Source organism: Ornithorhynchus anatinus, chromosome 5 (assembly GCF_004115215.2).
Source record: "Ornithorhynchus anatinus isolate Pmale09 chromosome 5, mOrnAna1.pri.v4, whole genome shotgun sequence".
NCBI lineage: Eukaryota > Metazoa > Chordata > Mammalia > Monotremata > Ornithorhynchidae > Ornithorhynchus > Ornithorhynchus anatinus.
Genome location: NC_041732.1, coordinates 11939117 through 11990177, shown reverse-complemented (window position 1 = coordinate 11990177; position 51061 = coordinate 11939117). Strand labels below are relative to the sequence as shown.

General features: G+C 45.9%; 1 protein-coding gene across 1 annotated transcript; it reads left to right on the top strand.

Moving 5' to 3' along the window:
- The first annotated feature begins 14786 nt into the window (after positions 1 to 14786).
- TSPAN3 (tetraspanin 3) lies at positions 14787 to 50398 on the top strand. The gene is made up of 7 exons (XM_029065916.1): positions 14787 to 15024; positions 34203 to 34394; positions 34616 to 34690; positions 37261 to 37362; positions 37894 to 38046; positions 38684 to 38767; positions 49391 to 50398. Exons 1-7 carry the CDS (start codon positions 14962 to 14964, stop codon positions 49481 to 49483), a joined length of 762 nt encoding a protein of 253 aa, XP_028921749.1. The 5' UTR covers positions 14787 to 14961; the 3' UTR covers positions 49484 to 50398.
- Positions 50399 to 51061: the final 663 nt, after the last annotated feature.

Below are 51061 nucleotides of genomic sequence, written 5' to 3'. Positions count from 1 at the left end.
TTTGCCTCAGGAGCTCTCTGCTTGCCACCAGGACCTCGGAAGGGGCAGAAGAAAGGGGAACGGGTTGGACCCAACTGAACGCCCATCCTGAAAGTGGGCAGAGCTGCTGGGGTTAGGGTCGGTGCCATTCTGGGTGGTGGGTAGAGGTGAAGGTGGAGCCCAGTTGCACACTGCCTCTGCCCACCCCCACCCCCTACACACCCCTCAGCCAATCGATCGATCAATTCTATTTATTGAGCGCCTACTGTGTGCAGAGCACTGTAATCATAGTAATAGTAATGGTATTTGTTAAGCACTTACTATGTGTCAAGCACTCTGCTGGCGTTTTGCCGAATAAGCGCTCAATACATATGTTTAAAGAATTGTTATTATGGTATTTGTTAAGCGCTTAACTATGTGCCACGCACTCTACTAAGCGCTGGGGTGGATACAAGCAGATCGGGTTGGACCCAGTCCTGTCCCACGTGGGGTTCACAGTCTCAATCCCCATTTTACAGATGAGGCCCAGAGAAGTGAAGTGACTGGCCCAAAGTAACTCAGCTGACAAGTGGCGGAGCCGGAATTAGAACCCATGACCTTTAACTCCCAAGCCCGGTCTCTTTCCACTGAGCCACGCTGCTTCTCATAATAAATATGTGCTTGGTACAGTATGAGGGAAGCAATATGGGCTAATAATGTTGGTATTTGTTAAGCGCTTACTCTGTGCCGAGCACTGTTCTAAGCGCTGGGGTAGGCCCAGGGGAATCAAGTTGTCCCACGTGGGGCTCACAGTCTTAATCCCCATTTTACAGATGAGGTAACTGAGGGACAGAGAAGTGAAGTGACTTGCCCACAGTCACACAGTTGACAAGTGGCAGAGCCGGGATTCGAACTCATGACCTCTGACTCCAAAGCCCGGGCTCTTTCCACCGAGCCACCTGGATAGGGCACGAGACTGGGAGTTAAGAACCTGCATTCTTACCCTGGCTCCGCCACTTGTATGCTGGGTGACCTTGGGCAAGTCACTTGACTTCTCTGGGCCTCAATTACCTCATCTATAAAATGGGGATTAAGGCTGAGAACCCCTTGTCTAAGTCACAGTCCCTGTGTCCGACCTGATTAGCGTGAAACTGCTGCAGCTCTTAGTACAGTGTCTGGCACATAGTAAGTGCTTAACAAATGCCCATTAATTAAAAAAAAAAAAACACGAAAGAGGAAACAGTATCACCTGATGATGGGCCTGGGCCTGGAAGTCAAGAGGACCTGGGTTCTTAACCCAGCTCCGCCACTTGTCTGCTCTATGACCTTGGGCAAGGCATTTACAGTGTAGCTTTGTGAAAAGAGCCCGGGTTCTAATTCCGCTTCTGCCCCTTGTCAGCTGTGTGACCTTGGGCAAGTCACTTAACTTCTCTGGGCCTCTGTTCCTTCAACTGTAAAATGGGCATGAGGTCTGTGAGCCCTACGTGGGACACCCTGATTGCCTTGTATCTACCCCAGCACTTAGAACAGTGTTTTGCTCATAGTAAGTGCTTTAAAAATGCCATCATTATTTTTTTATCTTCTCCGTACCTCAGTTGCCTCATTTGTAAAATGGGGATTAAGACCGTGAGCCTCAAGTGGGACATGGACTGTGTGAAACCTGATTAATTTGTACCTACCGAAGCATTCAGTACAGTGGCCGGAACACAATAGGCACTTGATAAACACCATTTTAAAAAAAAAATAAGCCACCGAAAGGACACCCATATCGTGTCAAGCTCGTAGGCCATTTCGTGCACGCCGGCTTGTGGAAAGCTGCCCGGCAAGCCCCCAGAACAAGCAGTTAACTGGATCAGGCCTGCCTGCTGCTTAATGGCCAGAGAACTACACGCTCATTTTTCAGGTAGCCGGTGATCTCTGTTGCATCTGAGCCCGGTGACCCGAGCCCGCAAAGTCGGTTTCATTCCCGGAGCCGAGGCCACCGATGTGTGAATTCGATCTGCATGTTTGACAGCTCGTAGGGGCCGGGAGAGACCTTACTCCCTTACCTCCATCAGGCTCCATTTTGAGCTCCTGAGATCGTGCGTGTCACAATTATTCATTCATTCATTCGATCATATTTATTGAGCACTTACTGCGTGCAGCGCACTGTACTAAGCGCTTGGAAAGTACAATTCGGCAACAGATAGAGACGATCCCTACCCAATAAAGGGCTCACGGTCTAGAAGGGGGGAGGCAGATGACATAACAAAACAAGTAGACAGGCATCTGTAGCATCAAAACAGGTAAGTAGAATTATAGATATATACACATCGTTAAGAAATAGAATAAATATGTACAAATATACACAAGTGCTGTGGGGCGGGGAGGGGGGTAGAGCAGAGGGAGGGCGTAGGGGCGATGGGGAGGGGAGGCAGAGGAAAAGGGGGCTCAGTCTGGAAAGGCCTCCCGGAGGAGGTGAGCTTTCATTAGGGCTTTGAAGTGGGGAAGAGAGCTAGTTTGGCGGATGTGAGGAGGGAGGGCGTTCCAAGTCAGGGGTAGGATGCGGGCCAGGGGTCGACGGTGGGGCAGGAGAGAACGAGGCACAGTGAGGAGGTGAGCGGCGGAGGAGCGGAGCGTGCAAGCTGGACTGTAGAAGGAGAGAAGGGAGGTGAGGTAGGAGGGGGCAAGGTGATGGTGAGCTTTGAAGCCAAGAGTGAGGAGTTTTTGCTTGGTACGGAGGTTGATAGGCAACACCTGGAGATTTTTGAGGAGGGGACTGACATGCCCAGAGCCTTTCTGTAGAAAGAGAATCCAGGCAGCAGACTGAAGAGGGGAGAGGCAGGAGGTTTGAATGCGGGGTCTCGTGATGATGTCGGACAACCCGTCTGGCAGAAATCCATCCCAAACCACCCGAATCTAACAAGACTGTAAGCCCCATGTAGAACGGGGACTATGTTCAAACCGATTTGTTTCCCCGGTACTTAGTACAGTGCCAGGCACGTAGTAAGCGCTTAACAAATACCACAATCATTGTCATCATCATTATTAGATCACTTTTCCTGGTCAACCCCTGCCCATCCCCACCCACTTACTCCAGAGCTATTGCGTCCCCCTCCTGGGTCCCCGGGAACGCGGGCGCTGCTTCTGAGCCGCGGAACTCAGCTGCCGGAGCCGAGCCAACGGGAGGCTGAAAAATAAATAGAATAAAATACCAGACACAGAGACGTAGCAAATTATTTCTGGGACCCGGGCAAGTTTCCCCAGTGACAGTCCCGCTTTATATAATCGGTAGAGAAATCCCAGTTTAGCACTCCCCTCTAGATTGTAAACTCATTGTGAGCAGGGAATGTGTCTGTTTATTGATCTATCGTACTCTCCCAACTGCTTCTAGTACAGTGCTCTGCACACAGTAAGCGCTTGATAGCTTCCCAGACTAAGCCCTACTTTTCCTCAGCTCCCCTTCCCTTCCGTGTCACCACTACTCGCTCCCTTTGCACTTCCCCCCATCCCCACCCCATAGCATTTATGTACCTAGGTGTATGTCTATAATTCTATTTATTTTATTGATGCCTGTTTACTTGTATTGATGCCTGTCTCCCCCTGGCTAGACTGTGAGCCCATTGTCAGGAGGGATTGCCTCTCTTTATTTTTGTATCGTACTTTCCAAGAATTTAATACTGTGCTCTGCACCCAGTAAGCGCTCAATGATTAAATGAATGAATGAATATGATTGAATGAGTTTCCGGGCCAGAGGACCAACCAGCTGGAAACTCGACTGGTATAAGATAATTATAATGGTATTTGTTAAGCGCTTACTACGTGCAGGGCACTGTTCTAAGCTCTGGATAGATACAAGGTAATCAGGTTGGACACAGCCCCTGATCCACATGGGGCTCATTCTTCATCCCCGTTTTCCAGATGAGGGAACTGAGGTCCAGAGAAGTGAAGTGACCGGCACAAGGTCACACAGCAGACAAGTGGCGGAGCGGGGATTAGAACCCAGGTCCTTCTGATCCCCGGATCTGTCCTCTATCCACTAGGTCGTGCTGCTTCTCTAAAACCAGATGAATGGTCACTACCCTTCCACCTGCACCCCCCTCTCTCCTCCTTTCTGACACAGGTCCCACCCCTTTAGTGACTTCTGAGGCAGTGAATACCCAAAAAGCAGAGAACAGGAGGTTCCTTTACCAACTGTCTGCAAACCATACCGTGCCTTGTCTCTCTCTCACTCTCTCTTTCTCCATTTCTCTCCCCTTTTGTGTGGGTCACTCCCCCTCCTCTCTCTCTCCCATCCGAGGTGTCTCTCTCCTTCTCTGTCTCTCACCTCCTGACTCTCTCTAATAATAATAATAGTGATGTCCGTTAAGCGCTTAATCTCTGCCAGGCCCTGTAGTAAGTGCTGGGGTAGATACGAGACAATCAGGTCAGACACATCCCTGTCCCACATGAGGCTCGCAGTCTAGGTCATTTTACAGATAAGAAAAATGAGGCCTAGAGAAGTGAAGTGACTCGCCCAAGGTCACACAGCAGGCAAGTGACAGAGCCATGATAGCTCAGGTCCTCTTACTCCCAGGTCCATGCTCTTTCCCTTTGGCGACATAGCTTATTTATACTTCTCTCTCTCTCTCTATAAGGACATCTACAGCGAAGTATATCACTAAAAACATGAACATATATATATATATATATGTGTGTGTGTGTGTGTGTGCAATTATTTTAGTGCTATTCTTAGCTATAGATATCCTTAAATATAGAGAGGTATGTATACTTAGAGATATCTACACTCATACATACATCTGAGGCTGTCGCCATTCCTATAAATAATGCAGCTTTCTCCCATCAGCTGCAGCTGTCCCCATCATGCCAAACATTCTGACCATCATTTTGGCCTCCAGGATATTCGGTTTTTAGTGACCCGGTTTTCGGGGCCCCTACACCAGCCCTCCATCCCCCATTTCGAGTAGGCTACATTCTCATTCCCCCTCCCCAGAGAACCCCCACCTGATGGTCTGCCTGCCTCATACTCAGAGCTCCTTCCTCTCAAGACTGCATCCCTGGGCTGTGCACTTCCCCCCCCAGGTGCATTGTGATTTTTATAATTTTGCCCTTGATCTTGCCCTCTTGAGGCCAAAGGGAATGAGCAATTGATGAAGAGGGCTGGAAAAATTATTTTAATGAAAGGTGAAGACCTTAAACAGTGAAGTCGTAATTTTCCTAGAGTAATTTGGGCTTGGGTTGGTAGTAACAGAAATCGTATTTATTAAGCATTTATTTTGAGTCAGGTGCTGTACTAAGCCACGGGAAGGAATACACAGGTGGGAATTAGACACGGTCTCTATCCCTTGTGGAGCTCCCAAACTAACCCGGTCTCTATCCCTCGGGGAGTTCACAAACTAATAATAATAATAATTGTGATACTTGTTAAGCACTTACTATGTGCCAGACACTGTACTAGTAAAGCAGCATGGCTCAGTGGAAAGAGCCTGGGCTTCGGAGGCAGAGGTCATGAGTTTGACTCCCGGCTCTGCCACTTGTCAGCTGTGTGACTGTGGGCGAGTCACTTCACTTCTCTGGGCCTCAGTTACCTCATCTGTAAATGGGGATTAACTGTGAGCCTCACGGGGGATGACCTGATTGCCCTGTATCTCCCCCAGCGCTTAGAACAGTGCTCTGCACATAGTAAGCACTTAACAACTACCAACATGATTGTTATTATTATTGTTATTACTAAGCACTGGCGTAGATACAAGATATTCATGTTGAACGCGGTCCCTGTCCCACAGAGGGCTCATCCCCAATTTACAGATGATGTAACTGAGGCCCAGAGAAGTTAAGTTAAACCCAAAGTCATCCAGCAAACAAGTGGAGAAGTCTGGATTAGAACCCAGGTCCCTTGACTCCCAAGCCCGTGCTCTTTCCACTAGGCCATGCTGCTTTTCACAGACTCACAGGAATAAAGGAGAGTAAAAATGATGTTTACAGGCCCCGGGTCCTGCGGTAAGGTGTGCCTTCCCTCGACATGTGGTTGGAAAGCTGCTAGGGAATTAGGAAAGGCTTGTCTGACAGACTGAACCTGTTTGGATGGTGAATGCCACCCTGTTGGAAGAAAGAGTGCATGTGCAAGGGATGTTAGACAGGAAAGAATATGGCAGCGTGAGATCTACCAAAACACAACCCCAGTGTTCAAGGAGCGCTCGGGGCACGTTATAAATGTATTGCTCTTTCATTCATTCATTCAGTCGTATTTATGGAGCACTTACTGTGTGCAAAGCAAACTTCGAAGGCTCATTTTTGACTGTCAGACATTCTTTTGAGCTTTATCCAGTGTGATTACTGTGCCCGTCAAGTCTGCTATACTATATTCTCCCAAGTGCTCTGTTCATTGCAAGCACTCAATAAATTCCGCTGATGGACCGGGTCATTCAATCATATTTATTGAGTACCCTTGGAAAGCAGCACGGCCTGGGAGTCAGAGGATGAGGGTTCTACTCCCGGCTCTGCCACTTGTCTGCTGTGTGACTTTGGGAAGTCGCTTAACTTCTCTGTGCCTCATTTCCCTCATCTGGAAAATGGGGATGAAGACTATGAGCCCCCTGTGGGACAGGGACGGTGTCCAACCTGATTACCTTGTATCTACCTCAGAGCTTAGAACAGTACTTGGCATATAGCAAGCACTTAACAAACACCATATTTATTATTAATATTATTACAATACAACAATAAGCAAACACATCCCCTGCCCACAATGAGCTGTTGCGATTGAAGTCGCGGACACCTTAATCCCCGTGTCCCGTAAGTCTTTGACCTTGTCTCTTTCCTATTGCCGAATCCTGCTGGTTTTCCCAGCACATCAGCCATTTCCGCACCGTTCTTTCCACCCAAACTGCTATCTCCCTGACCACTTCACTTCTCTGCCTCACTTACCTCATCTGTAAAATGGAGATTGAGACTGGGAGCCCAGTGAGGGACTTGGACTGTGTCCAACTTGATTTGCTTGTATCCACTCCGGTGCTTAGTACAGTGCCTGGCACGTAGCGAGCCCTTAAATACCATCATCGTCATCATCAGCGTGAGAAGCAGCATGGTGTAGTGGATAGAGCAATGGCCTGGGAGTCAGAAGGTCATGGGTTCTAATTCCGGCTCTGCCGCCTGTCTGCTGAGTGGCCTTGAGCAAGTCACTTCACTTCTCTATGCCTCAGTTACTTAATCTGTAAAATGGGGAGTAAGACTGTGTCCAACCCCATTTGCTCGTATCCACCCCAGCGCTAGTGCCTGGCACCTATTAAATGTTTAACAAATACCCAAACTATTAGCTACCACTTCTATACTGATGACTTCCATATCTACCTTTCCAGCCTCAGTGACCTCCCTAAACCCTTTCTTAGACCAAATCATCAGTGGCTCACATGACCTATATTTTCCATGTTCTTCTTTTCCAAAATTATGTTGAACCCCTTGGCCAAGGGCTCTCTCTTTAAATGGAATTTCATTTTTTTCATAGTATTTGTTAAGCATTTACTATGTACCGGGCACTGTACTAAGCACTAGGATAGATACAAGCTAATCAGGATGGACAGAGTACGTATCCCATGAGGGGCTCACAGTCCTAATCCTCATTTTTCAGTTGAGATAACTGAGGCACAGGGAAGATAAGTGTCTTGCCCTAGGTCACCCAGCAGACATGTCGTGGAGCTGGGATTAGAATCCAGGTCCTCTGACACGCAGGCCTTTGCTCTTTCCACTAGGCCTCGCTGCTTCTCTTAAGAAGTCAGTAAAGTCTTCAGTTGAGCTCCTTATCTAAAACACCCATTCCCCCTTAGCACAGGATATCGCCCTCTCTTCTAAATCCTCAACTTTCTCTTTTGAAAACAGAATCTCAGAGGGACCTAAAATCTTACCACAATTCTTACCCTCTTCCCTTTCCTCTAAATTAACCTGGGGAATTTTTTCCCCTCAATCTGCCTTTGCCCTGATCTCGACTTGTTCATTTTTAATCTCTCTCTGGGCACCCCGGCACCCCATCTTACCCTCTCCTTTCTGTTTGCTGTTGCCCCTCCTGTAAATCTGTAGCCTGAACTTTATTTCCTTGCTGTACTTTCTTAACTCTCCCATAACGCTGGTGGTATTTCTTTATGCCTACGCAGTCAATCCATCAATGATATTTACTGAGTGCTTAGTATGTGTAAAACACTGTACTAAGCACTTGGTAGAGTACAATATAACAGAATTAGCAGACACATTCTCTGCCCATAATAAGCTTACAGTTTAGAGGGGGAGACAGACATGAATATGAATATGAATTCTCCCGCCTCCTCGGATCTTTGTAGTTTGTATGGATAATTTTCCCTGCTCCCCGATGATCCTGTTAATGCTTCCTTATGTTACCTCACTTTGTCCCTACTCCTTCCGGCCTTACGTTATTTTATTCAGGGTCTTCTATTGATCCTGATCCTGGAGAAGGGGGAGCAGGCCCTCACCCCCTTTCACCTCCCTACCGTCCCCTTCCCCTTCCTACCCTAAGCACAGGGTCTATATATTCCTCTTGGCACATAGTAACAGCTTAACAAATACCATAATCATTATATTCACTGTCTTATCACATCCAACTTCTCCTCTTCCACTGAAGCCAGAATAAGAGGACACAGACTCACATTGTAGCTTGAAGAATTTGGGTTCACTTATTTTTAATGGCATTTATTATACACTTTCTCTGTGCCAAGCACCGTCTTAAGCATTGGAGTAGATTTGGGATAATTAGATTGGAAACTCTCCCTGCCCCACATGGGGCTTGCCGTCAAAAATGTTAAACTTCATGACCAGAAAGAGCACAGACCCGGGAGCCAGAGAACCTGGGTCCTAATCTCTGCTCTGTCGCCTGCCTCCGTTTGACTTTGGGCAAGTTACTTAACTGCTAACTGCCTCAGTTTCCTCATTTATAAAATGGAGATTCAACACCTGTTCTCCCTCCTACTTAGACTGTGAACCCCGTTAGGGACCGGAACCGTGCCTGGCCTGATCGGCTTTTATCTAACCCAGCGCTTAGTATAGTGCTTGGCACATAGTCGGCACTTAACAAATACTATGATTATAACCAGATGCTAGATTTCCAAGAAACAAGTGGCATCTCTTTCTCTGGGATGTGTTAGGGGTTGTCATGCCTGGAAGCAGGTGGATGAATGAGATGATTCTGACATTTCCCTCAGTCCCAGGATTCGGATGCTTTGACAATGAACACTGAAAATACACTGAAACATCCCACATGGGGCTGACAGTCCTAATCCCCATTTTACGCATGAGGTAACTGAGGCACAGAGAAGTTCAGTGGCTTGCCCAGTGTCACAGAGGAGACAAGTGGCAGAGACGAGATTAGAACCCAGGTCCTTTACACTCCCAGGCCCGTGCTCTGTCTTCAGTTGCTTGAAGTTCTGAGCATGACAAAGATTAAACATTTTGAGAGCGGCAACCCTGTTGGCTCTGGCTTCCAGACTGGACACCTTGTTTTCACGGGAGCTTTCTGTCCTGTCCTGGTGGGTGTTGGGAGGAAGGAAGGAGGCTCCCGGGGCCCAGTCACTTGCAGCCTGTTCCTCAAGCTCGGGGTCTATTAGGTGACAAATAAACGATACCGAATCCCATCCTGAAATCGAGCGTCGGGGATCAGTGCTGGTCAGAATTTCCCTCACTGATTAATTTGTTTTCGGTGTCTGGAGGAGACAAATGAGACTCAGCTAGAGACACGAGAAGATGAGACCCTCGGGTCACCTCAGACAGAGACCTACGGACAAAAATACGGTGGGGAAGAGACCAAGGCTGGGGAAAGGAAAGCCCATAAGCGGTCCCTGTTTTGTCAGCAATTTTGGTCCTGGGCCGGTCCCCCTTTCCTCTGCCCTCTGAAGAGAGAGAAGGAAGAAGAGACGGCAGGGAGGGGGCAGGGAGAAGGAGAGATGACCTTTCTTCCCTCCGGACTTGGTTGCAATTGCTTAGATTGCTATTTGAAGAGGCGCCTTTGTTCTTTACTGCTAAAGCTCGGCATCAAATCTCATCTGGCCATCTGAACAACGTGCTATTTAGTCACCATCCCCTTTAATATCCCTGCTGTCTTTCTAGGGAGGAAAGACGAGCATTATTTTTTATGACAAAACATAAAAACTTCCGTAACGCCCCAGTGATGCACCCTGCTCTGTCCTGACAAGTACATATGTAATTTAGAATGTGAGAATTATGCCGTCTTGGACCGTCAGCCCCAAAAGAGTAGGGATTGTGTTGGGAGTTTCTTGAGAACGAGGCACAGGAAATATTAATCAGTCGATCAGTGGTATTTATTAAGCACTCTCTGTGTGCAGAGTACTGTACTAAGTGCTTGGGAGAATACCATTCAACAGCGTCGGTAGACAAGTTCCCTGCCTACAGCTAGCAGCGGGGAAGCAGTATAACCTATTGGAAAGAGCACGGGCCCGGGAGTCAGAGGACCTGGGTTCTAAACCCGGCTCTGCAACTTGTTTGCTGTGTGACCTGGGGCAAGTCACTTCACTTCTCTGTGCTTCAGTCACCTCAACAGTAAAAGGGGGATTAAGACTGTGAGCCCCATGTGGGACGGGGACTGTGTCCAGCCTGATTATCTTGCATTTACCCCAATACTTCGCTTCTCAGGATCGCACCCGGAGGTTTTCCACTCCTCTACCGGTCTCGGCTACGGGGAAAGAGGATCAAGCAGAGGCCTACCCATTCTATTCCTAGCTTGGGCGGTGGCTAGCGAGTGGAAGACCATCTGCTACAAGTCAAAACTTTACATGCTGGGCAGCAGTGGCGTGGGAGAGAGCCGAGGGCAGATGCTCAGGCTTTCTGTGCGGGAGAAGGCCATGGTAAACCACGTCTGCATTTTTACTAAGAAAACTCTATGGATACACTACCAGGAAGATTGCAGATAGAGGTGCACTCTATCTGTTGCCAAATTGTACATTCCAAGGGCTTAGTTCAGTGCTCTGCACATAGTAAGCACTCAGTAAAAAATACTACTAAATGAAAGGTGGGGCTTTCTGGGAGAGATGTGTCCATCGAGTCGCTATGGGTCGGAAGCGACTCGACAGCATAAGGCAAGGCAAGACCCCAGTGCTTAGTACGGTGCCTGGCACATAGTAAGGGCTTAACAAATACCAATATATATATATACTTTTTTTTAAAAAGGCTTAGATGAGGGGGAGACAGACATGAATATAAAGAAACGACATCATCCCAACCACTTTCCTGTGGGTAGGGTGGCGCACAGGGGTGAGCCCTGATTGAGAGTTAGGGAAGATGGGTGGTGAGAAATGGCCCCACTGAAGAGGGTGTTCCCCCTCTTCATGCCCAGGGGACACAGCAAAATTTGGCAGTGACCCGTCCTAGGCCGTTGGCATTCATTCACTAATATTTACTGAGCGCTTACTATGTGCAGAACACTGTACTAAGTGCTTGGAATGAACAATTCGGCAACAGATAGAGACAATCCCTGCCCCAAAACAGGTTCGCAGTGCTGGCATGAGCAGCATGGGGCGGGAGGGACCGTGGAAGGGGTCGAACTGGTTGGGAGTTCAGTCGGTGGGAGAGGGTTTGGCGGTGGAAAACAGTGGTAAAGCCCAGCTCCCTCCACTGAAGCCAGGGTGGGTTGGACAGGACCAGCCCTGGGGTGTCTCATTTCGGATGACAGCACTGTGCCCTTCTTTCTCTTCTTCCCTCCCTCCCTGTGCACCAAGCCCCAGAGAGCTGCCCCGACGGGACATGGAGAAGATAGGACCAGGCTCACAAGCAATAGTATTTAGCGAGCATTCACCCTGGGCAGAACACTGTACTGAGCGCTCAGGAGAGTGCATAGTTAGTAGATATGCTCCCTCGGGTCAAGGAGTCGACAGCCTAGCAGGGAAGACGAGCACTAACATAAATTACAGGTAGGAGGAAGTAATAAATAAATAATAAACAACGTTGGCATTTGCTAAGCGCTTTACTATATGCAGAGCACTGTTCTAAGCACTGGGGTAGATACAGAGTCATCAGGTTGTCCCACGTGAGGCTCACTGTCTTCATCCCCATTTTGCAGATGAGGTAACAGAGGCACAGAGAAGTGAAGTGACTTGCCCACAGTCACACAGCTGACAGGTGGCAGAGCCGGGATTCGAACCCATGACCTCTGACTCCCAAGCCCGGGCTCTTTCCACTGAGCCACGCTGAATAAAGAGATATGTATATAGCTAAGTGCTGCAGAAAGGGGTGAATTCTCAAGTGCTTAGGTGAAGTGGAAGGGCCAAAGTGGCAGTTGAGAGGGGGGAAAGGATGGGGAAATGAAGAATTAATAATAAGAACTGTGGCATTTGGAAGGTACTTAGGATGGCCCAGGTGGTGTACTAAGCACAGGGATAGTTACAAAATAATCGGATTGGATTCATTCTCTGCTGTCCCTCAAAAGGGTCTGACATTCTCCATAGCGAAAGCTCATCGTGGGCCAGGAATATGTCCGTTTATTGTTATATTGCTCTCTCCCAAGCGCTTAGTGCAAGTGCTCTGCACACAGTAAATGCTCAATAATTCTGATTGAATGGAGAGGGAGGAAAGTATTTTATGCTCATTTTTCAGATAAGGAAACTGAGGCACAGAGAAGTTGAGTTGCCCTAGGTCACTTACATAGGAGGCAAGTGGCTAAACTGGGATGGAACCCATGTCTCTTGACACCCCATCCTGTGCTCTTCCCACTAGGGAAAGTAATCACGAAAGGTCTCCTGGAGGAGGTGTGATCGTCGCCTTAAAGATGGGGAACAAATGCCACAGTTATTATTATGCAGATTGAAAGGGGACAGAGTACCAACTCATTGTGGGCAGGGATTGTTTCTCTTTATTGCAGTCTTGTACTTTCCAAGCGCTTAGTACAGTGCTCTGCACACAATAAGTGCTCAGTAAATATCATTGAATGAATGAATGAATGAGTCAGAGGACCTGGGTTCCAATCTGCCACTTCTCTGCTGTGTTACCTTGGGTGAGTCACTTAATTTCAACACCTGTTCTCCCTCCTATGTAGACTGTGAGCCCCATGTGAGACTTGATTATCTTGTAATAATAATAATAATGGCATTTATTAAGTGCTTACTATGTGCCAAGCACTGCTCTAAGCACTGGGGTAAATACAAGATGATCAGGTTGTCCCATGTGGGGCTTACAGTCTTTAATCCCCATTTTACAGCTGGGGTCACTGAGGCACAGAGAAGTTAAGTGACTTGCCCAAAGTCACACAGCAGACAGGTGACAGAGTCGGCATTAGAACCCACGTCCTCTGCCTCCCAAGCCCCGGCTCTTTTCACTAAGCCACTCTGCTGAATGGATGGATGGATGAATGAATGTGTAAGTAGTCTTGGGAGGACATGAATGAATGAATGAATGAATAAATAAGTAGTTCCGGGGTGCAGGAATGAATGAATAAAAAATAAGTAGTTGGTGGCGCAGGAATACATGAATAAATAAGTAAATAAGTAGTTCCGGGGTGCAGAAATGAATGAATGAATAAATAAATAAATAAGTAGTTGGGGGTGCAGGAATGAATGAATACATAAATGAATGAATGAATGAATGAATAAATAAATAAATAAATAAATAAACAAGTAGTTGGGGGTGCAGGAGTGAATAAATAAGTAGTTCGGGGGGAGGGGTGCAGAATGAATGAATGAATAATTCCGGGAGTGCAGGGATGAATGGATTAATTAATAAATAAATGAATGAATAGACCAATCAATCAATCAATAAGTAAATAGTTCTGGGGGGCGCAGAAATGAATGAGTGAATGAATGAATAGTTCCCCGGGAGTGCAGGAACGAATGAATGAATAAGTAGTTCCAGGGCACCTGAATGAATGAGTAGTTCCGAGGGCGCAGGAATGAATGAATTAATTAATGAATGAATAAGTTCTGGGGGCTCTCAGGAATAAATAAATGAATGAATGAGTGAATAAGTTCCGGGTGGCGCAGGAATGAATGAATGGATGAATGAAGCGTGGCTCAGTGGCAAGAGCCCGGGCTTTGGAGTCAGAGATCATGGGTTCGAATTCCGGCTCTGCCACTTGTCAGCTGTGTGACTGTGGGCAAGTCACTTTACTTCTCTGGGCCTCAGTTCCCTTATCTGTCAAATGGGGATTAACTGGGAGCCTCACGTGGGACAACCTGATTCCCCTGTATCTCCCCCAACGCTTAGAACCGTGCTCTGCACATAGTAAGCGCTTAACAAATACCAACATTATTATTATTAATGAATGAATAAGTAGTTCCGGGGGTGCAGGGACGGATGGATGGATGGATGGATGGATGGATGGATGGATGGATGGATGGATGGATGGATGGATGGATGGATGGATGGATGGATGGATGGATGAATAAGTAGTTCCGGGGGTGCAGGAATGAATGGATGAATGGATGAATGAGTGAATAAGTAGTTCCGGGGCCGCAGGAATGAATGGATGAATGGATGGATGAATGAATGAATGAATAAGTAGTTCCGGGGGCGCAGGAATGGATGGATGGATGAATGAATGAATAAGTAGTTCCGGGGGCGCAGGAATGGATGGATGGATGAATGAATGAATAAGTAGTTCCGGGGGCCCAGGAATGAATGGATGAATGGATGAATGAACGAATGAATAAGTAGTTCCGGGGGCGCAGGGAGATGAGCGAGCTGTTGTGTGTGTGGCGGCCCGGGGCGGAGGCGGAGCGGTGCTGCTGCAGCGGGCGCGGACCCTTTAAGGAGCGCCGCGGCCGCCGCCATCTTGTCCGCGCGCCCTGGTCACGTGCCGGGGGCGGCGGCCGCAGCCGAGGGGGCGGGGAAGGAAGGAGGGAGGAAGAAAGAAGGAAGGAAAGAAAGAAAGAAAGAAAGAAAGAAAGAAAGAAAGAAAGAAAGAAAGAAAGAAAGAAAGGCCCCCAGGCAGGACCGGCAGCAACAGGAGGAGGAGCCGCCGCCGCCGCCGCCGCCGCCGCCGCCGCCATTTCACCCCGCGCCGCCGCCGCCGCCGCCGCCATGGGCCAGTGCGGCATCACCTCGTCCAAGACGGTGCTGGTTTTCCTCAACCTCATCTTCTGGGTGAGGCCCCCTTTCCCCGCAGAACCGGGGCCACGGCCCAAACCCTCTGCCTTGCAAAAGAACTTGAATATTAATAATCATGCTGGTATTTGTTAAGCGCTCACCAGGTGCCGAGCACTGTTCCGAGCGCCGGGGGGGGGGGGAGGCACACGACCCACGCAAGGTCATCAGGTTGTCATGCGTTCAATAGTATTTATTGGAGCGCTGGACCGAGCGCTTGGAACGGACAGATGGGTAACAGAGAGAGACGGTCCCTGCATCGTCCCACTTGGGGCTCCCGGTCTTCATCCCCATTTTCCCGATGAGGACACTGAGGCCCAGGGAAGGGACCGGCCCAAGGTCACACAGCTGACAGGCGGCGGGGTCGGGATTGGAACCCACCACCTCTGACTCCCCCAAGCCCGGGCTCTTAATCCCCCGGTCGGGGATTTTCACGCCAGGCCAATTAATGATGATGATGATCATCATCATCATCATCATAACGAGGGGATCTGCTAAGTACTGTTCTAAGCGCTGGGGCGGATACAAGGTCATCAGGTTGGTCCACTCGGGGCTCACAGCCATTTACAGATTTTACATTTTACAGATGAGGGAACTGAGGCCCAGTGAAGCGACTTGCCCAAAGTCACCCAGACAAGTGGTGGAGCTGGGATTAGAACCCACGACCTCTGACTCCCCCAAGCCTGGGCTCTTAATCCCCCGGTCGGGGATTTTCACGCCAGGCCAATTAACGATGATGATGATCATCATCATCATCATAACGAGGGGATCTGCTAAGCGCTGGGCGGATACAAGGTCATCGGGTTGGTCCACTCAGGGCTCACAGCCTTCACGCCCCCCCCCCATTTTACAGATGAGGGAACTGAGGCCCGGTGAAGCGACTTGCCCAAAGTCACCCAGACAAGTGGCGGAGCTGGGATTAGAACCCACGACCTCTGACTCGCCCAAGCCCTGGCTCTTAATTCCCCATCCGGGCCTCCACTTTGCACGCCAGGCCAGTTGATCATCATCATCATAATAATAATGAGAGTATTTGTTAAGCATTGTTCTAAGCGCTGGGGCGGATACAAGGTCATCAGGTTGGTCCACTCGGGGCTCACAGCCTTCACCCCCCCACTTTAATAATAATAATGTTGGTATTTGTTAAGCGCTTACTATGTGCAGAGCACTGTTCTAAACGCTGGGGTAGATACAGGGTAATCAGGTTTGTCCCATGTGAGGCTCACAGTTGGTCCCCATTTTACAGATGAGGGAACTGAGACCCACTGAAGTGACTTGCCCAGAGTCACCCAGACAAGTGGCAGAGCCGGGATTAGAACCCACGACCCCTGACTCCCAAGCCCGGGCTCTTCCCGCTAGGATTAGGCCCTTACTATGCCCTGAGCGCCGGGGTAGATACCATAAAATAGCATCAGACCCAGCCCCCTGACCCACATGGGGTTCCTAGTACAGCAATTTATTGTATCCCCCTTATTAACAGATGAGGAAACTGAGGTACGGAATAGTTAATAAGAATAATAGTAATTATGGTGTTTAAGCATTTAATACACTGCTGTGCATACAGCGCTCAATAAATGTGACACTGAATATTAGGTAGCAGACACTGTACTAAGCGCTGGGGTGGATACAAGCAAATGGGGTTGGACACAATCCCTGTCCCACCTGGGGCTCCCAGCCTCCATCTTCATTTTCCAGATGAGGAAACTGAGGCGCAGATTGGACACAGTCCCTGACCCACCTGGAGCTCCCAGCCTCAATCCTCATTTTCCAAATGAGGAAACTGAGGCGCAGAGAAGTGAAGTGACTTGCTCAAGGTCACACAGGCCCATGGGGGATTCAGGATGAGAACCCAGGTCCTTCTGACTTGCCCCAGGTCACAAGGCAGGTGAGATTAGAACCCAGGTCTCCTGACTCCCAGAGATGTGCTGCTTCCACCAGACCACGGTGTCCTTGAAGATTTTGACAGCCTTCTCGTGACATCCGGGTTGTATCGGGATTTGGGGGAAAAATCTGCCAAGACAGAGCGAAACGAACATTGTCACGGTTTTACTTCTAGATTGCTAGGATTTGGAAAATACGTGTCTGAGACTGGTTAAAAAAAAGATGCAGTCTAAAACCCCGTTCGGTGCTGTGGACGCCAATGATCTTGTACACGATTTGGGCCTCCAAATACCCTCTCTCTGAAGTGAGGGGAAGGGCAGACTGTAAATGCAGGCTTGGCAAAACGGTGTGAGGCATTGCGAATCTGGTTCCTTCATAGAACAGATATTAAGTCCTGTGATTCATAGGCAGTCGGGTTTTGAAATTGGTCAACTAGGAATGGGTGGAAGAGAGTAGAAGAGTTTCTTTTGGATGTTGAAGTGGGAAAAACCTGGTAGCCGTAAATTTCCACCCTTGCTCTGAGGATTCCGTGTTCTGATTGCACTTTCCAGAGGTTCTGATCCTAAAACTGTCAATTAATGGTGAAAATCTGGCTACAGTGGACCATTTATTCTTTGGTTTTAGAAAAAAGGATGAACCAAGTGACACGAAGAATTGTCCGCTTGCAAAAAAAAAAAAGATTTCACTCGTATATTTTGGAAGCAATAGAGGTGACTCTGAACTTCAGATGCCCTCTTCAAAGTGATGCCGAGATTAAGATGATACCAACATAGGAAAACAGCTCTTATCTCGATTAGTTAGGGTAATAGAGCTCTTAAAAATCTGTGTTTAGTAAGTTGAACATCCTGATGCAAATGTGAAACTTGCCATCACATGAGTCAATCAACATAACAAAACCAAGGTGATCTAGGCATGATATGAGGTGGTTAGTGTAGGGAATAGCTGTTACAGATGGGTAGGCTGGAGTTGGATTACAGTACTGCAAAATTTAGAGTACAATACTGACCCTTCAAGGATCTGAAGAGACTAATAGTGTTTTGCAGAATAAATGGCATTGCCAGTCTATTTGTGTAGGCTTATATCGTCTTAGTTTCCAGTATTAAAGCTTGCACTTGCAGCGTGGCTCAGTGGAAAGAGCCTGGGCTTCCGAGTCAGAGGTCCCGGTCCGCCGCTTTGTCAGCTGTGTGACTCTGGGCGAGTCACTTAACTTCTCTGTGCCTCAGTTACCTCATCTGTAAAATGGGGATTAACTGTGAGCCTCACGTGGGACAACCTGATTACCCTTGTATCTACCCCAGCGCTTAGAACAGTGCTCTGCACATAGTAAGCGCTTAACAAATACCAACATTATTATTATCACTAGCATGTAAATACTGACTTGCCCTGCCTCGTTTTCATAGAAAACCAAAAAGCCACCATTCTTTGCCTTTGCCTCGTTGTTTGGAAATAGAGATGAGATGTAAAAGGGGATATTTTTCTGAAATGTGTATTCTTGGCCTACGGCAAAGGCAGGTGTACATCTGATTGAGCAATGCAGAATCACAACTTATCAGATAAGAACCACTGATCTGAAGATAAGTGCTTAATTGCTTTGGCAACATTTAAGCCACACCTTTTTATGGACCATGGTTCATTTAACACTTTTTTTTGTAAACTCTGACTTGTAAATAGTTTTTGTGTGTATCTCTTATAAGATTACAAAGTAATTTTTAAAACAACTTCACATTTTCTGAAATGTAGGTTTTTGAGCACACGTTAAACCTTAGTTTTTCCTGTAAACTGTAACTCTATAGGATGTTTCCCATATTTATCTTTGAATATTTGCCCAACTCATTTGGAGCAATTATAATCTTTGATATTGTCTGGTCAAAGTGGCACAATTAATGAAACAAAGAGGGGAAACTTTTTAAAGTCCCTTTCCTCAAAAACACTTTGTCACCCACAGTATATAGTTAAGAGAGAGATAATAAAAGCACTTGTCCTAGAAGACATTGAGAAGTAAGTGAAAGACAACTTTTTCGAGTAACAGGACTCCCTGACCCAAGCCAAGTAAACTTGGTTGAATGGGCTTCGTTTCTCACGCTAGGATCTAAAATGCCAGATAGCATTCCTGAGAAGTTGTGGTTGGGAATTGTAGCAGTCAATCAATGCTGTTTATTGAATGCTTATTGAGTGCAGAGCACTGTACTGAGTATTTGGGGAAGTACAGTGGTTCCTTTCTCTACCTTCGCTCTGAACTGCACCTATGTAGCGATTCTTATCTCTCCAATCCCAACAGCAAATCTAGCAGTAAATGCCTCTTTTCAGAAAAAGTCATTTCAAAAGAACAAGGGGCTTGTTATCAATGGGAATAAAAGCCTTTTGTGACTTGGCTCCTGAGAATCAACAGTCAGAGAACCCAAGGTTGATATTCTTTGCCATCTTCATTAGCCAGGACCAGGGAACGTTCACTACAGGAAATAACTCCAAACATAGACAGTCCTCCGGTAACGTGGATAGACAAAATCACGGGTTACCCACAAACCTCATCTTGTTTAACCGATAGTTTCAACCTCCTCCACCAACTAACCTTTTACCATAGAAGAAAAAGATGGATTCATTTGAGTTTCACCTTCTCTCCCTTTCCGCTGAAGGTGGTAAGGAGCAGAGGTCCCATGGCCAGGAAACAGGAAAGGGGTATAAACTACAAATTGGATAGCCCTCATCTGCCCCTGAAGAAGCACTTGGGAGAGTACCGTACCAAGGAGTTGGTAGATACATTCCCTGCCCACAAGGAGCTTTCAGGTCTAGCGGGCTGCGTGGCTCAGTGGAAAGAGCCAGGGCTTGGGAGTCAGAGGTCATGAGTTCGAATCCCGGCCCTGCCGCTTGTCAGCTGTGTGACTTTGAGCAAGTCACTTCACTTCTCTGGGCCTCAGTTCCCTCATCTGTAAAATGGGGATGAAGACTGTGAGCCCCACGTGGGACAACCTGATCACCTTGTATCCCCCCTGTGCTTAGAACAGTGCTTGGCACATAGTAAGCGCTTAACAAATACCACCATTATTATTATTAAGTTAGGTCACAGTAGTGCAGACTGAGGCCCAAAGAAAGATAGCTGCTGGAAAATTCACTATCCTGCCCATGGGGTCCACGTTCTTCAAGTGTGGTGAGTGAAAGAAAGCTCACTAGAGGAGGGTTGTGTCGAGGAAAATTACTACATTTTGGCTTCCAGAATAATAATAATAATAACGTTGGTATTTGTTAAGCGCTTACTATGTGCTGAGCACTGTTCTAAGCGCTGGGGTAGACACAGGGGAATCAGGTTGTCCCACGTGGGGCACACAGTCTTAATCCCCATTTTACAGATGAGGTAACTGAGGCACCGAGAAGTTAGGTGACTTGCCCACAGTCACACAGCTGACAAGTGGCCGAGCCGGGATTTGAACTCATGACCTCTGACTCCAAAGCCCGAGCTCTTTCCACTGAGCCACGCTGCTTCTCAGAATAAACCCAAAGCTCAAATGGGGATCTCAGATCCAGAACTCCTTTACCGTTGATATGGGAGAAGAAGCCCAAGATAGCCTTTTGCTTGCCTGATGGATTATCGGACTCCCACTCTAGGCGGTAAGCTCGTGGTGGGCAGGAACCGTGACTCTTGTATTTTATATTGTGCTCTCATAAGCGCTTAATACGTTGCTCTATACAAAGTAAGCACTCAGAAAATACCATTGATTAAACCCTATACTCACATCAGGTGTGTGTAAAAGCATCTTCCTACAACAGGTGAGCACACTGGAGGATTATAAATAAGGAAATCTTGAACAACAACTTCCATTTAGATCATGAAATGCCCTGCAAAGAGTAAACCAGATAATCTTGTCTTAATAATACTGATATTTCTCTTGGAGGGAGTATCTGTTGACTTTCGAGGAGAGCCTCTGTAACACTCTGTCTTCTTGACCACTATAATAATCACTCTAAACCAATGTTAGATTCTCCTGGACCTAGATCTGCCTTAAATCTCCACAGCCGCTTCTACTTTCCAGGTTTCCTTGGATTTACTAGTTAAGATATTAAACACGACACAAAGGTAGTCTTTAAAAAGTTAAGTACATCCATGTATCGCCCTGATATTCCACCCCCAGCTCAGTGCAGCATAAGGCAATAAGGTCTTAATTTATTCTTCTTCTGAATGAGTCGAATGATATGTTTTAGGTGAACTAACTTTTCCCTCCATCTGACAATGTCTTCAGTTGCTTTTCTCCTCCTCTCTGAGTCACCTCGAAGTTGACTCCAGGGGAGTCAGTGATGGTATTGGTGTCCTGCTGATACTGTCTGGGGAATTTGCTTTTTAGCCGTCATAAACAGTAGAAGAAGAAAAAAACATAAAGTGGCAACTGTTTAATTTTTTTTTTTTAAGGTACAGTAATCGTGGTTAACTTTGTCTCGGCACAGCAACTAAAAGATAGCCTGCTTTCAATAACATGTTACGTGGGTGGAAAAGATACGCTAGGAAGTCCTGTGAAGTTAATATTTGTGTCCTAATTTGGATTTGCTTAGTATCTTCAGTGAGCGTTTCCTACCTTCCTGTTGCTTTTCAGATCATGTAGCATAGTGACATAGTATGATGGTGGGCAATAAAAAAATTCAAGGCAATCCTGGTTGTGCCACAAAGAACAGGAATGGGGACGGAAAGCATTTAACCTGTACTAATGCTGACTTAATCTGTTTCCCAGGATGCAATAGGAGCCATGTTATAAAATACTTTCAGTGGAAAGCAAATTGTAACTACAGCAAAGTATTTCAGTCTTCAATCCCTTACAATCTAATTGTGTATATTCTGTTCAGGTACTTTGGCATGAAATTTATGCTTCCCATAACAAAACTAATCTACTTCCGTACTTTCCTTCAGGCCCTAGTTAAGAATGACAGAAACCTCTGCTTGGAAAACAGTTTGTTAAATTATAGCACTCTGTAGGATAAAAATTTAATAACGATTGATAGCGAGCTCATTTTTCAAAGCCCCATGCACCTTTTCCCATCTAATGGCCCGTGACCTTAGGACCCATGGAAGTGACAGACTTGTCTTAAACTCTGATAAACCTAAATATTCTCAAAGACCGTCTCAAATATTTTGAGTTTGTTTCGCATTCCCTCAGCCATTGGTGATTAACCCGCAACCTAGGTTTTGAAATAAGATTTCAAGACTCTTTTTTTTTTCCTTTTTGGTATTTGTTAAACATTTACTCTCTGTCAAGCGTGAAATAAGCGCTGAGGTAGATGCAAGTGCATTAGGCCAGATACACTCCCTGGACCCACAGACTCCCTCCTGCCAGGTAAGGGCAATAAAGGAGGGCCGATGTTGGCAGGGAGGGGCAGAGAGGTTCTCTGGGCTCCCCAAAGAAAACCCAGACCCCACCCTTCATGCAGGTATGGAAAGAACCCCCAGCATCATTTGCTGAACCCGAAAGGCACACTACACCCTGTCCAAGCTGATTATGAACAACAAGCACCCAAGAATAGTGAGCTGGGCTCAGCTGTGGCTACTGCATAACCTGTAATGTCTAAGCCCGTCATACCAGTTGAAATCCCAAAAATGACTTTTATTTTTCTATTTAATAGCATTTAAGTGCTTACTATGCGCCAGGCACTGTACTTAGCACTGGAGTAGATAGAAGGTTATCAGGTTGGACGCAATCCATGTCCCACGTGGGGCTCACGTTCTTAATCCCCATTTTACAGATGAGGTAACTGAGGTACAGAGAAGTGAAGTGACTTGTCCAAAGTCACACACAGCAGGGAAGCAGCAGATCCAGGATTAAAACCCAGGTCCTTCTGACTCCCAGGCCCAGGCTTTATCCACTAGGCCTCGCTACTTCTCTAACTCAGTAGTTAAGAACAAGAAGTCCACCCATGAAGTATTTCAGGCGGTTCTTCTGGGGTCCAAACTGCTGCTGATAGTTGTCTACTCCACAAAGTTGTGCAGGGTGGAGTAACATCTATTTTTCACAAAATAAAATGGACCGATTTTGTTTACTAAGGCGTAGAATGGTGGCATTTCTGAGGAGTTGGCTAGAGGAATCCAAATGGTGCTAGAACAGATCATCCAAAAACATCTGAAGAATGAGTCATATCCAACTCCATTCCAGAACTGTGAAAGGAGTAAAACGAGCAGGATTGCAGACATTTAAAATGCTCTGGTTAGCAATGCTAATTTTATGCTGTTATTTGAGATTTAATTTGGGCAAGTTATAATTTCAGAAATTGTAGTTGAAAGTGATAAAAACTGGAGAGATTGGGGTCTTTGTTTTTCCTTGAAAATTGATCAGGAACATCAGTTTTGAAAGCAGTGTTCATGTTAGTGAGATGAGATCGAAGGACCTGAGCTGCAATACCTAGTAGCCTGGAACCGTGTAATAAAGTAAATCCTGTTGTTGTTGTTTTGGTTTTTTTTTTTTAAAAAAACCCTAATACTATTGCTGAAACTGTTGATAGTTTGTTGTTCTAGTTCCTTATAATCAAAATGAATGTTGTATTAGAAGCTTAAGTGACTTAGGTAACCCTTATATTAACTGAAGGAAATAGAGCCATAGGAAAACAACTTTTGTACCGACTTTGATGAAGAAAAGCAGGTGGCAACTAGCTCAGTCGTAAAATATAATTCCACCTTTTTGTTTTATTTCTTTTGTTCAACTTATTCCATTGGGAAATCAGTTTGAGTGTGGATAGAAGGGGATTAAATTTTTATTTATGCTTTGCTAAGTCTGAAAAGATTTCTGAGTAACAATCCTAGAAAAAGCACGTATTCCTGGAGGTGTGCTGTCAGTTGCTCAATGGTATTTATTGAGTGCATACCATGTGCAGAACACTGTACTGAGCTCTCAGGAGAAAACGGTGCAACAGAGTTAGCAGACATTTTTCCTGCCCTCAGTGAGTTTACAGTCCAGGAGTCCCTCAGGCTTCAGTTCTGAGTGCCCTTCTATTCTCCCCGTATACCCACTCCCTTGGAGGACTCATTAGCTCCCTTGGCTTCAATTACCACCTCTACGAGGATGATTCCCAAATCTACCTATCCAGCCATGATCTGCCTCCTTCTCTGTAATCTTGTATTTCCTATTTCCTTGAAGATATCTCTACTTGGCTGTCCTTCACGTCCCCTCAAACTTAACACGCCTAAAACAGAACTCCTTATCTTCCCACTCAAACCCTGTCCTCCCCGTGTCACTGTAGACAGCATCACCATCCTTCCTGTCTCGCAAGCCCGTCACCTTGCTGTTGTCCTCGACTCATCTCTTGTCGTTCAGCCCACATATTCAATCTGTCACTAAGCCCTGTCGGTCCAGCCTCCACGACATGGCTAAAACCCACCCTTTCCTCTCCATCCAAACTGTTACCCCATTAATCCAACCACTTATCCTATCCCACCTTGATTACTGAATCAGCCTCTTTACTGACCGACCGACCTCCTGTCTCTCCCTTCGCCAGTTCTTTCTTCACCTTGCTGCCGGGATCATTTTTCAGCAAAATGGTTCAGGCCGTACTTCCCCACTCCTCAAAAACCTCCAGTGGTTGCCCATCCACCTCCGCATCAAACAAAAACTCCTTACTGTCGGTTTTAAAGCATTCGGTCATCTTGCCCCTTCCTATCTCACATCCTGATTTTCCTGCTACAACCCATCCCGTACCCTCAGCTCCTCTATTGCCTGCCTACCCTCTGTACCTTGATATTGTCTATCTCGCCACCGACGTCTCTCTCACGTCCCGCCTCTGGCCTGGAACGCCTTCCCTCTTTGCATCCGACAGTTACTATCCCCACCTTCAAAACCGTATTGGAAGGCACATCTCCAAGAGGCCTTCCCTATCGAAGCCCTCATTTCCTCTTCTCCCACCCCCAGCCAGTTGTATTTATTGAACCCTTACTGTGTGCGGAGCACTGTACTAAGCACTTGGGAGAGTACAATATAATAGACACATTCCCCACGCCCACCGAACTTAACAGTTGAGGGGGAGACACATTGATATGAATGAATAAATAAATTACAGATGGGTACATAAGTGCTGTGGAGCTGGGAGTGGGAGTGAATAAAGGGAACAAATCAGAGGGATGCAGAAGGAAGTGGAAGAAAAGGAAAAGAGGGCTTAATGTGGATCTGAGACTTGGATTTACCGCCGCTACTCACCCCTTCCCCAGCCCCACAGCACTCATGTATCCATAATGTATTGCTTTATATTAATGTCTGTGACCCCGTCCAGACTACAGGCTCATTGTGGGCAAGGAATATATCTGTCAGCTCTGTCGTACTTTCTCAAGCGCTTAGTACAGTGCTCTGCACACAGTAAGCGCTCAATAAATACGATTGAATGAATGAATGTACTCAATAAATATGACTGATTGATCAAGATCTGTTACCGTGATAGCACCTCTCGGCATTCTCCAGTTGAGGCTTCTGAAAGGAGAAAGTAAAGCAAAAATTCTGTCCATTAGGAAGAAATTTGGATTCTCCTTTCTCATTTTTACCGCCCTCCATTCCCCCATTTTCTTGCCCATTAAAAAGGCGGAATTATTTTAAGTGTACAGTACTTAGCACTGGCAGAAGTGCCCTTAGGCTAAAGACAGCCTCTGTTAATGGTGACTAAAGCAGTTCAGCTCTTTCCAAATTCTACAGGATTTTATCCTCCCTCCATTTTCCCTTCCTCTTCTTCTTCCTCCTCCTCTCCCCCCTCCCTCTAACACCATGTTTCCAGCTGCCGGGTTGGCAGAACCCAAAGCCTTTGTTACGGTGATTGTCAGATCTCACTAATGTCTACAGTTTGCCCAGGTTTACCTCGAGGCTAATTTCTGTAGTTTTAATAACTTCAGATTTCCCTTTAAAATGGTTTCAGAAGCAGTTTTTCTACTATACTAATCTGATATTTGTATGACAAATCTGATATACAAATATTGATATACAAATCAGTTTATCAATAGCTTTTTTTCCATCCCCCAAAATAGGGAGATGCATAGTGTGGCTGAATTTTTCTTCTATTCAGTCAACATAAATTTGTCCTTTGTACCATGAAGTAAATTCCAGTGTGTGGCCCCGGGCCCATCACCATGCCATTTAAAGGTATCAGTGATGTCACTGGAAATTGCTGCTAATTAAATTGCTGTGTGAAGAGTTCTGCTTGCACGAACTGGCTTTTGACTAGTTTGAACCAAAATGCAAGAAAGGGAACTTCTCTGAAAAGGTAGGCAGGTTTATGAATATTGCAGTGCGTGATATTAGCCTTCCTTTGCATTCGTTTGCTGGTTTTGTTTCTTTGCCATGCCTTTAAATGTCACATATTAGACAAGCGCCATCATTTCAATATCAGCTCCTCACATTCATCGTTACTGGGTAACATACAACTATGCAATTCCCATGTCGCAAAAATCCCTTCAGGTTGATCACTCTCAACTTTATATTTTAAATGTGAATGTCATTGCTCGGGATTCTTAAAAGTAAATGCCAGTCCATAAATGGACTAGATTAGATAGATTAGAAGCACTGTACATTTTTTTCCTCCCACTTACAAAACTTATTTTTAATTCTCCAAATTACCTGATGGATTAAACTTCATATTTTGCTCCAAATTTAAAGCTTATTTTCCTTTTCAGGAGGAGGCACAGTTTGATGGGTCTCTTATTAGTTCTAACTTTGGAGATTTCTTTCTTTTACTGTTGCATCACAGTGTGACCTAAATGTAAACCTATATCTTTTGAGAAGTAAAGTTTGATTAAATTTGAGAAAGAATGGGACACTGTTCTCTGGGACAGTATATTGAAACAAATTTAAACCCACAAAGAACTATCAACTCCTTCCCCTCTAGATGTTTTACTCTAACCCCCGAGTACAATTCCAGTAAACATGTGCTTAAAACGCTTTCAGCGGTATACTGCTTAATCGAGACATGCACTTATCCACCACCTACATTTTTTTAGCCTGCATTTCACAGTGGATTTAAAATGCAAGTCAAAAGTAGGTTCCCACAGCAACCCTAACTTCTCTCCTTGTCAGGATAGACCGCACATCCGTATATAGTTCTTAATGCCTGGAGCACCATATGCGGGCAAGATAAAAACAAATGTGCAAAGCTGCCCGGGTTCTGGTTGCTGTGGGAACAAGAGCTTTGAATTGCTTGACTCCTACATTTAATTTCTTGAGCATACTGCTAATTAGCATGTAAAAAGTAGTCCTCCCGAAGATCCTGAAACATTTAGTCCGAATTCACCCTTGTCCCCTGATCCGAGAGAGATAGCTGATGCGGAAGCTGGTTTGTGATTGGCAGTCTGATGTTGGACTCAGTTTAAAATACTGAAAATATTGCCCAGAAAATGCTCCCCTTGTTGTTAATGTTGAGCCTTTTTCCAAAGCTCTGTGAGGCGGGGGAGGTGTTCATTAAATCATCTGTCAGTGGAGCAGCCAAAACAGCTACAAATAATGATAATCATGGTATTAAGCACTTACTATGTTCCAAGCACTGTACTAAGTGCTGGGTAAGTACAAGATCGTCAGGTCCTACATGAGGCTCACAGTCTAGGAGGGCAAATGGGTACTGAATCCCCATTTGGAAGCTGAGAGAAATGAGGCACAGAGAAGTGAAATGACTTGTCCCTGGTCACACAGCAGACAAGTGGCAGAGCTGGGATTAGAGCCCAGATGCTCTGACTCCCAGGCCTGTGCTCTGTCCACTAGGCCATGCTGCTTCTGTGTTCATACAGATGTTTAGTGTGTTTATGAAGGAGGCTATGTGTAAACACTGGGACTCGACTAGCCTAAATCCCAGATGCAGAGATTTGGAAAGTCTCACAGAGCTGTGAAATCCATGTCTGAATAATATAAATAAGAAATCAGACTTGGCAGGATAGACAAAAAGGAAAAGAAATGAGCATAGTGTGAAGCTTGGATGGGATTGAGGGGGTGAAAGTCAAGGGAATAGTTTGCCAAGTCTGGTGTATTTGGAAAGAAGTCTCTTCGCCCCTCCACTAACTGTGGTATTTATTAATTGCTTACTATAAGTCAAACAACAGTATTTATTGAGCACTGACTTTAAGCAGAACACTGTACTAAGCATTTGGGAGAGTATAATGCAACAGAACTGATATGGGCCAAGCCCTGTACAAAGCAGTTGGGATAGATGCAGATAATCAGTGTGGACGCAGTCCCTGCCCCACAAGGAGCTCACAGTCTAAGTGTGAGGAAGGACAGAAGAAATAACTTAATCCCCATTTTACAGATGAGGAAAATGAAGCCTAGAGAAGTTAAATGACTACCCAAGGCCACACAACAGGCAAGGGGCAGAGCTGGGATTAAAACCCAGTCTCTTAATTCCCGGTCCTGCGCTCTTTCCACTAGACAAGGGAGGGGTAGTTCATGAATCACATGTGTGCATGGAAGATTTATACAGCCTCCATATATCTAAATATTCATAGTATAGTGCTCTGTCTACAGTGAGTACTAGATAAATACCATTTATTTTTAGGGAATGAATGGCAGCCAAGAATTAGTCTTGTGTGTCCCAAACTGCATTGCAGCACAGACATGAGTGCTGTTTCCTGTTGAGCGGATCCATCAGCGATATTTATTGAGCGTTTACTGTGCAGAGCTCTGTCTGTAGCTCTTAGGTGACCAAGCTGACTTCCAGCTGGGAGGTACCACAGTCCTTTGTTCAGTTTCTTTGAGAGATTCTCCATGCTCTACAGCCGTGCACTCATTAGGTCAAATAGTGTAGCGCTTTGTCACTGCATCAAATCACTCACACCTACTAAGTAACATTGAATTATCAGCGTTTGAGAGAGAGCTAAGGGACGCACTATTAGCAAGAAGGAAAATGCCACCAGAAAAGAGAGCGTGACCTGAATTCTAGAGGTGGGAAAAGGCCTGTGCTATGATGGTAGAAATTAAGCTTCTCTAGTCTCAAGGGATCCTGTTGATTGGGAGATAGCTTGAAAAGCCAGTAGTCCAATGTTTTGTGAAGATGTTTGATTATCTGGTAACATGGACTAGTTGAGATTTTTGATATGTGTTGGGCATCCAGATTTCCACGATTGATATTGTGGCAGCCACGCTGTTGAAGCAACGTGACCTAGTGGAAAGAACGTGGGCCTGGGAGTCGAAGAACTGGGTTCTGATCCCGGCTCCACCCCCTGTCTGCTGTGGGACTTGGGACAAGTCACTTGGCCTCTCTGGGCCTCAATTACCTCATCTTTAAAATGGAGATTAAGATGATGAGACCTAGGTGGGACAGGGACTGTGTCCAACCTGATTATCCTGTATCTACCCCAGTGCTTGATACAGTGCCTGGCACACAGTGTTTAATAAATACCATTTAAAAAAAATTAGTTCCTTGTGTTAACATAGACTTCATCTTCAAGATCATCAGTAATATCGGTGCACCTTTAACATTATCAGAGATAAAGGTGACATGAAGCCATTCCCACTCGTCACATCTTTGTGACTCCGTCTCTCTCAGTCCAATCTCTGTGTGACGGCTACCATACGGGCAGCACTCAAGAGGCCATGAGTTACTAAACATGGTTTTCATCAGAATAAGCAAAAATCACCGAGAGCTCACTCTGCTGCCGAAGTAGGCATCCTGAGTACTGTGCTGTAAAATGCAGCTCTTCCCTTCGAAGAAATTTCAGTCGAAGTCTGTAGGAGGGGAGTGGAAAAAGTGCAAGGCCCCCTGAGGGGAGGGGGAAATCTTTTCTTATTTATAGAAAAGCAGGAAAGAGAAACATCCTCTGTAGGCAAAAGGGCAGTGGTGACTCTGACAAAAGCCTTTGGCAATAGACTCAGACAAAATTACAATAATGATGTCTTCAGGTTATGAATAGGATGAAAAAATTTGTGACTTGTGTATTGATTATACAAGTAGCAACCTTGGAAAGAATTTCCCAAAACTAGTCTTCCAGAATTATTCTACTGCCTCCATTCCTGAAGCCAACTGAGTCCCAGCCAAATGTCTTGGATGTTATTTTTAATACTATTTAAGTGCTTACTATGTGCCAGGCACTGTACTGAACTCTGGGGTAGATATAAGCCAGTCAGGTTGGACACAATACGGTCCCACATGGGGCTCCCAGTGTTCATCTCCATTTTACATGTGAAGGAACTGAGGCACAGAGGAAGTGAAGTGACTTGCCTGAGGTCACACTGCAGACAAGTGGCAAAGCTGGGATTAGAACTCAGGTCCTTCTGACTCCCAGATCTGTTCTCTGTCCACTCGGCAAAACTGCTTCTCATGCACCCTTCCCCATCTCCCCTCAAAAGCATTCTTAACTATGACAGTAATCATTACCGTCATAATGATTACATGATTATGGCATTTGTTAAGCACTTTTCTGTGGGCTTAGCCCTAGGGTAGTTACAAAATAATCAGGTTAGACACAGTCTCTGTCCCCTACGGGCCTCACAGCCTAAGCAGGAGGAAGAATGGATTTTGAATTCCCATTTTACATATGAGGAAATGGAGGCACTAAGAAGTGAAGCGACTTGCCCAAGGTCACACAACAGCCAAATGACAGACGACGATCAGAACTGAGATCGTCTGATTCATAGGCCTGTGCTCTTTCTACTAGTCAACACTGTTTCCCAGAGAAGCACTTTACTCCTCCTCCTCCCTTTCGCCCCCACCCCAAAAAAACAACAGGAAAGGGTTGATACTGGAACTCCTATTCAGATTCCTCTAGAGTCTTTGAACGACCATCCTTGTCCGTCCCGGGGCCGTGTTGACAAAAGCACATGTTTTGGGGGTATCCGAGGTCATGCGGCTGAGGAATGGGGACCTGGATTCTAAACTTGGGTGCATATTTGAGATCTTCTCCTTTGACCTCTTTTCTCCCTACCTTTTCTGTATTTCCTCCCCTCTTTCTATTGTCCCCTTTAGTGGGGATGGGGAATGAATATGGCAAGGCAGTAGCCGTAGCCCCCTCTTACCAGTGCCTGACTCCCTTCCTCAGTGGGGCTCTTTCACGGAAAGATCAGGAGGAGCATCCCTATTTGGGTCTCCCACCAGCATCACACACTTAACATGTTCAAAACGGAATTCCTCATCCTCCCACCTAAATCCCCATCCTCCAACTATCTTTCTCATCATTATAGACAGCACCACTAGCCTCCCCTTCTCACAAGCCCCTAACCGTGGCATTTTCCACGACTCATCGCTCTCAATTCAACCCACAGTTTCAGTCTGTTCCCAAATCCTAATGGTTCTGCCTTCCCAGCATCTCTAAAATCCGCCCTTGCCTCTCCATCCAAACTGCTACCCTGCTGGCCCAAGCACTTATCACGACTACTCCACCGGTCTCCTTGTGGACCTCCCTGCCTCCTGTCTCTCCCCACTCTATTCCTCATTTCCCTCTGCTGCCTGGATCATTTCTCTTTTAAAAAAAAAAATTCAATCCATCTCTTCCCATTGCTCAAGAACCCCTAGTGATTGTCCATTCACCTCTGCATCAGACAGATTCCTTATTATCAGCTTTAAAGAACTCAAGCAGCCCTCCCCCTCCTATCTTAACTGATTTCCTACTACGACCTATCCTGCAAACTTTGCTTTTCTTAGGCTAACTTACTGACTGTACCTGATTACCATCTGTCTCACAACCAACTCCTTTCCCCCCGCTCCGTGGCAGCCGGTATTCCTGTTAGACTCTAAGCCTTTCTATATCACCCTTGCTGTTGGATTCACTCTCTTTATTCACCCCTCCCTCAGACCCACAGCACTGATGTCCATAACCCTAATTGATTCATATTAACATTCATCTCCCTCTCTAGACTAAGCTCCTTGTGGGCAGGGTACTTGTCTTCCGACTCCAATGTTTTGGACTCTCCCAGGTGCCCAATACAGTGCTCTGCACACAGTAAATGCCCAATAAGTACCATTGATTGATGGATTATTGTTTCCACAATGTTGACCCACCAGGGAGAGAGTTGGCATGAAACAGGGCAGTTTATAAATCGCTTGAATCACGTCCTCTAAACTGAAGCTCCTTGTGGGCAGTGAATGTGTCATTTGATTGCCATACTCTCCCAGTCGCTGAGTACGATACTCTGCACCCAGTAAGCGCTCAATAAATACGATTGAATGAATGAATCCTCCCTCTGGCCTGCAACTCTGTCCCCCTTCATATCCACCAGACCCACCTTAGAAGTCTAATTTAAAATCCCATCTCCAAGAGGCCTTCAACTAAGCCCTCCTTTCCCGTACTCCCTCTCCCTTCGTCACCCATTCACTTGGATCTGTATCCTTAGTTCATTCTACATTCACCCCACCCTCAGCCCCACAGCACTTACGTACACATTCGTAATTTGTTTTAATGCCCGTCTCCCCTTCTAGAGTGTAAGCTCGTGGGCAGGGGACATATCTACCAACTCGTGTATTCTCTCAAGTGCTTAGTACCGAGTTCTGCCTACGGGAAGGGCTCAATAAATACCATTGATTAAGCCCAGCACTATCATTAGCCTTCTGTGTGGCTTGGGACAAGACAGTTCTCTGCACCTCAGTGCCCTTAACTGGAAAATTGCGATCAGATACATGCTGTCTATACCCCTTAAACTCTGCGCCTTATGTGAGACAGAGACTTTGCCCCATCAGATTATAGGTATATGTACCCCTGCCCTTAGGGCAGTGCTTGGCCCAAAGTAAGCATTTAATAAATACCGTAATTATTTTTACTGACCTCAGGAGTGTCTGAGGGATGCAGAATGTTGGCCGCTTATTTTGATTTGCCACGTGCAGCTTGTCTTGAGGGTTTTTTTGCTAAGCCTAACTGTCCTGAAAAATCACTCAGTGGAAAGAAACATAATGACAAACTCCTCCTTCCCCCACCCCCCTCCCCAAAATTCACAAGAAAGAACATAGGGAAAGCACTGGTGGCAAAATTGAATGAATTTTGCATACAAAATGTATATCGCCCTCTTCTTTCTCTCCACTCCCTGCATCCCAGGCAGCCACCCCTCTCTTTTGGCTTAAATCACTTTTACCACTGGCATAACAGTGTTGCCTTTATGGGGGCGGGGAATGTGTCTGTTACAGTGTACTCTTACAAGACCTTAATACAGTGCTCTGCACAGAGTCAGCACTCAGTAAATACAGTTGATTGATTTGACACCCCATCTTCGGAGCCAGGACTGCAGCTGTCGAACTTAACTGGAGAGAGCTTGGCGGTACTGGTGAGGGCCCTCGTGGGAGCTTGGAATTGCAACTCCTTACAAAGTTCCCCGTTGCCCTCTCTGACGGAAGAAAGCAAAGTCTTTGTTGCTCTTTCCTCAGTAGTTCTGATGGGAGCACACAGCAGTTGTGATCCAATTAGATACCCTAACAGGCGCAGTTATTTGAAAAACTTTACCCAACCTTCAAGTAGATTTTCATCCTCCCCGGGAATTTTCCCATCACTCAGTGTGACTTGTTGACATATTCCCATGAATAATGTAGGGTCTGTCTGAAGAACTGTAGCGACAATTCGGAGGGGCCCGTCACCGTTGGCAGCTTTACATCTCTGCCTCTCTGTCATCACGGCCCCTTTATTCAGCCTGAGCCTCTGAGACGCTTCACTGCAAGACACGATTGTGTGTTTGGAGCGGGCGGGAGCCGAAAGTTATTCAGCTCGGCTTCATAACCCAGCTTTACAGTACAGAATGCTTGATGAATCTATCATGAGATCCACAGTTGGGGAGCTGGCAGAAAAAAGAACTTTCTGGGTAAAAACGGAAGCAGCGTGGCCTAGTGGAAAGAGCACGGGTCTGGGAGTCAGAGGGCGGGAATTTTAGTCCCGGCTCTGCCACTTGCCTGCTCTTGTAACCTTGAGCAAGTCACCCCACTTCTCTGGGCCTCAACTGTAACACGGGGATTCAAAACCTGTTCTCCTTCCCGGCCCCAAAGCACTTATGTACATATCTGTAATTTATTTAGATTAATGTCTGACTCCCTCGCTAGACTGTAAACTTGTTGTGGGCAGGGAGTGTCTCTGTTTATTGTTACGTTGTTCCGCCCCAAGTGCTTAGTACAGTGCTCTGCGCACAGTAAGCGCTCAATAAATACAAATGACTGACTACTTAGACTGTACGCCCCAAATGGGACAGGGACTGTGTCCAACCTGATTACCCCAGCACTTAGAACAATGCTTGATACCTAGTAAGCACTTAACAAATACCCAAGTAATATGGTATTATTATTATTATTATTATTAATAATAACATGAAGCTGTAGACCATCTCATCACCGTAAACCCTTAACTCTCACAAGGAAAGAGATACTTTAACAGCCTTTCTCACTGGCGATTTTTGTGTATCTGACAGGCGGCAGCAGGCATCCTGTGCTACGTGGGAGCCTATGTCTTCATTACTTACGACGACTACGATCATTTCTTTGAAGACGTGTACACGCTCATTCCCGCCGTTGTGATCATAGCTGTAGGCACGCTCCTTTTCATCATCGGACTTATCGGATGCTGTGCCACAATCCGAGAAAGCCGTTGTGGACTAGCAACGGTGAGTTGGCCCCGGCTGAGGGTGGGTCAGAGATATATCTGTGAACAGTATTTAAGAAGGGTAAATCTTCCCCCTCCTCTATTCTTTTTACAGGAAACTTGCTAGCTTCTGAGTTCAAAGGAACACGAAACAGTTTAGAAATACGATAATTGTCTCCTTTCATATTTTAGGTGCCTCCTTTTAATTCGTGTGCTCTCATTTTTCTCCCTTTCTCATTGCAGTTTGTGATCATCCTCCTCTTGGTTTTTGTCACAGAAGTTGTCGTCGTGGTTTTGGGTTACATTTACCGAGCAAAGGTGGGTCCGCTAAACCTGCAATTTGCACTTTCTTTTGCCATGAAATGAATACGGTCCTGGTCGAATAATTTATATAAAAGTAGAAACAGGCTTACTCTCCTCGCCCCACTTCATGCTTTCTACTATCTTAATGCTTTTGGAAAATTCTTTTTGTGGAAGTTATTTGACATTTGTGCTATTTTGTGTGGTTTTTCATTGTTTTTCTTTTTCTCAGCCTACAAATTCTGCATGGAGTGATTTGTTCTGTGGGTTTGGGGATTTCGAGTGGTCCGATTTTCATAAACTGATGAAGGACCGGCTTTGCGGCATCCTCCCAAATTGATTTGCTTTTGGTTTTGTGGGGAAATCTGGCCTGGTCACTGTGGGTTAAAGATTATCTGTTTGAGAAGGCAAAAACATATGAACTCCATTTTAAATTCTTGCCAGTTGAGGAGATTAAAATCCTACTTTTGTTTGAAACGTGGGTAGTTAAATTTTCAGGTTCTCAAAAATTATGCTGAGACACATAAAGGTAAAATTTATTTAAGGATCAAAAAGATTAAGCTTCTTTCTGAGGCCTCTTTAACTAGTTCTGAAAATGCACTTGCTGGCATGAAACTTAAGGATTTAAACTGCTTTAATTTTAGAATTATCAGCTTGTGTTTGGAACCAGGGATGAGGGCGTTCTTCATAGAGCCATTCTAGTTCCCTAATATCTTCATTACAGCCTCGAGTCTGTAACACGATAGGCAACTTAATATTAAAACCTCCACAGCGGTCGGTCGGCCTGAAACTAATTTAGTTGTTTGCTGACCTTGGAGGAATGTTCTAATGTAGAATTAGAGTGTGGTCAGAGTTCAATAAAAGTTAGCATGCAATAAAGTAGCAAAGCATCAAAAGACTTTTTGTAGCCCTAAGAGGCCAATTTTTTTCCCCTAAGGGTATTTTAAATATACTTAGTTCTGCCATAGTGCACATTCTCAATATATGTGCTTTGGCTAGAACATCGGGAATTAGAGATTGTTCATGCATCCAACGCCCGTCAACCTGTTTGAATATTGCATTCGGTGGTGGAGAGGGGAACGCTGTGGGCTCACAGAATCAGAACGGGCACATTATGTCCTCCTGGAACCTGATGATTACTCCTCTGAGCTGATGGAGGGATGTGAATTAGTCAGAAACCCCTGATGGAAGTTTGACCCATTAACAGTCATGTTGTGTTAAAATAGTGACTCCGCCACCCTCAGGAGAGCAGAAATGTTCTTGTCTTCTAGACTGTAAGCTCTTCGGGGACAGGAGTCACTTCTACCAACTCTTCCAAGTGCTTAGTTCAGTGTTCTGCCCTCAATAAATGCCACCGATGGATTGATTGGCATAGGTACAAATATAAAACAAAGGAATTTGACCATAGTTTATATGGCTTCCATTTCCTTAGTGCAAAATCATTTCATTTTAAACATTTGCTAAATTCTTGGGCATAACAGTAGCCCTGATCCCTGCTTGTTGTTCCACTCTTCCAATCTTATAAAATACCCCAAATAGCCGATCTAACCTGGACCTGTCTTGTCTTAGGCTGTCGAGTCGTCCCCATCCCATAGCGGCACCAGGGACAAATCTCTCCCAGAACTCCCCACCTCCATCTGCAGTGGTTGCGGTAGTGTATCCGTAGAATTTTCTTGGTAAAAAATCTTGAGTCTCCATCCTCGAGTCCCTTCCATGCAGCTGCTGCCCAGCCCAGGCGAGTTTTGACTTGTAGCAGATTGCCTTCCACTCTCTAGCCGCTGCCCAAGATAGGAATGGAATGGGTATGCCTCTGCTTGACTCTCCCTCCCGTAGACTGGTAGAGTACTGGAAACTCTCTAGGAGTGACCCTGAGAGGGGCTTCAGCCTGTCTAGTGATGCATTTAAATGGATTCAGAGTTGTTTCTTGAATTGCCATGTGCACGTGTCACTAAAGGAAGAGTCAGCACCGGGAAGGCGCAAAGACTCCCTCGTCCTCTTTCATCCTCCACACTTAAAATTCAGCTTTCAAATAAAATTCCCCATGCTGGGGTTGATTCTACCTACTCACTTTCTCTCCCTCAATGCTTCGTCTGAGCCAACTCCCCCAAAGGAGGATCTAGGAACGTGTCCTTGCATTTTGGATCGCAGGGCTCTCTGCGTTCCCTTTCTGAGTTACAAGAAAGGTAAAAGAAAGTGAGCCCTCGGGAAACGAGCCAAGCTAACTTTTGTCTTAAAAAAACGAAGGTAGGCGGTTTACAAAATGGGGCATCCCTCCTGAGGCTGCTTCTGCAAAGCTCCTTCTGTCAAGAGCTGGCCGTGCTACACTAAGAAGAGACGCACGGATGATACTTTCATAATCTATACATTTATCTGCTGCTGATACAGATGTCTCTAAGTTGCATTAATCAGAAGCCTCAAAACATGTGGGTTTTGGTTTGGCGGTTTTTTTTTCATTTCTTTCCAAGTATTGCATTAAAGTACTTCAACAACCTAGATGAAGAAGCTGTTCTTCAGGGACGGAAAATGCTGGCCGCTTTTCCTCCCCGTTTGGTTAGAGACTGAAAAATTCGCTTTTTGTTTTTCTTTAGGTGGAAAACGAGGTCGACCGCAGCATCGAGAAGGTGTACAGGGCCTATAATGGAACCTCTCCTGACGCTGCCAGTCGAGCTATTGATTATGTGCAGAGGCAGGTGAGCGTGTGGCAGCCAGATTGGTTTTAAGCAGAGGTAGCCCAGACCGCCACGTCTGGTGTGGAGAGCCTTTATTTGCCTGCCAGCTTCAGATTCACTCTCCGTTTTGTGGACGCTAGGCCCTCCAGCCACTCCTTTTTGAACCGAAGGGCAGTGCCTAGTGCAGAGAGTTGCCTGGATAATAAACTACGGAAGCCTGTGTGGCGGGATCGAGACTGTAAGCTCGTTGTGGGCGGGGAACATGTCTGCCAACTCTGTTTTAGTGTACTGTGTACCTTGCACACAGGAAACGCTAGATAAATACCATTGAGTGATGATTAAGGTGTCATGATGAGCGACGTAAATAGCAAGAATCCCTAAACATTTGCCACACTCTGGTTACCTGCCCAGTTTTCATTATTTAGAAGTGCCCAGTGGTAGATTTTGTTTTTCTGAAATCTGAAATATCAGCCTGTCAGAGTCTAGTGAGAGAGAAAATGCAGTGAAGTATCTTTTTTCTTGTGTTTTGGACTCCCCTCCCTCCCCCTCCAGCTGCGTTGTTGTGGGATTCATAATTATTCTGACTGGGAGAATACAGACTGGTTCAAAGAAACCAAAAATCAGAGTGTACCCCTCAGCTGCTGCAAAGCGACTGTCAGCAACTGCAACGGAAGCCTTGCCCGCCCCTCCGACCTCTACTCCGAGGTAAGTCGGCTGCGTCCATGACGGCATGCTCCGAACTTGGTTCTCGATCCATGCCAGGGAGGGGGAATTGGGACGGGGTCCCTGGTTTGATTCAGAGTCAATAATAACTGTGGTATTAAGCGCATATTATGTGCCCAAGCACGGTTCGAATCCCGGCTCCGCCACTTGTCAGCTGTGTGACTGTGGGCAAGTCACTTCACTTCTCTGTGCCTCAGTTCCCTCATCTGTAAAATGGAGATTAAGACTGTGAGCCCCACGTGGGACAACCTCATTACCCTGTATCTACCCCCGCGCTTAGAACAGTGCTCGGCACATAGTAAGTGCTTAACAAATACCAACATCATCATTATTATTATTATTATTCGAAGCACTGAAATAGAAGACAGTCAGGTCAGACCCAGCCCATGAACCTCACTGATCTGTTATTCGTGTCATTCATTAAGGATCCTACTTTTCCACTGTCTTGTTGGGTTTAAGTGGTATTTTCTTGTTATAAAATGATGACTCGGCTGTTGGTAGCTGCTACTCCTGTCTGTAGCCATTTTTAAAAAATACGTTCTACTTTAAGACGAGGTGGGAGTGATGCTTCCTAATTTCCTTTGAGTAGTCCTGATTCTTGACCTAATTTCTGTTTCAGGGATGTGAAGCTTTAGTTGTAAAGAAGCTACAGGACATCATGATGTATGTTATCTGGGCAGCATTGGCGTTTGCTGCCATTCAGGTAAGCCTCTTCCGAAAAGACGAGTAACATGCCATTTCCGATCGCTTGTATACTGCCGATCACAACTCGGGATACAAAACCGACTCTCCCCGTTTTATTCAAGGTTAAAACAGACGTCCATCCCGTTGCCATTTTATTTAAGCTTCGAATATTATGATTATCAACGAAGTGCCCCACCGGTCATTCCATAGGTCCTGAGCGTCTGCATGAGCGTTTCTAGGCACAATTATAAATGATGCAAATTAATTCGGTGCAGCGCCTCTCTTCAAAGTACCACAGGAGTGCGTACAGTACTGTCGCTGTAGCAAAAGAGCAAATATGCAGTTCTCGATAACTCCCCGCCCCGCCCTGGTTAGGTTAGGCTGGCTGCCAACATGGTGTCAGTGACATCACCAGTCCCAAGCAGCAGTGCCATATCACCGCCTGGACTTTAAAGCAGAGGGGCAACTTTCTCCTCCTCCCTCTCTCCCTCCCCGTCGCGGTTCTCCCCACCCCTCCCAATGCACTAGTAGTATCCCTTTCCTCCTCCCATCCACACGTGCATTCATTTTCCACAATCCTTCTGCAAGCGAGTCCTGTGACGTGCGGCAGGTTGGTAATGAGGGATGTGATTAAGCATCCAAAATTGCTAATCAATACGGATTGAATGATTTCTTCCCGAATGCCCCCGAATAGCTTGTGTCGCACCGTCAACTCATCTTTATGGCTGATCACCAAGTTACCGAGAGGCGGGAGAGGCCGTTGAGATGACTTAATGCCGGCAACTGACTCTGGGCCCAGGTCACCAAAACTCAGTTATTTCACACCCAGTCAACGTAGTGCCTTCACACAAAGGGACGCTCTGAACTTCTATCTGTTGTGTACTTGTGAGAAGTGGAATCGGCAACTAAACGTGGTCCCTATTTATCGTGTAATGTTCTTTGATTCATCTTTTGATGACTGCTGGTTGCTTGATCCCTCTCAGAAGTTACTACCTGAGAAGAATTTCTTTTGAAGCACTGGGGTTGCAGGTGTCTCTTCACTGTTTTGGTCAGGCAGCCCCCTCCTTTTTCGAAGGATGTCACAGTTTGTCTAAAGACTTCAAATAGGCTCGTATTTGTTAAGCACTTATGTGCCAGGCACTGTACTAAGCGCTGGGATAGCTGCAAGCTAATGGGGTTGGACACAGTCCCTGTCCCATGTGGGGCTCGCAGTCTCAATTCCCACTTTGCAGTTGAGGTAACCGAAGCACAGAGAAGTGAAGTGACTTGCCCAAGGGCACACAGCAGACAAACTGCAAAGCCAGGACTAAATCCCAGTTCCCGTGACTCCCAGGCTTGGGTTCTTTCCATCAGGCCCCGCTGCCATCTATTCTCCCGGCATTTCTTACTGGGGCCATCAACTACAGACGTTCTATTTTCCTCTAGTCCGTTCACAGCCATTACTTTTTAATCGGAAAGATGGCGTCCGATTTCGAGTCACGTATTCAGAATTTTCCCTTGCTTGGAAGAGGGCCATATTTAGCGTTCTTTATTTCTGTTTATCCGTCAGTGCTTTTAAATCATCGCATTAACTTCTTTTCTGCTCCGTGGATACCTTTTCCATTTCCAGTTCCAGCGGGTTGGCAGCAGAGACCTAGGACACCAGATAACGGAAATCCCCACCAGAGTGGGGCTGGGATGAAGGCGGGTGGGGCAGCGGTGTCCCGCAGCGTGTTTTAATTGGCTGCTTTCTGGTAGACTACCGCAGCTTGGCAACTTGGCTTCTCAGGAGTCTTTGCTCTTCTCCTTTCCTCCAGTTCCTCCTCCTCCAGAATTCCTGGACTCTGGCACTGCCTCATATTAGATGGAGGAGAGATAGATGACGTAGTGGGTAGAGCACGGGCCTGGGAGTCAGAAGGTCGTAGGTTCTGATCCCGGCTCTGCCACGTGTCTGCTGTGTGACCTTGGCCTCGGTTCCCTCATCTGTAAAATGGGGATTGAGACCGAGAGCCCCATGTCGGGCAAGGACTGCGTCCGGCCCGATTTGCCTGTACCCACCCCGGTGCTTAGTGTAGTGCTCGGCACATAGTAAGTGCTTAACAAATGCCACATTTATTATTATGATGTCCCGTTGTCCACCTGGGGAATCTGGGGCAGTTCCTGGCAGCGTACCGTTTGCACTTTAAGTATTGGGGGGCTCTGGGGAGTAACTGCAGGATGGCAGCCAGCTAGTCGTCACCAGGAGTAACCATTTGATTTTGTGACAGCAGCTGTTAGCCCAGAAATGATTAGGTATCAGATGAGATGATCAAATCTGAAACTGAAAAACCACAAATGGGGACTTTTGATCTGCCTTTAAACTCCTGGAATGCTCCATTAACTGCTCTTAAATCAAGTCTCAAGCCTGGAGGATGTATTTTTAAGTCAGTGTGTGGGTGTTTGGGGGGTTTTTTGTTTGTTTTTTTTAAATTATGCTTGGCAAGTGATTTGTTTAATTACTAGCGCAAATGTACGTTTCTTAAATAGCCTAGTTTTTGTAGGCGTGTTTTAGCAGAAGCTGGTGTACTTAATGAGGAACGCCTCTGATAGCAACAAGGTGGATTGTTTACTTTGATATTTAAACACGACTTTGTAATGAGTCTCAAAACCGAGTTGCCTTTGAGTTAGTCGTTACTCTGCCGAACATTTCCTCAGTGGAAAACCCATGTAACCGTGGTAGAGAGTCCCGTGGGAGAATCTGGGTCTGACTAGTCTAAGGTTCCTGTCAGATGACATTGGAGATGTCAGGGGAGGGGGAAAGGCAGGGAAAATTGTGGTAAGGGGAGTGGGAGAGGCAGCCTGAGGATCCCGGGCCAAGGGAGCTTGAGGTCGGAAGGGCTGCCCTCTGATGACCAGTTCTCTCCCAGCCCCTCCAGGCGCTCCTCTCTGAAGTTTTCCTGCACTGGCATCCACTCCTCCTTCCCCTCCAAGCGTGGGAGAGCACATGAAGCATTGTGGTTCAGTGGAAAGAGCCGGGCTTGGGAGTCAGAGGTCATGGGTTCGAATCCCAGCTCTGCAACTTGTCAGCTGTGTGACTGTGGGCAAGTCACTTAACTTCTCTGTGCTTCAGTTCCCTCATCTGTAAAATGGGGATTAACGGTGAGCCTCATGTGGGACAACCTGATTACCTTGTATCTACCCCAGCGCTTAGAACAGTGCTCTGCTCATAGTAAGCGTTTAACAAATACCTACATTATTATAATCTAGAGAGGAGGAAGAGGAGGAGGGGTGGAAGGCGGGGCTTTGATCAAGCTCCTGACACAGGGCAGGAATTTGTCATCACTATTCGTATGGTAGATTCGGAGAGGACTAGGAAGGGTGCATTTGGCCAGAAAATAATGAATAGGGAGAGAAGGAATTCTCTCCTTTCCCAAATTTGAGCACTTTGATTTTTTTTTTTTTAACATGCAATCCTAGAACTAGATGAATATAAAACCAGATTAAGGGGCCTCAAAACTATAATAATGCTAGTGAAGATGAAGTCTGTAGTAACTGATTTTTCTCACTGGGGATGTCCTTTATCCTAAACTTGTTGGCCAGATGTTTTGGGGTTGCTTTTTTTTCCCCTCCATTTGTGCCTTTCCTTAGCATGTTTGAAATAAAGCAACTTGCTTTTACGAGTTTGTCTGAAGCATACCCCATATTTTTTAAATGAGTTTGGCTCATCAGTAAAGGCTTCGATTTATGAAAATAATGGAAAATAGACTAAAGCTAAGCACCAAGCATTCCAAATTGATAGCTTCCCCTCATGAGACATCTGGTACTTATCTTTTTTGGTAACACTTGAAAGGATGTTTCTGGGCCAAACCAGAGTAGGATGATAGACAATAAGCCGACTCTCTTTCCTTAGTAAATATAAACTAGAGCTAAAGCGTTTTCCAGGTCAGCGATAGCTAAAGGAGTCTCTGAGCCAACATACTGACCCCATTGTGACACCTCTACTTCCCCTCCCCCCAACTATTTCTTGGTGACTCTCATTTGTTTAATGCCCCTAAAATCCCCTCTAATGGATTTGAATAATTCAGACCTGATATAATCGATCTGTCATCTGAGAGTTAAGAATTGCATGTGTTTGGTTTTTTTTAAAAAAAAAAAAAAACCTTGGGGAGTAGAACATCGGTTCACCTTTGTTGCAGTCCCCTTTTGTTCCTGGATTTTCCAGTTCTATAGTAGTCAGGATAGGACCTGTTGTCCTGCCCAGGCCAAGGACTGAAAGTTGATCTGATGGGTTTCCCACAGCCTAAATGGAATTTCTTTTGCGTCTTCCTGGTATAGTGTTCCTTGGGGTGTCATTTGAATCTGTGTACATTTGTCACTTCTGCTTATTTCCTAGTTCTGAGGCATCAAACTCAGGCATTCCCCGTTTAGAGGGAGGATTTCTCTGAAGCATTTTGGCATTTCCTTGGGAGTGTACAAGCTGGACAATTTGGACCTGGTCAGGACCAAAACACGATGGGGTTTCAGGAGAAAAGCAGTCTTGGCTCCATCAGTGTCATTTTAAGGCTCTCTAAAACTGTTAATTACAAGTGAATTAGGTGTCTAAGCTTCAGAAAAGTTCCATGGGATGGGAATAAAGAGCTTAGCTACAAACAAGCCACGAGTTACAGTTTCAGAAAATTGAGAGACTTTGGTCTTGTTTTTAAAGCAAACACAAGTTAATCTGCACTTCAAGAAACTAACATTCACTGAAAACTTGTTCTTTCAAAGCTGACATATCTTAATGTAGTTTTTTTTTTCCCTAATTGAAGCTTAGTGGAAAGAACCCAGGCTTGAGAGTCAGAGATAATTGGTTCTAATGCCAGCTCTGCCACTTATCAGCTGTGTGACTTTGGGCAAGTCACTTCACTTCTCTGTGCCTCAGTTCCCTCATCTGCAAAATGGGGATTACGTGTGTGAGCCCCATGTGGGACCACCTGATGACCTTGTACTTACCCCAGCACCTGGGACAGTGGTTGGCATATAGTAAGTGCTTAAATACCATCATCATCATCATTATGATTTTTATGTTTTGGTCAACTGTCATCTTTTTCTTCTCTTTTAAAACAAGCTTTAAGGACTTTGGCTTTTTAGAGGAATTGGGTTTTCAGGTACACATGATTAAAATAGCTTAAATCAGAGTACAGTGTTTGCTTTGAGATCTCACTTTAAGAAACAGGTTTAGGGTGTGACAAAGCAGCTTCTAGTGGCTTTGTTCTGCCAACCTGGTTTCTGCACCGTCAAGAAAAAGTTGAAGTTTTTCTTCAGGCTCAAAGTCTGGATCTCCGAGTTCTCTCCTGTGACAGACAAGCACAGTAGAGGCTCCATTTCTACATGATAGTGTGAATGAAACTGATCTACGTCACTAGGGTGTTTTGTATAATAGAATCATATCTTTGTTTTTTATGGTATCTAAGTGTGTATTAAGTGCCAGGTGCTTTACTAAACACTGGGGAAGATACAAGCTCATTAGGTCAGACACGGTCGATGTCGCATGTGGAGCTCAGTCTTAATCACCATTTCACAGATGAAGGAACTGAGGCACAGAATAGTGAAGTGACTTGTCCAAGGTCTCAGCCAGTCAGTCATATTTATTGAGCACTTACTGAGCACTTGAAAGAGTACACTGTAACAATATGACAGATACATTCCCTGCCCAAAACGAGCTTAGAGTCCAGAGGGGGAGACAGACATTAATAAAAATAAATTACAGGTATGGACATAAGTGCTCTGGGGGCGGATGAATAAAGGGAGCAAGTCGGGGTGTTGCAGAAGGGACTGGGAGAAGAGGGCTTAATCAGGAAAGGCCTCTCGGAGGAGATGTGACTTCGTTAAGGCTTTGATGAGGAGAGAGTAACTGTGTGTCGGATATGAGGAGGGAGGGTGTTTCAGGCCAGAGGCAGGACGTGGGGGAGAGGCCAGCAGCGAGCTAGATAAGGTCGAGGAAAAGCATGAAGGTTAGCAGCATTAGAGGAGCAAAGCTTGCGGACTGGCTTATAGCAGAGTAACACGGCAAGGTAGGAGGGGGCAAGGTGATTGAGTGCTTTAAAACCAGTAGTGAGGAGTTTCTGTTCGATGTGGAGGTGGATGGGCAACCACCGAAGGTTCTTGAGGAGTGGGGAAACACACCCTGAACGTTTCTATAGAAAAATGATCCGAGCAAGAGCGTGAAGTATGGACTGGAGTGGGGGGAGAGAGGAAGCCGGGAGGTCAGCTGGGAGGCTGACAAGCGGTGGAGCCAGGATTCAGCCTCTCACTCCCAAGCCTGGGCTCTTTCCACTAAGGGCACACTGCATCTGGAATGGTGGGAGTTGAGACTTGACTGGATTGAAGCAGTTTCTCCTAGTGGTTAGAGCACAGCCCTGGGAGTCAGAAGGACTTGGGTTCTCTTCCTGGTTCCACCACTAATCTGTCATTCTCTTCCTCCATATTTTCATCTGTAAAGTGGGGATTAAGACTGTGAGTCCCACGTGGGTCAGGGACTGTGTCTATCCTGATTAGTTTCTATCTACCCCAGTGCTTAGTACAATGCGTGGCACATAATAATAAGGGCTTAAATACCATACCAAAAATAAGTACTTAACAAAAATTCTGCTGGGACTCAAAGGAAGAACGCTATTCCAGCCATCTTTCCTTTCCATAACCACCCGAGTCGACTCAGAATGAACTTCCCATACTTTGGTGGGTACGGTCTCCTCGGTACCAAGTGGCTGTATCCTTATCCAGGAGTAAATATAGTCTTTGCTGAGGAATTGGCATTTAGAATAAATGCAGATCGTCACGAGAGAACCAGCAGAGAACCTTTTTCCCATACCAACAACCTAAATTAGCCAAGTAGCTGTTTCTCCTTCAACTTATCCTAGGCTGTTTCTCAGGTGACTGCTGCTTGGGCAGAGTATCAAAACCCTTTTTACGACCTCATCAATAAAATGGCCTACCTAGCTGTAAGACAGTAGGTGTTCATGCCCTCAAATCCTCTTGTTTGAAATACCGATCCAGCCTCTAGGAACCAATCAATCCAAAAGAGTCTCCGATCCAAGTTTTCTCTTTTAAGCTTTTGTCGTTCAGTGAACCTGTTACAGTTTAAGAAGCAAAAGCTTTTCTCTACCCCGCATCCTCCCAAGTTATGTATAGCTGGGAGATTTCTGTTCCAAATGTCTGCTTTTGTTCGGCAGAAACCCATGTTTGCTAACTTGTACAATAATGAAAACAGCTCTCTGTCACCCTTAGTGTTATGTATGCAAACCAGGGTGGTGTCCTTTAAGAAGCTGAGATACTGATTCTGGCCAGAAAGGATTTGAATAAGATAATTAAACTTCCCTATTGTGCGGATCTTTTTTTTTCATTCCCTTTCATCATTGATTTAGGAACTGAAAATCATTCAGATAATATTCCCTTTCAGAAGGATTCAGCTTGTCATTGAGACTTGCCACTCCCTTAAGAAAACTGGCACAAATGCAAGTGACTGGAATGTGTTCTCTTGGTGAAAGAAGTTTCTGTTTTCCATTTCTGTGTGTGTGTTTGTGTCTGTGTACGTGTACGTACACCAAAAGTTCAACATGTATAGATCACTAGTGGCGTAGTTCATCTCTCCTGCCTCCCCTATTCATTGGGTTGAATATCTACTTTTTATTGGACCGCCTCCCCCTGAGAGCAGGCTGATTTAGTTCTGAGAATTTGAAGCATTAAAAATAAGGGAGCAGAGTGGAATACCAGATCTTCTGTCCTCCAGAATTCCAAATATTTCACTGGCAAACCATTAACAATATTCAGGCATTACTTCTAGGACCTGCCCTCTCGGATATCTCGCTGACACCTCAAACTCAGCTTATCCAAAACTGAACTTCTCATCATCTCCCCTCCACCCCCAACTCCAAAACCCACTTCTCCTAACTTTCCCATTCGCGTACAACAGTGATGCCATCCCCAACTTCTCACTGCCTTTCATCTCTCACATTGTCAGCCACTAAATCTTGATTCTTCTGTCAAAACACTTCCTGGTTCCTCCCTTTCTCCCTGCCGCCTTCCTTTTCATCCAAACAGCCATTCCCTAGATTTAACGTACTGTGGTTAGAATATTGTATTGACCTCCTCATTGATCTCCATGCATCCAACCTCTCTTCCCTTCAGTCCATACCTCTTGGTGCTGCCCGGATCGTCCTCCTGAAATGTCACTCCGAAGACATCTCTCTACACCTCCAAACCTGGTCCTTCTCCCTCCACCTAAAGCAGATTCCCTCTGTTGGCTTTCATACTCTCCACAAGCTTTATCTGTCATGTATATTGGCTCTCTCTTCCCTCTCTACTATTAATAATAATTGTGGTATGTAAATGCTCACTCTTTGCCCAGCACAGTGCTAAGCACTGGAGCAGATACAAGATAATCAGGTCAGACACAGTCCCTGCCCCGCATGGGGCTCCCAGTCTGACTGGGAGGGAGAGTGGGTATTTAATCCTTATCTTACAGATGAGGAAACTGAGTCACAAAGAAGTTAAGTGACTTGTCCAGTGGTCACAAAGCCAGCAGCTGGGCTTAGAACCCAGGTCTCTTGGCTCTGTCCTATGCTCTTTCCAATAGTCCACATTCTAGTTGGCTCCCTTTGCTCATTCCAAGCCCACCACCTAACTCTACATCATCCCCAAAGTGCCAAACTCAGCTGCCATCTTCAAAACCCTTGTAAAATCCCACCTTCCCTGATGAATTCCCAACATTCCCAAGTCATATCAACCCAACTGCCTCCATAGAGCTTTTGTTTATACGTAAACTCGGCACGAGTGTTTCTCTGTACGTTCAATTGCACGTTCAATTCTTTATATTATCATTTCTTCAGCTATTTCATACCGGCATATTTATTCTACTCCATAAGTGATCCATGTTCTCCCTTTGGGGTTCTCCCTTTGGCTTGGACTGTTTGTAAATACTTTTATCTGTCTTCTCCACTAATAGAGGGAGAAAATCCTTAAAACAAGAAGATCCTTTTGAAGCCACTGATAACAATTCATAAGACTTGTCACCAGAGAACAGCAGGATGCTGTAGCTTTTGTCTGTAACTAGTTCAAGGAAAGAATGAATGTGGGTGCATCCCCAATAAAATGCCTTGGATTCACCGAACGGTCAGCCCAAAACTATCCTGAACCCCCTGATTCTTGGAGATTCCTGCCATAGCAATCAGTCAATCGATATTTTTTATTTAGCACTTGCAGTGTGTAGAGCAGTGTACTAAGTTACCGCTTGGGAGAACACAATGAAATAAAGATGGTAGACCTCAAGGAGCTTACAATCTAAATTACAATCCACCTACAACCCTAACAGTGCTAAACACTCCCAATTCCCAGGGAAGGAGATTAAGGAGTCAAAGCAGGAATTTCAAGACTTTTGATTTTTGAATTGTGTAAAGCCAAATGACGGGTAAAATCCTATAAGAAACTCATTCAAATGAGGAAGTGGATCACCTTACCCTACTTAAAACTCACCTCCTCCAAGAGGCCTTCCCAGACTGAGCTCCCCTTCTCCCTCCACTCCCTCTACCGCCCCCCCTTCACCTCTCTGCAGCTTAACCCTCTTTTCCCCCCATTTCCCTCTGCTCCTCCCCCTCGCCCTTCCCATCCCCTCAGCACTGTACTCGTCTGCTCGACTGTATATATTTTCATTATTTATTTTGTTACTGAAATGTACATTGCCTTGATTCTATTTAGTTGCCATTGTTTTTACGAGATGTTCTTCCCCTTGACTCTATTTATTGCCATCGTTCTCGTCTATCCATCTCCCCCGATTAGACCGTAAGCCCGTCAAACGGCAGGGACTGTCTCTGTCTGTTGCCGACTTGTTCATTCCAAGTGCTTAGTACAGTGCTCTGCACATAGTAAGCGCTCAGCACATAGTAAGCGCTCAATAAATACTATTGAATGAATCATCATGGAATCATGGGTGTGGAAACATTCTTATTCATTCAATAGTATTTACTGAGGGCTTCCTATGTGCAGAGCACTGTACTAAGCACTTGGAATGTACAAATCGGTAACAGATAGAGACAGTCCCTGCCCTTTGACGGGCTTACAGTCTAATCACTACAGTGGGTCTATTTTACATCCTTCCTAGATGTGACTCAGAACTAAACTATTATCATTCCTACCTTGACCGTGATGTGGAACAGGGACTGGGTCCGACCTAATTAATTTGTATCCACCCCAGCACATAGAAGAGCGTTCGACAAATACCATAAAAACAAACCCAAAGACCACGAAGTTGGGAACCAAGGCCCTGCGGGAACTTGCCTCTGACGGTTACTATCGACCCGCTCGGAGCTGAGCGGGAGAAAGATCAGTGGCTTGGAATCAGAGTAAGGCTCCCAGGGGTTTTCTCTTAAGGGGAAACCTGGTAAAGAACCTCTGAGTAGTTGGGCAGAAACCAAAAGCTTCCCTCTTCCAGGTGGTCTGTGGGGAGAGGGAAGCCTGAAAAGAGCCGGGTCCCCAAAATGTGACAAAATGTTGCACTCTGTTGACCTGTTTTTAAAGTCTGCTTTCCCGGAGCTTTTATTGTGAATTTAGGAATTCGGCGACATTTGAAAGGAACTTCAAGACTCCCCTACAAGCAAATGACTTTTGCAGTCGAGCCGTTTGTGACTCCTGTCTGTCTTCTCTCTGATAGCTGCTGGGCATGCTGTGCGCCTGTATAGTGTTGTGCAGGAGGACTAGAGATCCTGCGTACGAACTTCTGATCACCGGAGGAACCTACGCTTAGAAGGCCGTGCCGGCCCGAGAGCGCCGAATCCCGTGTCCGTTCCTCGGAAGGTGAATGGGGCGGGCCTGTGGCCCTAGCCCCGCTCCTCTCCCACCCCACCCCACCCCGGTCCGCGGCAGTAGACGCAGCCGAAGCACACTTTGCACAGTTGAGGGCAGCCGTGACGTGCACTGGTGACGGCGAGGCAAGTAGCTCTCTGTGCCCCCACAAACGTACCTCGGACACCGTCTCCCCCACCGCTTTGGCCAACTGTCCATGTAGTCGAGGAGGTCTTGAATGGGCGAGTAGACATTCTCCCAGGAGGACCGTGGCTCGGGGCGGATAGGGCGGATGCCCACGTCGACGTCCGCTGAACGCGCACAGACCCATTCCGGACTCCGTCCTCTAAATCTTCTTCAACTAGGTGGAATTCTTGGCCAAAGCATTTTTGGAGGGGAGGGAAAAAAGGACCCCAGGTGTCGATTTAATTTGGCAAGAGCGAACGTTAAGTTTTGCCCCTCACCAGTGTCCGTTTTGAAATGCCTATTGTAGTAAAGCCCAATCAGTGGAAATTATACAAGACGACTAAGCGTAAGATTATAATCGGACGGAGTGCACCCTTGATCATCTCAAAACTCAAAAGACTGATCTTCCAAACGTTAGTGTTTTTTTAAAATACAAGCTGGCTTTTCAGGAGTATAATGTATGCACTACTGTTCTATAACAAATTACTTTTTTGGGTTTTTTTTGGTTTTGTTTTTTTTTCCTATGAAGAGCTGTTTTATGTGTTGAGTAAACCATTTCATCGTAGGACTCAAATTTGGTTTGGAAATAATGTAGCCATGTAGAATAGTCAAATACCGTAGTGTGTGAAGGTGATCTCAGTTGTAAATAGTAAATCTGATGAAATAAAGTCTGTATATCCTCCCTCCGAAATGAGGTCTTTGTTCTAGGCTTCAGGATTTCGGGGCTCTAACGATTGCTGAGAGGCACGGGCAGCAAGCCAATCCTGCGTGCCCACCAGGGATGGAGCGGGCTCGTCTCTGTCTCCTGGGACTGTGTTATGCCAATTCCGTTGCACTTACACTGCATCCGAGAGTGCCCAGCTGAAGGACCAGTAATGTCTGGCTTTCCTTTCTCTCTTCCTCTGAACAAGAGCTGGTTTCTGGAAGTCATTTCAGGAATATTTTTCATCAGCTTCACCCAAGTACTTAATCCTGTGTAATCTTTCCACTTGGATATAACTCTGTTGGCCCACGGCCGGAAGGAGGAGCAAAAGATGTTAATGCTCAGAAGTCCCCCTAAAGCCCCGTCCGCCCCCAATCGTAAACACTTTCCTCTGACTCCAGCTCTTATAGTAAAAGACCGTGAGGATTGTTTCTTACCAAAGACAGCATGCGTTTTTCCCAGTGGGCAGAGGGCTTCATCATATTCACTAGCCCCGGGCTGTACTTATAATTATGGTATTTGTTAAGCGCTTACTATGTGCAGAGCACTGTTGTAAGCACTGGGGTAGATACAAGGTAATCAGATTGTCCCTAGTGGGGCTCACATTTTTTAATCCCCATTTTTACAGATGAGGTAACTGAGGCACAGAGA

Bases quoted from the DNA above. Each gene is read 5' to 3' on its own strand.
- TSPAN3 (XM_029065916.1), top strand. From the start codon at position 14,962: ATGGGCCAGTGCGGCATCACCTCGTCCAAGACGGTGCTGGTTTTCCTC. The intron at 38,047-38,683 runs GTAAGTCGGCTG...TTTCTGTTTCAG, and splicing joins CCTCCGACCTCTACTCCGAG to GGATGTGAAGCTTTAGTTGT. The intron at 38,768-49,390 runs GTAAGCCTCTTC...TCTCTCTGATAG, and splicing joins TGGCGTTTGCTGCCATTCAG to CTGCTGGGCATGCTGTGCGC.